This window comes from Heloderma suspectum, chromosome 1, assembly GCF_057233095.1.
Source record: "Heloderma suspectum isolate Gila_16-S chromosome 1, 16-S_ref, whole genome shotgun sequence".
In the NCBI taxonomy this organism is placed as follows: domain Eukaryota; kingdom Metazoa; phylum Chordata; class Lepidosauria; order Squamata; family Helodermatidae; genus Heloderma; species Heloderma suspectum.
The window spans coordinates 124,202,775-124,274,863 of record NC_139458.1 but is presented as its reverse complement, the minus strand read 5'-3'; the positions used below and the strand labels follow the sequence as shown (position 1 = coordinate 124,274,863).

General features: G+C 43.7%; 1 protein-coding gene across 1 annotated transcript; it reads right to left on the bottom strand.

Annotated features, from left to right (window-relative positions):
- Positions 1 to 32,582: 32,582 nt before the first annotated feature.
- Positions 32,583 to 56,708, bottom strand: IGF2 (insulin like growth factor 2). Its single transcript, XM_084855893.1, has 4 exons — positions 56,047 to 56,708; positions 47,454 to 47,616; positions 39,054 to 39,220; positions 32,583 to 37,493 (listed from the first exon to the last, which is right to left on the bottom strand). The coding sequence occupies exons 1-4, from the start codon at positions 56,143 to 56,145 to the stop codon at positions 37,254 to 37,256; spliced, it is 669 nt and encodes a 222-aa protein (XP_084712019.1). The 5' UTR covers positions 56,146 to 56,708; the 3' UTR covers positions 32,583 to 37,253.
- Positions 56,709 to 72,089: the final 15,381 nt, after the last annotated feature.

Here is a 72,089-nt window from a genome sequence, read left to right as displayed (position 1 = left end):
AGGGATAGCTGTGTTACCCTGAGGTAGAGAAGACAACTGAGAGTCTTGTGGCACTTTAAAGACTAATACATGCATTTTTGTTCATCTATAGCCAGCATGGACAATACATGAACTGCTGTCCTGAGTTACAGGTATATATGCACACTTGGTTGTGCGGTAGGATTGTACGCCGTGAGGGAGGAGGGAAATGAAATTCAGAAAGTAGAGACAACTACATCTCTCCTACACAAACATCCTGCTGTTGGTAAGCTAATGAACACATAACCTGACACTTCCAAGGCTGAGTCTCATCCAGTAGTGTAGGGGCAAATCCAGAAGTGCGGGGCCCCTTCGTGACCATCACAGCCACGCCCCCTCAAAGCCACACCCCTGCTAAGATTGTGCAACCTTGTAAGATATACAGCCTTCAACTGGGATCCAAAACCAGTGCAGCGGAGACTAAGGCAGGGGTATTTCAATTGGACGTCTGAGAAAAAATGCAGAGGGGTTAAAATCTTTTTCACTCACTCACTCACTCACTCACTCACTCAAACACAAACATTTTAGGTTTTCAAAATACGATACTCTATGGCAGCGTCACCCTCTCAACTCAGCCCTCATGAACAGATCCCTTCTCATTCAAACAGCCCCCTTGCACATTCCTTTAGCGCCCCAACATTGCCCATTAGCCTTCCCTAAGCACCTTCATTATATCTCCCCCCTCTAACAGAAACATCCACATACCCAGCTGGATTGAACTACACACACACACACACACAGTGTGTAGTGGTACATTTGGAAATGCAGGAGCTCATTGTGACAGTCTCCAAGGGCAATCCAAAAATTTCAGGCAGCTGTGTCCATCCATCTCAACAAACCAGTTCTAGGAGTTTTCATCACCAGGAGCACGTCTTTGGTAAAGCTAATAGGTCTCAATTGCTCATTGCAGACCAAGTCATCCCAAATACTTTGCATTCCAACATAGAACAATATATTGTTGCTTGGAAAATTCATTCCCCTCCACAGCTACAGTGAGGGTCACAGCTAAGCTCAGAGGGAACAGGGAATTCTGAGCAGGGTGGCAGATGACATCAGAATCTCTGCTAATGAAAAAGGAAAAAAAGGAAATTCAAAACTCTGTGACATTAATGTTAATTGTATAGTAATATCCCTGGATTTTTCAACAACTGGGCTAGGCAACCTGGTGTCCTCCAGATGTTTTGGACTACAATTCCCACAATCCACAATCATTGGCCATTCTGGCTGTGGCTTATGGGTGCTGTAGTCCCAAATAACTGCAGGGCACCAGGTTTCTTACCCATTTCATTTCATTTCTTACATTTCTATACTACCCAATAGCCAAAGCTCTATCCATGATATAATGTATATAAGAACATTGAGCCTCATAGACTGACTGACTCATGGGGCTATCTGAATTGTTACAAAGTTGTGGAATCCACAATAGATAAAAAACTGAAATGTGGCTTGCATGTGCTCCAAGCCACAACTGATTGCCAGAAAATTCTGAAAATGTGGTATTTCCAGTGAGCTGAAACCTGGGCCACAAAATGTCCTCCACAGTAGGAGATAACACATTAAGCCAAGCTATGAGAATAGTCTTATCTACATATTAACTGACTGTAAATGGTTAGTGTGGTTAGGGTGTCAGAGCAGTGCACTCTAACCTGGAGAGTCCCAGGTTCAAAACCCCAGCCAGATATGAAGCTCACTGGGTGAGCTTCTAAGTCACTCCTTTTCAGCCTAAGCTACCACACAGTACTAAAACTCCCATCATCCCTGACCAGCACAGTTAATAGGCATGCTGGCTGGGAGTGATGGAAGTTGCCATCCAACACATCTGGAGGGTATCAGGTTGGGGGAGGCTGCTCTACTCAGTGGCTTAATAAACAGATCCATATAATGAACAACTCTACCTTAGGCAGCACACAGAAACGCAGAAAAAACCTTCCTATTACTCCCAGTACTGGCTATTGCTGGTATATGTGCATATTATAAGGTCCTTAAAAAAAACAAAAAACTTTTTCAGTCGCAGCAGATTCCTGCTGTCCCTGTGAATGCTTTCCATTGGTAAAAGCTATCTGAAGCTCAATAAAAGTTCCAAACATTTGCCTTTCCTCACACTTTTGTACATGAAATGCACTAAAAAAAAAAAAAAAAGGAAATTCTCAAGGCACAATTACAAACAATTCCAACAAGAAAAAAAGGCAGAAGACAACATAAGAAGCCACTGTGGCTTCACAAAAAGCTTAGAGACGACCTGAAAACAAAAAAGGACACATATAGGAAGTGGAAGGAAGGCCAAGCTACAAAGGAAGAGTACAGGCAGGTACACAGAATTGGAAGTATGGCATCAGGAAGGCTAAAGCTCAGAACGAGCTGAGGTTAGCGAGGGATGCTAAAAGCAACAAAAGGCTTTCTTCAGATATGTGCATAGTAAAAGACAGAGGAAAGAAATGGTGGTTCAGCTATTAAATAAGGATGGCAAATGACAACAGATGACAAAGAAAAGGCAGAAGTGCTCAATTCCTGTTTCATCTCAGTCTTCTCCGGAAAGAGGGTCCATGACCCCCCTGGCAAAGGTGAAGTACAGGCTGAAGGGGCAGGATTGTGGCTTGAGATCAAAAGGCATATGGTCATGACTTAATGACTGAACAACAGCAACAACAAGGAACACCTGATTACTTTGAATGAGTTCAAATCTCCAGGACAGATGAACTGCATCCTAGAGTAATAAAGGAATTGGCAGAAGAGCTCTCAGAACCACTGTCTATTATCTTTGATAAATCATGGAGGATGGGTGAAGTGCCAAAAGGCTGGAGGAGGGCTAATGTTGTCCCTATCTTCAAAAAGGGCAAAAAGGAGGAACCTGGGAACTACAGACCAGTCAGTCTGACATCAATCCCTGGGAAAATTCTGGGGCAGATTATAAAGCAATCAGTCTGTAAGCACTTTGAAAACAATGCAGTGATTACCTGAAGCCAACATGGATTTGTCAAGAACAAATCCTGCCAGACTAATCTGATCTCATTTTTTGATCAGGTCACCTCCCTTGTGGACTGTGGGAATGCTGTGGACATAATATACCTCGACTTCAGCACAGCTTTCGACAAAGTGCCCCATGATATCCTGATGAGCAAACTAGCTCAAAGTGGGCTAGATGAAATGATCAAGTGGATCCACGGTTGGCCACAGAATCGGACTCAAAGAGTGCTTATCAATTGGATCTTCTCTAACTGGGGAGAGGTAATGAGCGGGGTACCGCAGGGCTGGGCCCAGTGCTCTTCGACATGTTTATTAATGACTTGGATGAGGAGGTGCAAGGAATGCTGATCAAATCTGCAGATGACACAAAATGGGGTGGGATAGCTAATACCCTGGAAGACAGAAACAAAATTCAAAGTGATCTAAATAGGCTGGAGCGCTGGGCAGAAAACAACAGAATAACATTTAATAGGGATAAATGCCAAGTTCTGCACCTAGGAAAAGGAAACCAAATGCACAGTTACAAGATGGGGGATACTTTGCTCAACAATACTACAAGTGAGAAGGATCTTGGAATTGTTATAGATCACAAGCTGAATATGAACCAACAATGTGATGTGGCTGCAAAAAAGACAAATGCTTTTTTGGGCTGCATTAATAGAAGCATAGCTTCCAAATCCTGGGAAGTACTGCTCCCCTCTACTCAGCACTGGTTAGGCCTCATCTAGAGTACCTTGTCCAGTTCTGGGCACCACACTTTAAGAAGGATGCAGACAAACTGGAGAGGGTTCAGAGGAGGGCAACAAAGATGATCATGGGACTGGAAACAAAGCCCTATGAGGAGATACTGAAAGAACTGGGCATGTTTAGCCTTGAGAAGAGAAGACTGAGGGGAGATATGATAGCGCTCTTCAAATACTGGAAAGGTTGTCACAGAGAGGAAGGCCAGGATCTCTTCTCGATCATCCCAGAGTGCAGGACACGGAATAATGGGCTCAAGTGACAGGAGACCAGATTCCGGCTGAACATCAGGAAAAACGTCCTGACTGTTAGAGCAATACGACAATGGAACCAATTACCTAGGGAGGTCATGGGCTCTCCCACACTGGAGGCATTCAAGATGAAGCTGGACAGCCACGTGTCAGGGATGCTTTAACTTAGATTCCTGCATTGAGCAGGGGGTTGGCCTCACTGGTCTTATAGGCCCCTTCCAAGCCTACTATTCTATGATTCTATGAAATGGACAAGCCTAGAGGAACTGTCAGATAGGATAGAGGCAGTGGAGGCTGGTGACTCCGATTTCGGTGGGGCTCTAAATCCATACTCGGTTTCAGCCAGAACCATCCAGAACTGTAAAGGATCTATTCAAGGTGCTCAAACTATCCCCAAAATAGTTTCATTACTTTGGATAGCCCATTAGAGTTTTGACTGGTTCTGACTGAAACCCAGAGCAGATTTACTGAAATTGGAGCCACCAGCCTCCACTGCATAGAGCAAACGTATCGCTGGGTTCTTCTCCAAAAATGGAGACTCTCTGAACAGACTCTTCACTTCCCTGCTTCTTGTTGCTTCCTTTGCTGCCAGACTGACTGACTGTTTACAGCTGAGGGCACTGCCTGCCAAGGCACAGGGCAGGAGTGAGGAACCTGCGGCCCAACCAAAATCAGGATAGCAAGGATCACACCGAATAAAGGTGCAAGCTAAGGGTTAATTTGTTCTTGGAGTGTTTTAAAGCAGTTTGTGGGTGCAATTGCAAAGGTCACTCAGGGTGCAGAGCTCGTCACCTATGTCAGCCTTCCCTCAGCCCGGTGGCTTCTAGATGTATTTGACTACCTACATGACCCAGAATGGATAAAGCCTCAGTTGGAATGTCACCAGTCACCATGGGTTGTATCCACTGTTAGTCTAGCTGATGTTCCATTCATTTCAATCTACTCTATTTTTAAATCTTTTATTTGCAAACACAACAATAACAGCAGAAAAAGAAAAAGAATAAAAAGCCGGGGGGGGGGGGGGGAGAAAGACCAGATCATAAAATAGATCCATACACAGCAATCATTTACGTCATCCTTAATATATAAAAAAAGAAAGAAAGGGAGGGGAGGAAAAAGAATGTAACCCTTCCATTTCAAATATATACATTAATATAAGCAGTCCATGTATCTAAATAAGTATCCTTATGAAATTAACGGCTGCAGGAGATATATTCAAATGTAGAAGTAAGTGCTTTACGGCTGCAAATGGCATAATTAAAGCCATAATTTTGCCAAGATAGGCTAATGGCAGCCATCATTAGCATATCTTGCCTTTTTTAAATCCAGAAAGACACCTAATGAAATCTGGCAGACACATCAGGACTCCAGGGAAATCCGATAATTTCCAAGAGGCTTGGATTTCCCTGCAGCGGACCCCTCCCCAGACCAGACATTGGGGGGTTTGCTCAGCCATAATCTTCAAGAGGTTTGTACAGGACACTCGCTGTGTTTGCTTGTTCTTTTACACCAAACTTTTGGGGATGGGGAACCTTTTTCCTGTCAAGAACCATGGTTAAAACGTATCAGGGGAGGAGTCTGCATTCCAGCAGTAGGCGCAAGGCCAGAGCCAAAACTTGACAAAGTTATGGAATTGATCCTTACTGTTCTTCAGTACACCACCACCACCACCACAACAAAGAAGACCTTTGCATCCAGCCATTCTGCTTGCCTAAGTTCCTTCCATTGGCTCTGCATTTGGGGGGCAGAGCAGGATGGAGTAAATCATATCAATAACCCAAAGCAAGTCTGGTGAGGGGTTGTGGCCTGGGAAGAGTCTGGACGTCCAGGATGAGAGGCCTGGAAGTCCACATTTGGCCCATGAGCTGGAGGTTCCTCACCCCTGCTCTAACCACTGAACTTCACCCTAGCCTACCATGGGATTCTGTCTGCTATTTGCTGGTACTGTCCACCCCAACTCTCTCTTTTCACCCAGCACCCTCTAACCCCTGCATGCATTCACCCAATTATACGGATGCTGGCCCTTGTGTAATAATATTGGTGCTCTACCAATATACTACACTCGTGGTTTACAGCCGTTTACATGGATTGCCATCTCTTCCCTGCCTCCACCCCAGCACTGTTCCTGTTGGTGCTGTTCCACTCACTTACAGCTCTGGACTGCTGGAATCTGTGCCCTCTACTCACCATTCACCACCAGCCATCCCATTCAGCAAGGATCTTTTCAGCTTGATGTTATCTTCAGGGAATGGCCTTCTCCCAACTCTGTGCCACTATCTGATCATGATGTCAGTGTGCAGGTAAAGTAATTGCCGCTCTGACCCATGTTGATCTTTCCCTTCCTTTGTGCCTCCACTTTTCCCAGCACTTAAAGAAAAGCGGGGGGGGGGGGGAACGACACACCACACCCTCCTGGGGAAAGCAGGGAGGGAGTATGACCTCAGAAGCCTGGTGCCAACATCATTCTTCTAATCTCTTGCTGATTACAGTCAAAGCTGTTCCTTTGTCTTACAACTTAGTACCTATGTCAGGGCTGCAAAGCCAATCTGTTTCTCCCTACCCATTTACAAGCCTCCAACATAAACACATTTCTTTATTCTCTGTTTCTTAAACTCATTTTTGTAACCTCACCTTTCCATCCAAAAGCAAACAGATGACAATTGCAATAAAAACTCAATACAGTATATTAGAAGACAGTCACAGAATCATTAACAACACACACAGCAGCTAGGACAGCAGTACAACTAGTCCACCAGCCTCTTTCCCAAAAGCTCTCTGAAACAACCATGTTTTCACCTGAAAGGCAAGCAGTGATGGGGTCCAGTGGGTCCCACCCAAAATGGCACTCCCCACGGTCTAGAGTGGCTGCTTAAGCATCACCAAGAATGAGGACAGAAGAGGGCAATATCTGCATAACACTTACATATGCTAATTTGTATGTATAGATGCACTTTTCAAAATAATTACTATAATTTAAATAGAAATACAATATATTTGACTATCGTGGAGAAGACTGTGACCAGCTGACCTGTGTGCCTGCTCAGTCTGCTGTTTTTCAGGGCCTAACTGTTGATGAGCAACTTCAAGGCCTATCCTTTGATAGCCCTTCAAACAGAGGAATGTCCTGTGTAAAGTAGGGCACATAGCCACCCTACCACAGCTAGGAATGTCAGAGGAATCTGGCTGAGGGGTGGAGTCTGACGATCTTTCATCAGCTCAGCTCCCTGGTCTTTGGTTCATCTTCTGCTAGCTGGCCCGACTCAACCTGTAGTGAGTTAGGCCAGCTAGCGGATTTGGGGTATTTTTAAAATTTGCGCAAATTACACTCACAATTTGTGCAAATTATGCAAATTTGTGCGAACTGCAGCAATGAATTTCACAACCCTCTATTTGCACAAATTATGGCCCCCACACACAAAAATATACGCAAAAAGTCCCCAGGTTTGGAGAAAACCTGCAGTTCGACTCATGGCGAATACAAGCTGAGTCAGGCATGCCACGGAACTCTGGCGAGCCCCAAAAGGGCAGGACTTCCCAGTGATGGACATCCCTAACCCCAGCCACAAATGAAAGGGCCTATCTCTTTACCCACTCACCAAACCACTGACAGTGGGGATGGGGTTCCACATTTCTGCTGAGCAAGTATGTCATTGCCACCTGGCAAGCAGGTTGAGGGAGCCTCAACCTTCCTTTCTCACTTGGAGCTGAGGAGGGGGCCAGTGAGAGGAAGGATGGGCTGGTGACCAAAGCCAGCCAAAAATTATGGACCCTGGATGATGGAATACAAAGAAGGGCCTCAGACGGTGATATTCAGGTAAGTGCATATAGGAAGAAGTGGTCCTTAAGATACCTGGCTCCAGAACATTTAGGGCTTGAAAGGTCAAACCCATACTTGGAATTGGGACCAGAATCACATGGTAGCCGATGAAGCTGGATCAAGATCAGATTGATGTGCTCTGTTCAGCAAAGTCCACTTGAAATGGTTGCAGCTACATTTTAGACCAGTTGAAGTGTCCTTCAAAGGCAGCCCCGTGCAGAGCACATTACAGTAGTCTAATCCGGGTGTTACTTAGGGCACAGATGGCTGTGGCCAGGTCTGCATAACCAAGCATCCAATCAGCAAACTTTAAGAGAGAATGCAATACATGATTCAAGCTGCATAATACAGAGCCCAGTAGAATGGTGTCAGGGATGTTAGCCCTCCTTTTTGATGAATGATGACTTAATTAAAGCTGAATGAATCTGGGGAACCTCCACAGTTCAGACCAGGAGTGATTCTACAGCTGCCTTTCATTAGCAGCTCTGATCAGGACCCCAATTAAAATGGGTCTGGTCTGGATAAAGTGGCGTGGCAAGTGAGAGTGCTAATTATACCTCAACAAATAATGGAAACCTAGTGTTACCAAGCAAGCAAGCAATTTGAACATTTCCCAACCAAAATATTGATTCTTCTTGGTTACTGCACCTTCACAGCCAAGTATACAACCGAGTGCACTGACGTCTTGATGGAGATTTGTTTCTTGCGCCTTTAACAATAGATCGTATAGAATGAACTCACTTTTTAAAGTAAAACTTGTCCTCTGGTGTATATGCAATAAGGCAGCTAATGAGGCACAAATGACGACGTGGCTATTTCAGGGAGAGAGGGAACCGTGTAGCATCCATATACCCTACATGAACCTTCCTGAATAATATTGCAATGCCAGTGGCATATTTTGATTTGGAAAGCAACCCTGTCTTAAACTTGCTGTTCTGCTGGGAGCTGTTTTTACCATATGGACTTCAAAACCTCTCACCTATTTGATTTGGCGGAAAGGGTGCCCCAGGGCTGGGTTTTCCCGTATGGCGTCTTTCATGATGTGGCCATGTACACCCTTCTGTTTCTCATGACTGATGTATCAAAGGGAGTTTTCAATTTAAAATTAATGGCCAGGTGTCGTCATTGTTTTAAACAACCACGTTGAGCTTTTACTTCTCTAGGATTTTTATACAGGTGGGTCAGATTCATCATTTGCTATCCTTTCTATAGCTAACAGCTAACCATTTAACCACCATTTTTGCCATTATTATGGAGGTGCAACATTTTGAAGACTACATATTTGGCACAAGAGGCTGGATGCTGATGTGCTGTAAAGGTCCAAGCTATGCTACTTAACCTGATTTGGTTTTGTCCTTGGACATTAGGAAACATCCCTATCCAGAGCAAGTTAGCCACACTTAAACAATGCTGAACTTGTGACAAAGCCATGCATTGATTTCAGTGGATCCCACCAAAATCAATGGACACATTTGTCACAAGTTCAACATTTTTTGTTATGTAATTAGCAGCTGCAGGGAAAGCCTGAGCAGCCTCAGTGCTCTCCTGCTCACGTTCCCAAGAAAAAGTGTATCTCTAAAACTACTACTTGCATTTCAAGGATTTAAGCCCATTGGCTTAAACTTTCCCACCCCAGCCCACCCAGTCCCAAAGCCACTTAGGCTTTCCTTTGGCTGCTTACTACATAGCAAAACATTTGCACATCAATGCATTCCTGCAATCAATGTGTCACACCTACTTCAGTCCTGTCTATAAACCTGAGATGGCTTTACTGTCTACGATGCTGCTGTTCCCTATCAAGAAAGCAGTGGCAATCGATACTGGGGCCAGGCCACCTTCCCTTGGAGTCAAGGACAACATTCCCACTGACTTTCATGAAACTGGGTTGCCTCCAAAGTTCCTTCCCTCTCTGAACTCCACCCACTTCTTTCAAAATGGCATGGTGCTTCTGAATATCCCAGCTTGCAAGATGGAACTATGCTAACATGCAGTGTTCCTGACAGACAGTCAGTGAAGTTTTCTTCAACAATGCACCAAGCAGCAGATACTCTCCAGTAAGAAGACAGGACAAGTCAAAAAGCAGAAGACAGAATAAATAACTTTGACACAGCAATGCAGAACTTTTGAAATGTCATCTTGCATGTGACCTTTTTATGTCTATTTTTAAGAAACGAACACCAGTGCCAAATCTTTATTGGGTACTTTCCTGGTATGATTAAGCGCTGGTCTTTAAAGAGGGGGATCAACATCCTCATGGCAAAATTCCTACCCATCATCTCCCCTCACCCTGGTCATATAATTTAAAATAGCTCACTATGTGAGTCAGGATCTCACATTTTAAGTTTCCCTACCTCCAGTCCACATCAGTGGCATTTTCCAGTGAAAATGGAAAAACTTGGAACATGGTGGTTCCTCCACCCTAGTTAGTTGTTCACTCTAAAGAATGTGTCCAAAGGGCAGCCCTTCCCTTTGGGAAGTGCAGTGCCACTGCCAGCTGTCAGACCAGATGAACAGCTTTGGATCAATGTGTCATGTTCTAAAGAAACAAAGGTAGCCATGCTGACCATAACAAAAAAAGTAAAATAAATCCAAAATCCATACTGGTGTAATATCTTTGTACAGGTATTGCACCTTACATGGATGTTTATTTATTGATTACATTTCTATACTGCTCAATAGCCAAAGCTCTCTGGGCCATTCACAAAACAAGACTTGGAACTGTAAAATTCAACAGCATGCTAAAACAGAGTAATAAAACCATTAAAAAGTTGAAAACACAATAAAACTGGACTAAAAACCCAAATTAAAGGCCAGCAGTACTGCAAGGAACTTAAAACACACCAACACATTTAAAATAAACAAGGGGAAAAACCCAGAAAGGCTAAAAAGCCTGGGAAAATAAAAAGGTCTTCAGCTGGTGCTGAAAAGATCACAATGTACTGTAGGTGCCAACCTTGCCTCTCTGGCAAGAGCATTCCAAAACCAATGGTGCCACTACTGAAAAGGCCCTCTCCTCAGGGGACACCCGACACACCTCATTTGATAGGGGGACTGGAGAAGAGCCTTTTAAAAGAGTTGATTACATTAGTCAGTTCCCGTAATGCCATTGTTCCATTCTGTGCTAGTTGGATTTCTCCTTTCCAGTGGAGGCTGGTAGCTGTGATGTCAGTGGGGCAGTGAATCCACTCCAGGTTTAAGCCAGAAGTAGTCAGAACTCTAAAGGAGCTATCCAACATTGGATAGCTCCTTTAGAGTTCTGACTGGTGCTGACAGAAACCCGGAGAGGATTCACTGCCCCACTGACATCACAGCTACCAGCCTCCACGACTCCTTTCCTTTCTGTTTCAACAATATTAACACAAATCGATGACAAATCACACAACTGGGAGATTTTTAAAGTCATCTTTTTAATTTTAATTTTGCCAGTTCTGCATTGGGCACTGGCAGTATAGATAGTACACTTTGTATTTAATATCATGACTGACAGCCATTAAAAGAAACTGGGGTGGGGGGTGGGGAGCATCTCAGATAAAATTATCTAGAAAAGATTAGTATCTTTGGTAATCTACTGATACATGAAGAGACTGAACACCTGAGACTACACTGGGAAGTCAAACCCTTCAGGGATGTTCCAGCAAAATTGCCACCACCAACACCCTTCTCTCTTTGTTTTTAAAATGGACTTTGAACACTATCTCAGCTTCAGGAGACCCAGCAAAGTTGACCAGCAAAAGGTCCTAAAGCTGCAGTTTTGTATTGTTCTGACTGGTGGTTAAAGAGAAAGGGATTATAAATAGCAGAAGTGAAATCTTCTTTTCTGCCCCCGCCCCCACGCCCCCAGCCAAAATTTCTCAGGAAGTTTGCATAAGGCACCAGAAGTACCATATTAATTTGCAGATGCCAGACATTATGCAATCTGCAGCTTTTCCAGTTCCGCTGTCCTTAACAATTCCTCTCGGCTCTCACACACATGCATTATGTTACAAACATGCACATGATCCAGAGTGGTTTAACCTATACTCTGTCAAAATGGAATGTTTCATTATTTGAAATATAAGGAAGGCTGGGCCAGGGATGTGATTAAGGCCTCCTTGTGAGAGGGAGTGGTCCCAGGCTGTCTGAAAAAAGCAACAGAGAGACCACTCTGGAAGAAATCCTCCCTGGACCTGGAAGATCTTAACAACTTTAGGCCAGTGGCAAATGGTCCTTTCCTGGGCAAGGTCCTTGAGTAGGTGGTTGCCAACCACCTCCAGTCTTGGATGAGACTGATTATCTGGATCCATTTCAGTTAGCATTCAGGCCAGGTTTTTGCACAGATACAGCCTTGGTCACCCAGTATGATACCTATGTCAGGAAAAAGACGGCGAGTGTGGCCTTGTTGATTCTCCTTGCTTTGTTGACAGCTTTTGATACTATCAAACCATAGTACCTTTCTGCAGTGACTGTCTGAGCTGGGAGTGGGAGGCACTGCATTGCAGTGGTTTCGCTCCTCCTCGGATGGCCACCTCCTGAGGTGGTGCTTGAGGGATATTGCTCAGCCCTGTGGATTCTCCATTATGGGGTTCTGCAGGGGTCGGTTGTGTCCCCCAAGCTATTTAACATCTACATGAAACCACTGAGTGGGGTCATCTGGAGTTTTACAGTGTGTTGCCATCAGTATGCTGATGACAAGCAGCTCTTATTTCTCCTTTTTATCTTAATCAGGTGAGGCTGTGGATGTGCTAGATCTGTGCCTGGCTGTGACAATGGTCTGGATGAGGGCTAATAAATGGAAACTCAACCCAGACAAAACCGAGATGCTGATAGTGGGTGGCTCTTCTGACCAGATCGCAAGTGTTCAGCCTGTTCTGGATGGGATTGCACTCCCTCTGAAGGAGCAAGTTCATAGCTTGGGGGTTCTCCTGGAGTCATCATGGTCACTTGAGGCTCAGGTGGCTCAGGGGTACAAAGTGACTTCTACCAGCTTTGGCTTGTGGCCCAGCTACATCTCTACCTGGACAGGGATAATCTGGCTTCAGTCGTCTATGCTCTGGTAACCTCGAAGTTAGATTACTGCAATGTGCTCTACATGACCCTGCCTTTGAAGATTATTTGAAAACTGCAGCTTGTGCAAAATGCAGTGGCCAGATTGATAGCAGGGACTAGAAGGTCTGAGCATATAACATTGATTCTGGCCCAATTACACTGGGTGCTTTTATGTTTCCAAGCCCAACTGAAGATGCTGGTTTTAACCTATAAAGCGTTGCACAGCTTGGGACCACAACATCTGACAGTACCTCTCTTGGTAAGAACGTACAGATCAATATCTGAGGGCCTCCTCAGGGGGAGGTTTGGAGGAGGGCAACAATGGAGAGGGCCTTCTCTGTGATGGCCCTATGCTTGTGGAATGCTCTCCCCAGCAAGGTCCATATGGTGCCAACATTGTCCTCTTTTCAGCTCCAGGTTAAGACTTTCCTCTGCTCCCAGGCATTTCACAGCATATGATAGGGCTTTGTAATGTTAGTTGCTTTATCAGGGTCCTGGTATTCTAGTATTTTACATTTTTGTATGTTAAAGGCTTTATATTATGATTTGTCATGTATTTTATGGCTTTAATTTTGGTGAACTATCCAGAGAGCTTTGGCTATTGGGCAATATAGAAAAGTAATGCAGAAAAGGGCAACTAAAGTGATCAAGGGGCTTGGGCATCTCCCCTATGAGGGAAGGATACAACAGCTGAGATTGTTTAGCTTGGAAAAAGGAGAGTAAAGGGAGACATGATAGAGGTGTACAAAATTATGCATGGTGTGGAGAATGTGGATAGGGATACATTTTTCTCCCCCTCTCATAATACTAGAACCCAGGGTCATCCCATGAAGCTGATTGGTGGGAGATTCAGGACAGATAAAAGGAAGCACTTCTTCACACAGCACATCATTAAACTATGGAATTCACTTCCACAAGATGTAGTGATGGCCACCAGTTTGGATGGCTTTAAAAGGGGGTTAGACAAATTCCTGGAGGAAAAGGCTATCAGTGATTACTAGTCTTGATGCCTCTGTGCTACCTCCAGTACCAGAGGCAATGAGCCTATGTACACCAGTTGCTGGGGGACATGGGTGGGAGAGTGCTGTTGCACTCATGCCCTGCTTGTAAGTTTTCTGTGGGCAGCTGGTTGGCAATTGTGTGAGCAGAATGCTGGACTAGATGGACCCTTGGTCTGATCCAGCAAGGCTGTTCTTATGTTCTGGATGGATGGGTGGATGGATGGATGGATGGATGGATGAAATAGCTTTAGTATATTTGCCCTGACAAGCTAAACAGTTTGCCAGTCAACTGCCAGTCCAGTTGCCTCTTGTACATGGAAGCAGAGAGCAAGAGTATAATCTTTGTCCTTTGCCTCCAGTAGCAAAATGTCTGGGCTAGCCCTTGCTGCAGAAGAGTAGCACGGGGAAAGGGAGTGGTGATGGAGGGAAGGGCCTTCTTATCCCTTTTCCATATTGTAAGAGATAGCATAAAAACCATGTTCACAAACGAGCTATGTTTCCCATTGTGTAGGTGTGTGAGTGTGTAGGTGGGTTAGTATTGGGGTGTCCTATGTGCTTTCAAGCACTAGATTTTAAGCCAGGATGACCAAGCTGTCTGAAACAGACACAACTGGTTTTGTACTATAAGATTTTTGCACTCATCGCTTAGGCTGCAATCCTATGCCCACTTACCTGGAAGTCAGTCCCACTGATACAATGGAATTTCCTTTTGAGTAGATGTACATAGGATTGCATTGTTAATCACTCACCTTTTCACTCACAACTAAATGTGTAAATCATCCTATTGAAACATCTGATTATTTTTAAATCTCATTTATATGGCACACATATAGCCCACTTTTCAACCATTTTCAGCAAATAGAAAGCAATCTATGGGATGACTGTGCACATGTATTTCACTGAATGTATCTAAGGGCACAATCCGATGCATGTTTAGACAGAGAAGAGGCCTACAACTCCCAGGTTACCCCAGCCAGCCAAGCATGCTGGGAGTTGTAGGCCTTTTCACTGTCTAAACATGAATAGGATTGTGCCCTAAGATGTCTAAGTTTTGGGAAGCTGTGGCATGCTGAAGCTCCTTAGAGCCTGCAGTCAGAAATCCATATGAATAATTGTCACATATGATCCACATATGAGCTGATGCACCTTCCTACTTCCGCGGAAGTATTTTTCATGTAGGAATCTTGGCACATATGAGGTAGCAAATTGAAAATAAAACCAAAGGTAAAATCCTGCACATCCATCCAAATCAGCATGATTCCAACTTTTCTGATAGCAATAGTGGCGAGAGCATAGGAACCTCTGCATGTTCAAAACCAGCTTGAGGCACTGGGTGACATGTGTATCATAGACACACAGACAAATCTCTCCATCATACATACATTAGTTTTTTTTTTTTTAAGTATTCTTTTTTCACTCCCTCAGTAGTCCTATTGGGAAAGTGAGTGGGGTTCTGATCACAGCAATAATTTTAGCAAATATGTATGTAGGGTTAAAATGAATGAAGATATTTCATGTTGACCGGCGCAAAACAAGGGTGGTGTTAGATATTTCAGCTATCCACAGCTTCTTTTCATCAAAGCTTCCTTTCAGGAAACAGCATAATTTAATGATACAAACAGGAAGCATCTGCTTTCTCCTATATGATAATAAAGTGGGCTCCTTACTGCACATAGGAAGGAAAAAATAAAGATCTGAAAAATTCTCCACTTTTCAGTGGCATTTGCTCAGTAAGCTCTTACTGTCATTGATGCAATGGACATTCTTTCCCCCTATAAGGACATTTTCAAAGTGGAATAAATGTCAAAGGGTACAAGGTGAAGAACAGGCAAGCTGGTCTATGAGAGGTTAATTTACACAACCGCATTGACTTATACGGAATGGGGGGTTGAATAGACCCATGCAGTGTCTGGCAGGTGTTGAAGTGCTTTGCACCAACTTGCAACTCAAACCATGTTAATTTGGACCATGCTGAACCCCCTTTGGGAAGCTTTGTGGCATGACGAACTCATGTTGCACATTGAGTTTACAATAGGAAACAGGAAGTTGCCTTATACCAAGTTGGACCATTGGTCCATCTAGCTCAGTATTATCTAGATCAGGGGTGGGCAAGACACGACCCTCAGAGGCCACCTGTGTGGCCCAGCATAGGTGCCCCCCCCCAATCCCCTGCCATCACAGCCCAATGCTGCATGCAAGGGTGGTGCACAGGGATGACTCCTTGCATATCCTCTTTCCCTGCAGAATTGGCAGAACCAAGAGGGGAAGAAATGGGATCTCAGCATGCAAGGTTTAAACCTCCCCATCCCTATGCGTGGAGTTGGGGAGGAAGAGAGGTGCACATGCATGAATGTGTGTGCATGGGGGGGTAGTAAGTGCATGTGTGTGCATGAGTATGTGTTCACGTGTATAGATGCACTCACAATTCACTGCCCATCCCCGAATGCAGTCCGTGGGGGAAAACAAGTTGCCCATCCCTCGTCTAGATGAATGACTGGCAGCAGTTCTCCAGTCAGCAGGAGTCTTTCCCAGCCCTACCTGGAGATGCCGGATTGAACCTCGGACCTTCTGTATGCAAAGCACATGCTTGAACACCGAGCTATGGCCCTTGCCTGAGAGAAGACAGAAAGAACAAAGCAGTCATACATCTCCTTTGCCATTTGTAGAACACTCCATGGATCCACTCAGCGTAAAAGGCATTGATGGTTGCCAGTTGCCTCCAGCTAGGCCATGGGAAATGAATCCTTTTAGAACATAACAACAACCAAGCTGGATCAGACCAAGGGTCCATCTAGTCCAGCATTCTGTTCACACAGTGGCCGACCAGCTGCTGTCCGGGAACCCATATGCAAGGCAGGAGCACAACAGCACCCTCCTTTTAAAATAATTGTGACAGATGTATATCACTAGCTACTCTCATTCAGTTAATTTGAGGTTTTCTACTGGATATAAAAGTGCCTAGAGAAGAGATGCCTAGAAAAGTGCCTAGAGAAGAGATATTTTAAATGTACATGTTATTCTTCATGTTTCACTAGCAAGCCTGTTTCTTAATATATCATCTCACAAATCTTAGCCCTTTGGAGGTGACGAATAGATTTAAGGGATTAGACCTGATAGAGTGTCGGAGGAACTATGGACAGAGGTCCATAACATTGTTCAGGAGGCAGCAACGAAATCCATCCCAAAGAAAAAGAAATGCAAGAAAGCAAAGTGGCTGTCTGAGGAGGCTTTACAAGTAGCTGACGAAAGAAGGGAAGCGAAAAGCAAGGGAGAAAGGGGAAGATATACCCAACTGAATGCAGAGTTCCAGAGAATAGCAAGGAGAGACAAGAAGGCCTTCTTAAATGAACAATGCAAAGAAATGGAAGAAAACAATAGAATGGGGAAGACTAGAGATCTCTTCAAGAAAATCGGAGATCTCAAGGGAACGTTTTGTGCAAAGACGGGCATGATAAAGGACAAAGAAGGCAGGGACCTAAAAGAAGCAGATGAGATTAAGAAGAGGTGGAAAGAATACACAGAAGAACTATACAGGAAAGATTTGAATGTCCCTGATAGCCATGATAGTGCGCTCACTGAACTTGAGCCGGACATCGTAGAAAGCGAAGTCAAGTGGGCCTTAGGAAGCATTAGTAACAACAAAGCTAGCGGAGATGAAAGTATTCCAGCTGAGCTATTTAAGATCCTAAAAGATGATGCTGTTAAAGTGCTGCACTCAATATACCAACAAATTTGGAACACTCAACAGTGGCCACAAGACTGGAAAAGGTCAGTTTACATTCCAATTCCAAAGAAGGGCAATGCCAAAGAGTGTTCAAACTACCGTACAATTGCACTCATTTCACATGCCAGCAAGGTTATGCTCAAAATCCTACAAGCTAGGCTTCAGCAGCAAGTGAACCGAGAACTACCGGAAATACAATTCCTGCAGTGAACAGGGGGTTGAACTCGATGGCCTTGTAGGTCCCTTCCAACCCTATTATTCTATGATTCTACAAGCTGAGTTTCGAAGAGGCAGAGGAACTAGAGATCAAATCGCCAACATTCGCTGCATCATGGAGAAAGCAAGAGAATTCCAGAAAAACGTCTATTTCTGCTTCATTGACTACACTAAAGCCTTTGATGGTGTGGATCACAACAAACTGTGGCAAATTCTTAAAAAGATGAGAGTACCAGACCACCTTACCTGTCTTCTGAGAAACCTGTATGAGGGTCAAGAAGCAACAGTAAGAACCGGACATGGAACAACCGATTGGTTCAAAATTGGGAAAGGAGTACGACAAGGCTGCATATTGTCGCCCTGCTTATTTAACTTATATGCAGAGTACATCATGAGAAACGCCGGGTTGGATGAATCACAGGTCGGAAGTAAGATTGCCGGGAGAGTAATCAACAACCTCAGATATGAAGATGATACCACCCTAATGGCAGAAAGCGAAGAGGATCTAAAGAGCCTGTTGTTGAGGGTGAAAGTGGAGAGTGCAAAAGCTGGTTTGAAACTCAACATTAAAAAAACGAAGATCATGGCACCTGGCCCCATCATTCCTGGCATATAGAAGGAGAAGAAATGGAAGCAGTGACAGATTTTATTTTCTTGGGCTCCAAGATCACTGCAGACGGTGACTGTAGCCATGAAATTAAAAGACACTTGCTCCTTGGGAGGAAAGCTATGGCAAACCTAGACAGCATAGTAAGAAGCAGAGACATCACCTTGCCAACAAAGGTCCGTATAATCAAAGCTATGGTTTTCCCAGTAGCAACGTATGGCTGTGAGAGCTGGACTGTAAGGAAGGCTGAGCGTGGAAGAATTGATGCTTTCAAACTGTGGTGCTGGAGAAGACTCTTACGAGTCCCCTGGACTGCAAGGAGGTCAAATCAGTCCATCCTAAAGGAAATCACCCCTGAGTGCTCATTGGAAGGACAGATACTGAAGCTGAAGCTCCAATATTTTGGCCACCTAATGCGAAGAGAAAACTCCCTGGAAAAGACCCTGATGCTGGGAAAGACTGAAGGCAAAAGGAGAAGGGGACGGCAGAGGATGAGATGGCTAGATAGCATCACCGATGCAATGAATATGAACTTGAGCACACTCCGGGAGAGAGCGGAGGACAGGAAGGCCTGGTGTGCTATGGTCCATGGGGTCACGAAGAGTCGGACATGACTGAATGACTGAACAACAACAACAATACACAAGGATCACAGTTAGAAGAACTCAGTCCATACACTGACCAAGTCTTCTATTCATGGGCTGGGGTTTCAGGGAATACATGAAGGACTACCTTCACCCATGTGAACCTGCCACTCATTAAACTCCTACTAGTCATACATAGTCATCCCACTTATTATGATGAATGAGTTAATAGCCCTCTTAAACAGAAATTGTCTGAGAACTCCCCAAGGACAGCTTATTTATTTATGCAAAACATCTATACCTTGCCTTTTCACAAAAACAGGTTCTCAAGGTGGCTTACAAACCATGAAGCCACCTACAATAAAACATCATTAAAATACAGAAGCAAAACAAACAAACCAGTTGATAACAGCAGTAAAACTGTTTTCGTCTTTGCTCACTAGAGGCCCAGACAAATAAACATTAATTTGGCACATTCTACAGTAGGTGTGGGCAACTTATGGCCCTACAGATGTTTTGGCCTACAACTCCCATCAGCCCTTGCCATTGGCTATGCCAGCTAGGACTGATGGGAGTTGTGGGCCAAAACATCTGGAGAGCCACAAGTTGCCCCCCCACACACTACTTGTCAGGAGTGCCCTTGCTGCCTTCTGTAATCCTCAAGTAGCTTGAATCAACATGCAGACAAAAGGGCTCTTTTCCAAGGCTTTATTTTCATTCAGCCTAATGACACTTACAGATGCTAATTGCCTGAGCCTAAGTGGAAAACTCAAAGGAGCAGCCTACCAGGGGATTCTAGCTTTAGGGAAGCAGTTGGTCTCCATTTGGAGGGAAAGCGCGGCAATCCTCTGAACTTAAGGAGTAGGAGGGGAGAGTCCACCCCTTTCCCGTGGGGCATCGGGGCACAGCTGTTGTTGTCGCACCAAGCAGGCTGAGCGCCTCCTCTCAGCACCCGCAACCTCCCGCTTGTCTCTGCACCTGTGCTTCGTGTCTAGAAGCTCAAGTTGTCCCTCCCTCTCCCTGCCAGGGTCACTGTCGCTCTCAGGAATGTGAGCAGGGGGAGGCTCTCCCTCCAGCTGCGCCTCTGAAAGATGAGCAGGTTCCTCTCCCACGGATTGTATCTCTTCCTCAGAATTAGAACTGCTTTGGGACTCTATGGGCTCAGATCCAACCCTGACACTACTCTAGATGATAGGATGAATGTTTCTGGGGAGGACATTCCTGCTTGACACCCCCTAACTCCCTTCTCTTTTAATTTTCCAGAGACCAGAACATAATGGGTTGTATCCGATTGCTACTCTCTGTTGACAAAAGGATCATTGATCCAGTGGAGACTTCTGTAGTGGAATGGGAAGAGAGGCATTTTGGGGGGTGATTCCCTCAACACTCTTCAGCCCCCCATGCCACTTCCCATGCTGTTGCGAAAGGTCCCCCAACCCTCTGGAGCAGATTGGGGGGGTTGCAGGGGGGAGGGGGAACAGCCCAAAAGCACCCTCTCTCCATTCCATTGACTGAAATCTCCACTAGATCAAAGAGCCTTCCGTCAGCAAAGGGACACCAACTGGATACCTGCCCAATGGCTATTTCCTCATCATATGATAGATCAACCTTCCCCAACCTGGAACCCTCCAGATGTTTTGGACTACAACACCCAGTATTCTGAACATTGGCTGGTGGGAATTGAAGTCCAAAACATCTGGAGGGCACTAGGTTGGGGAAGGCTGTGACAGGCAGTGAAACAAATGACCATACTCGTAAATGAGGAGAATATGTGGAGTTAACCAGCAACAGGATGCCTGTGCTCTCGATCCCGTGGTTGATCCCAGGTATGAGGGAGGCATGAGTCTGGCAGGAGATATGCAGGGCCTCAAAATATGGGGTAAGAAAAGCAGTGCCCTTTCCTTGGAATCTGGCACTGCCTACCAGTTTAGATCCAACTTTACTCAGAAGGTGTCAACCAAGACGGCCCTTGACAGCCTCACTGCTTCGTGTCAGTCTTGGCTGGTGTCAGAGCCAGTAGTCAGGGGGTGAGTAAGCCATGGCAATAGCAGCTTGAGGACCCCAAGCTGTGCCTTGGCATTTAGCCCCTGCCTATTTTAATCTGGCCCTGCCTGCCTGCACATATCCCCTTAACTGAGCTGGATAAAAACAATGAGTAATGTGCACGATTAATCTCTTAACAATAGTCTCTAATAATTTAATAAACCTTTTGGTGCAGGCCGATTGACTTGTGCCAATGCAGGGCTGGTCTTAATTAAATATATTAAAAGGCAGGAAGCTAAACTTCACATCTTAGCTTTTTCATGGCACTGAAAGACCAAAGCCAGCAGGCTGGTCTTATCACAATGTACAATTCAAGGAAAATGAAAGGGCATTATTCATGAGGGTGGGACATCTGAGTGCTGATTCACGGTCCCCACCCAAAAACATTCCTTTTATTTTTGCCCCTTTTATATGGGTCCTTTTCCCCTTTTTTCATTTTTACAGTTAACAAGGCTACTTGGCTGACAAACTCCCTGCCTGCCACAAGTTATTGTTGAAGTCAATGCCTTAGATTTATTTAAAGATTAGATTCCTTGAGTCTAAGAATAGGATCTGCAGTTACATGTGGAGTAATAAAAATTATAAAGCCCAAGAGCCAAATGAAGTCAGGCTCAACTCCACCCTTCCCTGTAGTGACACAATCCCAAAATGTTTTCCTGGTTTGTCCCAAAGATTTTTTAAAAAAATTTAGTATCAGTCATGTCCAAGATACGTATAAGAAATGCAGTAGCCCAAGTAATGTAGATTTCACTGATTGCTTCTGGTTTGTTAATTCCTATGTCATAGGTGTACAAAACTGAAGGGAATTGGCAATTGGTGTTAGAGAGTTTCTCCCTTGACATCTAGTAGCTTATACAGGGAGCAGAGCTGCCTGATTTGGAACCATTTATCTTCAATGATGGTTTTATTAAGATACCTAAACCTTTGTACGACCCTATGCTAAACAGGAAATGTATAAATTTACCCTATATTTTCCCCACCCTCCAATTGTGGTGACACAATTTCCACAAATTCTTAAATCACTGTAACCATAGGCTGCATTCACACATAACACTATGTCATGGTTTATGTTAACCATAGCTTGTTGCTTTAGCCATTAAGTGTTTTACAAATGTGAAAACAAACCATGTTTTCCCTGTTTCTGGTTTGTTTCCCTCCTGCCCATTTTGCCAGCCTTTCAAGTGGTTTCATTTTCAGGCTGCTCTTGCCGGGTGCCTCTGTTTCAGGGTGGACTACAGCACAAACAAGCCAAGAATAAACCATGGTTCTGGGTTCAGATATCACAACAAGCCATGGTTTAAATAAGCCAAAGTTTGTAAGGCAACAACAAACCATGGGTTCTCTTTGTGGTTTATAGCTGGTTAATAAACAATGGCTTGTTTGCAGGGAATGATTCAGACACAACAACAAGTCAGATTTCAGCAAACCGCACCATGGTTTATCATTATGTGCAAACCAGGCCATATACTCTGTCCAATCTTATTATAACCTCACTTTGAATCTTCTTTCTTGGGCGGTTCTAAGAGTAGTTGAGCAAAGGAACAATCTGCCATTGCAGGTTGTGTATTTTCTTTTCTCAGATATATTAAGGAAAGGACTTCTGCCAAATTCCAACTAGTCCAGCATTCTGTTTATGCAATGGCCAACCAGCTGCCCATGGAAAACTTACATGCAAGATGTGACTGTAACAGCACATCCCACCCATGTTCCCCAGCAACTGGTGTACACAGGCATACTGTCTCTGATACTGGAGGTAGCACAGAGCCATCAGGACTAGTAGCCATTGATAGCCTTCTCCTCCATAAATTTTTCCAGTCCTCTTTTAAAGTCATCCAGATTGGTGGCCATCACTACATCTTGTAGAAGTGAATTCCATGTAGAAGTGAATTCCATATTCTTTTGTTATAGTGGACTTTGCTCTATGATATGATAAAGTGGGCTAAAAGACCAAGGCGTTCTTGCTGGATTTTAGAGATAGTGGTCCCTTTGCACGGGACTTGGAGTCCTTAAGTATGTGGGACCCACACTAAGAAATGAAGGAACATTTCAGTAGTTCCTGTAGTGGTGGATTTGAACTGCTGCATGTGCTTAATTGACCTTCACATCTAATTCCTTATCTCAAAGATTTCAGTCTGCTTTGGCATTAAATATTTGGATTAATTTTGAATCACCTGCATATTTGGTGACTCTGCTGTTCACGTCCTTCCCAGGTCAATGACGTGTCTGTGTTTAGCAGCACAGGTCCCAACACAGAAGCTTGGTGCATCCTGCTGTTTACCTCTGTCTATTGTGAAAACTAGCCCTTCATTCTTACCCCCTGCTTCCTATCTGTCCAACCAACTGCTGATTCATGAAAGCAAGATTTTTGAGCCTCCCTTATATTCCAAAAATGCTTACTCTAAGGGCCTTTGATGGGGAATGGTTTCTAAGGCTCTATGAAAAGTAATGCTTGTTAAATTAATCAGTTTGCTTTTATCCAAATGCATATGGCCATTGGATCCAATCAAAGACACACAAGAAATGTGCCTGCACATAGGGCAGCATCATAAGCCATGGATGTACCAGTGCACACAGCCAAGAGCCAAGAAGGCTGGATAAGCTCTAATTAGCCACTATTATGTCCTGCTCACAACATAGACCCCTGACTGCAACCATACACAATGCCCTCCTTAACCAGGCAAGAATAAGTGGCACATAAATGAGATGAACAGCCATCCTGACATGGACAGAACAACAGTCTTGTTGGATGCATCATGAATATTATATTTTATCCACCAGGCCAACACTATGTGCACAAGGAAGCATCAAGCTTGGTTTAATGAGTCAGCAATGTATATTGAACAAAGCAGTATCTAAACAATGTCAACAAGGCGAAATGGAGACATTGGTAGAGCAGTTCCAAGAGATGGGAGTGGGGAGAGACTGGCAGCCAAACAGTGTAGATAACACAGTTAAGGATGGGAATGGAGAGGAACACCAACTGTGCACAATACGCATGCAGGTGTCATGGTGGCCAGTAGATCTCCTTGGAAAGCTCCTCTCTGCAGAAGCCATGGGTTGGTCAAGTGAGGCAAACTGGTGGTCAGCTGCAGGAAACTGCAGGACCTGTGCCAGCGTGTTCTCCACAAAGGAGACTTGAAAGCCACCAGCGCACCCAATAGGACATGCTGGACGTCTATGAAGATTAATGGTGTACATGTGTGCATACGCTGTGCCATGTATGGGTCTCATATGAAAGGGTTGTGACCATGGACAGGGGCAGAGGGAGGTCAACTGCAGCAGAGTGGAGAGGAGATCCATCAAGCCCTCTCTCTTCCCATTTTTAGATGGACTCTGAAAACTGTTCTTTTCTGGGAGGCTTTTTACTGCTGATTTATACTGGGGCAGGTTTTTTATTCTTGGATTTTTAAGCTGTTAAATTGAGTATTAAGATCTGCACAGACATTCTCTCATTAATGCTTACAACAATTCTGTAGGATGGGCTGGTAGTATCCGCATATTGCAAAGGGGTGTGGGGAGGGGGAGGCTGGAAGAACTGCAGCTTAGCTATCCACCTAGTGAGGTCAGTTGAAGTAAAATTTGAACTGGGGACTTTCCAGCTCAAACTCTTAACCACTATGCTACACCAAGTTCTTAAATGCCATGAAAGTGACATTTAGCTTGGCTTGCTTACCACAATAAATGCACCTATTCTTATGTGTGTGTGTATGTATATATATATATATATATATATATATACACACACACACAATATATATATATATATATATTCAGAGCCAGCGTGGCATAGTGCCCTAACTGCATGTTACGCTAACAAGGCAATCAGCAATCACATCGTGGGGTTTTAACAATTAAACACCAGGCAGTGTGTGTGATCAGCATTGCAGCATGCAGGGAGGAGAGGTTTGTGCCTTCCCCAGCCACAACCTCTTGTCAAAATCTTCTTCCCCCACCCCACACATGTGCAGCAATTCGCATCAGGAAAAAAGCCCCCATTGGCAATTTTTATTGAGATTGCAGCTGGGGAGGGAAAGCTTAAACCACCACTCCCCGCATGTTGTGATCCTGATCGCAATTGCCCTAAGGGAGGGGATACAGAACCTCAGGCCCAGGGACCAAACCTAACCTTCCTCTACTCCCCGGAGATCCATGTCCTCTTCCCCTGGCCAGAAACCCTTTCTCCCACTCACCAATATTTGGTGTCCTCCCAGCTTTTATGCAATGTTTTCCTCATTCTAAAGGTTTGAATGAAAGAAAACAGTGCAGTGTTTCCCCCCATTCTAATAGTGAAAGAAAAACGGTGAAAAAAACATGAAAGACATGAAAGACATGAAAACCAGGAACAGGAAATATGAAAAACATGGGCGGCGGTGGGGGGGGGGACGGGGACGACGACCATGAAAACATGAAAACATGAAAAAACATGAACATGAAAAACATGAAAGAAAACAGTGTAGTGTTTTACCCATTCTAAAGGTTTGAATGAAAGAAAACAGCGCAGTGTTTTCCTCATTTCCCCATTGTGCAGTGTTTTCCCCATTGTAAAGGTTGAAATGTCTCTCCTAAGGCTCAGTTACTGGCAGGAAGAGCTTTAAACTTAACCGTGCTGGTAATTTTAGTCTGTTGGCCCTGCCCCTTTTGTTTCTGGCCCCACCCATTTTGCCTTTAGCCCCACCCACTACTGGAATGTGGCCCCCGAGAGCTTTTCTGAAATGGAATTCAGCCCTTGGGCTGAAAGAGGTTCAACACCCCTGTTATAAGAGTCCAAGCTGTACACCAGGAAGTCCCAGATTAAAATCCCATCTCTGCCATGAACTCACCAGATAGTAGTAGCCAAGGCACTATCCCAGACCAACAGTCCCTCAGCCCCACATTGCGAAGATAATAATCCTGGTCTAACTTACAGCGTTGTTATTACTGATAAAATGCAGATAAAGTGCTCACAAATGCTAAGCAGTTGAATATTATATATACACAAATTGTGATAAAAATGTCCTCTTTTGCAGGGTTGTAGATATCAGTTTTATAGTCAATTTCAGATCTGGAGCCATTTTGAAAAAGGCAGAGATTCCAATACCATTGTTGTTGTTCAGCCGCTCAGTCGTGTCTGACTCTTCGTGACCCCGTGGACCACAGCACGCCAGGCCTTCCTGTCCTGCGCTCTCTCCCGGAGCGTGCTCAAGTCCATATCCAATGCCATGGCCATATAAAAATAGCGGTATTGCTGTTTTTGTTGGTTTGACATATTTAAACTTTTCCATATCATATGTGAGACTGTGTGTGGTGCCAGTTATGCAGTTCTTGAGGTGAAAGGATACATTTCTGGGACATTAAAAAGGTTTTTAATAACATTTAAACACATATTTAAAGTAAGCATTCTGCTTGAAGCAGAAAAGCGACTATTGGGTTTGCCTGAAACACCCAAGTCTGGAAGCACCCCAAGCCTCAAGAATGATTAGGCAGGAAAGGGCTGAGCATACTAGAACTTTTCATGGCAATCTGAGGACAATTGTCAAATCAAATCTGTCCCCTGAGCACTGCTTGGTATAGATCATGCATGGAGAACTATGGTATTAACACTCAGCCCACTTCAATAATATTGTCGCTTTGTATTTCTCTGCAAACAAAATTATAAGCCAACTGGAAGCACAGCGAGACACCAAACGGACAGAGAACCTCCTTGCCAGTGCACTTGAGACTTTCTATATGGAAAAATGAGAAAAAAGGAAATTGTGGAGACATTACATAACCTTGGCCTGTCAATCTCATATACATGGGTGATGGAAATCTTGTCTTCTCTCACAAAACTTTCAACTGAAAAAGAAAAACTTGTTTGTCCAGCAAAGTTACGTAAAGGAATTCTGACAGTGGCACGCTATGACAACACTGACCGCAACTGAAGCAGCACACCACAGATTCCTAGCATATCCGTATATTCCAACAAGTTATATCTCAATTTTCTGGAATTAAAAGGTCATCATACTGCTGTTTGACAGAACTGACCATCACCAGCTATTATTCACTCATTCTTTGGCAGATTAGTCCTAGTCCCTCTTATTTCCCTTGTATATCCTTCAGTAGTCTGGGTGATGTATCCATCCCAGACAAAGTCAATTTTTCAAGGAGGCATTTCAATGATAACCTTTACAGGTGTAAAGTTGGAAAGTATCAAAATAGGAGCCCTTGAATGTCTTCAGTGTGTGTGGTCTCAAAGTATTAGGAAGTGAGTCCTTCATACACTATAGCAGCCTCCCAGAAGTGTTGGACTACAACTCCCATAATCTTATTCTTGTTAAGACATTGCTCCTCAAAAAAGTATATATATGTCTGTGCGTGTATATATATATATATATATACATCATATATATATATATGATAATCTCAACAACCTTTTCTGTAATGACCCTACTGACAAAGCCTTGACCAGGTTTCATGAAAAGATTGGCCAACTCTCTCCATGCACAAACTTTTTGTATGAATTGGACTTGAAATGACTTGTGATGACAGAAATCTTTCTCTTTCACTGATTTTATGTCACTAACGAACTCCTCAGTTAGCTGACATATCTCAGGTCCACCAGCCAGCCATCATCTTAGTGCAGAAGGATTCTCTCTGTTGGCTCCATTGCCCTACTACCACCTTTGACCATGGCATTATTTTGCTCATTTGGTTGGTCAAACATTTTGCTAAGCAGAGGCCATTTGTTGCGTGGACAACAAACTAGAGTTGAGCAGAGTTGAATGCCATAGGGATAACTGGTGATTTAGGGTGCAATCCTATTGACATAGATGTCAGCCTCCAAGCTAGGAGGCTGACACCTATCCAATGCAAGGCAGCCGGAGCATGGAGGGAATCCTCTCCTCCGTACTCCAGCCACCCTGCATTTGTGGCTAGACATGCATTTTCATCTGTCTAGCATCCCAAAGCAGCAACGGAGCATGTCTCCAGGCTCCGATGTCAAAACAACTGGATGTGCTTGATCTCATCTGATATCGGAAGTTAAGCAGGGTCAGCCCTGGTTAGTATTTGGATGGGAGACTGCCTGGGAATCAGGCTTCCTGCACTGAGCAGGGGGTTGGACTCGATGGTCTTGTAGGCCCCTTCCAACCCTATGATTCTATGATTCTATACAGACACTAGTAGATCCAGGCTGAGAGCTTCAATTTCTTTAAAATTTAATTTCATTAAAACGAACAAAACTGGGAGGTAGCTTTTGTCCTGCTTTTGGATATGGGAATGAACCTTAATTGGTGGTGATACTGTTATTATTCACTCATTCTTTGAGGCACCTTTTAACCTGAGAGGCTTAGTTTACATATGTTTGCTAATAGGTTCATATTAGAAATAATAACTTTCTAATATTTGACCACTGAAGAAGACCTCATGGTCAAAACGCTTTTGATGTGATTTACACATGATTCTTTTCATATGTATTTAAGTGATATATTAGGTTGTTTGTTCTTTAATTTTTGACGTCATAACATTGGCATATGTGCTTTGTGTGTGGACATTTATTTTGTCTATTTTGATTACATTATATATCCCAGTTCATCAGGATTTTCCATTTCCCATGCCTGCTCTAAACTCTTGTCTGTCTGTCTGTCTGTCTGTCTGTCTCTCTATCTACATACTTGCCAACCAAGGATAACCCTTCATGAATCTGATGGTATGCACTTTAGCCTACAGAACCTTCTGCCATGATAAATTTGTTAGCCTTTAAGGCATCACACATGAGTCGTTATTATTTTTGCTGCAACAGACTAATGCACCTATCCCATGGAAGTTATACTTAGCATTCCCACCAACTATGGTTAGACAACCGTCGCACTCATGAAAACATGCAGAATGCTTGATATGCCACTCAAGCATTTTCCTTGTCCACATAGAATCATAGAATAGCAGGGTTGGAAGGGGCCTATAAGACCATCAAGTTATTGATCTTATGTAAGCACCCCTCACTCTGGGAAGCTTTTCAGCTGAACAGCAGGGTAAAATGCTTAAAATACATTAAAAATTGAATAGAGACAATAACCTAAGAAGCCCGCCATTTTAATGTGACCATGATATTGGAATCTGTGCTTTTTCCAAGATGGATCCACAGCAGAAAATGTATGTAATACTGATATCTACAGTCTTGCAAAAGGCAACTGTCTTATCAAAATTTGTGTATGTGTGATCATTAATTTTAGTTAGTGCTCCAGCTGTCTTTCAACTTCTGGAAGGTCTGGGTGAAAGTGCAGTGATTTCTCATGAAACCTATTTGCCTGTCATAACATCCTGGTTTACTCCTCACCCCTATATTGGCACTCCACTCATGGGTCTTTATTTTCCTTTTCCCCTGCTGCTTCTCCTGCCACATTCCTTCTCCTAGAACGTATGATTTTTAAAAGGCTTGTCTACGGATGCCATTAAGTGCCAAAATTGGGGGCTTATGGCACAGTGGCACAAAGCTTTTACTGTGCAGCTCTGCAGCCTTGAGAAATGATCTAATTGTCTTTCCCCTTTCCCCTCCCACGCCCCCAAACAAATTGTTGGCAGAGATGTTTTTTAATTATATAACCGTAGATAGCCTGACTCATAAACAGATTTCTGCAACTTGTTTTATCTCCTCTTATTATGAGTAAACAATAAATTGGGCCCAGCTGACACCTTGATGTTGTTATAAGAGTAAAAAGCACATGTATTGACAAAACAAAAGCAAGGTCTTTGTGACAGGTTATTATTAAGGTTTTATTTCCCTTAAAAAAAAGAAAAAAATAACAACCTATGTTTAAGGAGAGGTATAGGGTGGTAAAATGTAGTAGGTCACAAATGATTAATGTGCTCTTCTCGAGATACCCAGCTCAACACAATTTGTCAGTATCAACTATTAATGTCTCAGTTATTTTCTGTATCAATGTGATGTATTTTTTGTGAGTAAAATAATAGGCATGCTTACATAACTTTTCTCATCAGGACGCTGGGGTTTGCAGTTACTCGATTTTGTCTTTGGAACAACATCAATTTAGCAAACTGCCATTCCTCCTTTTTTAAAATTGCAGGACTATGTTCAAAATTCACCCCAATCCCATTTTTTGTGGTATTTTAACCTATGCACAGACGTGCTCCCCTCGCATTGGTGACCTGAAAAAAAAAGGCGGGGGAGCGTGTGTAGAGAGATGCAAACTGCAACAACCTGAGCATGGACCAATTCTGAAATTCTCCAAATTAAACTGGAAAACAGACGGAGCAGCATGTGAGGCAGAGGCAACCCACTGAACAATAACAGAATAGAATTGGGGACATCTGCTCATCTCTATACAAATCATAAATATACCAGTAATTTAGTTACTCACTAAAAGCTCTGACAATGTGCATGAGGAATAGAGGGTGGTAGCTCTTCTAAATTAATAAACATGGATCAGACGTGTCTGTGTGGTGCACTACACTTGTGGCTCCTAAGAAACTGCTAAACCACACTGTCAAGATCAGAAAAAGCCCCCCCCCCCCCCCGGGCATTAAGGGTGCAAGCCTGTGCATGTTTAGTCAGAAAAAATCCTACAACTCCCAGCATCCCTCCAGTCAGCCATGATGGCTGGTGCATGCTGGGAATTGTGGGACTTTTTTCTGTCTAAACATGCATAGGCTTGCACCCTAAGTGAATACTTGACTTGGTTTCATTGGTGTTCCACCTCAGAAAGTAATTTTTGTAAAACCAGATTAGAAGACAATGAATGGTGCTGATTTTCTTGGCAAGCTGGTACAGCAAAAAATAAATGATACTTTCACTTTAATGTAACCTCCCCTCCCACCCCCCATCCCCACTGCCACATACACACAACCACATGGACACAATTCAGCCAAACTGAAGTTCTTCTGGGAGAGATTCATAACACAATCCTATGCATATTGACTCAGAAGTAAATCCTACTGAGTTCACTGGGGTTTACTGCCAGGCAAGCACACACAGAATCACATTCTTCATAGTGTGGCCTCTTAGTCAATGGCAAAAAAAGATGAAAGAAGCCACAGATTTGCATAAAATTTGCGTATGCTTATTTATATGTATAGAAGCAAATGTGGAAATGATTACTATAATGTAAACAGAAACACAGTACGTTTCAGCATAGTGGGGAAGACTGTGACAGGAGCCCTGTGTACCCGCTCAGTCTGCCGTCCAGGTGCTAACACTGTGGATGGGTAACTTCAAAGCCCCTGCAATCCCTTAGTATGGTTCTTTATCATTAAACTAGATTGGAGCAGACATCCCTTCAAATATAGGGTAACTCTGACCAAGCAGCTCCCCGTGGGAAACCCACAACCAGCACATGAATGCATTAGCACCTACCTGCCCATCATCCCCAGCAACTGCTTCATAATTATTTATGTTTGGGATTGTAGCCTAAGGGTGACCTTGGAGGCGAACTTGGAGGTGACTGCCTATCCAAAGCAAGGCAGGAGAGGCATGGGGGGAATTGTCCTTCTGCCCTTCCTGCCCTGCCATTTTCTGCTAGACAGCCATTTTCGGCTGTCTAGCTGCAGGGGGGCTGACCGGGAGAGGAAGCTGCCATATGACACATTGGATTTGTCGTACATGCAGCTCCTCTCTCCCCACCCTGGATCACCCCCAGCCTCACCCCTTTTCAGTCACTCCGTGCTCCTCTTCTGAGCGCGGAGGATGGGGCTTCTCTGCGCTGCCTCCGAGGCAGCACAGACGTAGGAGGAGGTCGGTTTTTGGTTCCCAGAAAAAAGCATATCCTATGGCCTTCTAGACAGTGTCTAGTGGCCATAGGATTGCTCCCTTAAGGGCGTTATTAAAGTTGACTAGGACCTAACACACACTGAAGGCCAAACAGCACCGCTCCCTCTGGCAGCTGTGGCCTTCACCAGGGCCGGCACCAAATGTAGGCATGGCTGAACACCTACCAAGGACCTGTACGCCAGCAGGGGCTCATTGACAAGAACCCCAGGACCTGCACCTTCTCTTCACCATTGCCATCTGCTTGTTCACCTGCCTCTCACTCTGGCCCAGACAACAGTGGTGGTGGTGGTGGTGGGAAGGAGGAACAGTAGATGCCACTGCCTGCTTGCGGTAGCCATGATGAGAAAGAGGAGGAGGACCAGCAGTGTGGTGACAATGGTGGCGAGAAAGTAGAATCACTGAGGGAGAGGGTCCATTGATGGTGTTTTGCCCAAGGGCCCTCAAAAACATGGAGCCAGCACTGCTTGTCATGATGCCCGTCTGCCCCAAATTGCATTCTCAAGTGAGCACATACATTACATAGGCCTACTTCATATATCTTGTGCAAAGCTTCACAAGGGCTGGCCAGACACCATGAGACTCCACATGATTCTTTGGTAGGCCTTTGCCTCTGAACAAGGCCTAGGAAGATGTCATCTCTCACTGACCCACAACAGTCTCGCACCCCACAGGCTAAGTTGTGGAGTCCTTTAGCAATGGGAATTCAGGTATGTTTTATGATGGTGGTAAAAAAAAAGAGGGCAAGAAATGGTAGGAGCTCTTGATGTCATAAAATCAATTTTCTATGGATATCACATAGGAAATGTTTTCCAATTTTGTTTTATTTTATTATGGTTTTTATTTTCTGAAATCTTTGTAAACAGCCTTGGTTGGCTTCAGAAAGGTGGTATAGAAATACAGTAAATTTAAAAAATCACCACTTACAACACACTCCTATGCCTCTTTACCCAGAAGTATGTCCCACTGCACTCAGTTGGCCTTACTCCCTAATAAGTGTATTTACACTGCAGCTATAAAAACTTTCCTGGAGGATTAGAATGCAGGTTTGGGGCCCTGTCTGGGTTCACTCCTTACCTAGTGAGCAATCTATTTAGGGTCATTTTGAATCCACACAGCTGCAATGGTGTTTGTCCATGCGGTATCACTATATCTGATCTCTGGGGGCCTTTGGACAAATCATGATCTCTCAGCCTAACTTACCTCAAGAGTTGTTGTGGCAATCAAATACCCCACCCCCAGAGTCTTCCATCTAGGGCAATGGTGGGCAACTTGTAGGCCAAAAACATCTGGAGAGGTACAACTCCCATCAAGCCTGGGAGTATACATTGGCCAGTATAGCCAATGGTGAGGGACCATGGGAGTTGTGGCCCTTCAGATGTTTTGGCCTGCAAGTTGTCCACCCCTGGTCTAGGGCCATCAACTTTTAAACTTACTGCTGTAATGATAATTTTAATTGGTGTTCTACTCCATATCAGGGAAAGATTCACCTGCTGATATCTGCATATTAAAACCTCTGTTAAAATGGCACAGGAGCAGGCCAGGCCAGTCAGTTAATCCTAACACAGCCTTAAATGCTTTGGAAGAAGGGAGGGATGCAAGCATAATCAACTGTATCAAAGAAAATTAAGTTTTTACAGAAAGTCATCCATAGCAGAAAAAACATTATAGCTGATTGCTTTATTGATACTGTATTACGAATGAAAAGTACAATAGGTGCAGAACCCGGGCAGTTTGACTCTTGCATATTGAGTGCACACAAGTGAAATATTTCAAGATACATCAATCCCCCTTCCCCACTCCCTCCCCACCATATAAAACTTGAGCAGACAATACATACAATGACAAAAAAACCCCAAACACACACACACACACACACACACACCACAACAGTTTTTTTTTTAAAAAAAACAACAAATACAATTCTTCCCTTCATTTAGTGCAGAGGCAGCTAGGTCCATCACCAAAAGACTGAGCCTTTGCAATCAGGCAGGATGAAATGGATGAAGCTTGTTATGGGACAGTAAGACAGTGGAACCAGTTGGGGAACCACACTCCTTCCCGCAAATGCAGTGGCTTTGCACTAGACGGGTGGAAGAAAACAGACCAGTATGTGTTCCAGCAGTGTTTCTGTGTTCATTTTTTAAAGTGGGTTTGCCCCACCTTGCCCGCAAATAACAAAATACTAGTTTGTAAACTAGAAATGCCCCAAGAATCAATTGTGCACCAATAACGGTATTTTACACCTAACTCCTAATGGGTCGTGCTCAGTTTTCTACTATAAAGTTAGCCACGCTTCCTTTCCCTTGTAATTTTATGTAAAATGTTGCTTTTCAGCAGGGGCTAATCTCCATGGTTATTTTTGTGGTACAAGAAACCTCACCAAATCCGTTATGCTTTTGCTCACTGTAAGGGAAGGCTTGAAAACATCCATACCCTAATACCACTCACTCAAACACTGCATGCCTCAGTACAGGTTTTGCAGGTCTCTTGGGCCACTTTGAACTATCTCAGGTTAGTATTTCCAAGGCACCTAGGTGACTGGAACAATGAATGTTCCCTTTGGTGTATTTGAAAATCCCAATCCTAGAACACATTTCTTCTGGCTGCATCCTCACTAGTTTTGCATAAAGCAGGCAGCCTAGATCATATGCATGTTTACTCAGTTTAATGGGGCTTACTCCCAAGTATGCATGATCAAAGCCTTATAGAGTGCATTGTCAGCCTGGAAAGGAAAGCCAACCAGCCAAGGTACTACCCAACACTCAGGTCGTGATCATATTCAGGAATCTCCTTGTCCAGATTTATTAGCTTGGGATTTGGGCCTAACAGTTTCTTTAAGTTGGCTTTGAATCCACATTTCCAATCCCCTCTGAAAAGTATTGGTAAAGCATTATAAAAACACTTAACCTTTACTTAAGTGTGTATTTAATTTTATGGACATTCCATTGACTTGAGACTAACATTCCATAAGCTCAAAGCAAGCACATACTTAACTGCTTTGCAGCATCAGGGCCAGCTTTGTTAAGAATATTATAAACTGAGCCTAGACTATATATAAATTCCCTGTGCTCTTTTGTCACTCTTACGCCTTGAAAAGAAAATGATCCTCCCTGTTCTCTCCTCTAGCATAGCATACATAGGCAACTATAAAGAAGGACCGATACTCTTGGGTGAATATTTTACTTGTTACTTTTAAAAAGTGGGGTCTTTTGGTAAAGAGCTTCTAAGGAAGCTTTCCTTTTGCAAATATAAACTTTAACACACACCCCTTCTTCTGCCCCCAAACTTTTAACTGGGCTATTTATTTTTCTCTCATTTATAACAGAGTTTGTTGTTGTGTTTCGCAGTGCCATGGAAAACAAAAACAAAAAACCCAATGACTTCATGGCTCAAGGTTGCAAGGTAACAATTTCAAAACTGGTAACACATTTTAAAAAACCAGAAAACCCTACACTTTCTTTTAAAAAAAGCAATACAATTCAAGTAATCTTTTATGTTCTTTAAATGTACATATATATATATATAAGGAAAAGCAGGTACAGAACTGATTAGATGTCCCCCTTTTTCCAAGCAATTGAGTATATATGATAGGGGTACTGGGTTGCCCCTGTTTTTATTTTGATAAGATTAGACAGGTGATTATGTAACATTATTATTATTATTATATTTTTTTACCACCTTCTGCACAGCTCTCAATTCAAGCCATGGGCTTCAAGCAAAAATAGTTGGCTTAACTTTGCCATCCCTGATGCATCAACTCAGATTCTGGTTTTGCACCCCAAAGGATGGGGATAAGGAAGAACTAAGCCTCCCTTGGACCTCAAGAATTACGAGGCGGTGAAGAGAACCAACCTTTTCTCCAGATTTATTATCTTACCCTACTCCTTCCCCTTTGCAGCTTTCCCTCCCTCTGGCAGAGAGGAAGAAAACATGATCTTTTAAAGTGGTTATCTGTTATTGCTGCCATTATGGGATGCACAAGAGAGAGCTCTCAGAAGAACTGTACCTTCCCCTTTTGACAAGGAGGAAGGAAGCAAAAGAAGTATCAAGGTAAGGAGACAGTCAGTCATTTGCGCTAACCCTCCAAGAGAGGCTTATCAGGACAGCAATTTCTGTTCTTGCCAAACTTGAAAGAAGTGAGTAGTCAGTGACTGAAAAAGGGCACCAGATCAGAGAGAAGGTGGCAGACAGAAAAAGGACAAAACTTGACAGGAAGATGGGGACCCTCATGCTTCAAAGGCCAAGGGGTGCTCTATGTACAGTGAATACTTCTATGAAATTGAACGGGAAAACTCACAAAGCACATGCATATGCCTTTGCAGTAGGCATGCTCTAGGTTCTGAATATCAGAGAGTGAGTGAAGGATTTAACGGATGAAAAATTATTCTTATTTAAATGCATATAGATGATTTTGTGTTTCTGCACGTGCGTGCATTTTATGTATATGAATGAAAGGCAATTAGCTCATATGGTCACGACCAAGCTATATTTCAGAAGAGAAAAAAAAGAACACGCTTATCACACTTTCCTAAAACGAAAAGCTAAAAATTTCAAGTTCAGTATTCGAGATCTTGTCCTTCCCACCCCACCCTCTTGTAATTTTCTGGGTTCATTTTCGCCCTTCCAACTTACATTAGCACCATAACAATATTTAAACATTACAATCCCTCTTCAGTTACTAGACACACACACAAAATGGTCCCATTAAAAATAGTGCTTTTCTGCCAAAAAACAAAACAAAAACGTTATATATAATATATATTTATATAATTCAACTAAATCTGTGGCAAATGTGCAATGCAGACGCCTCCTCCATTAAAGTGAACCTACATTCACACACACTCTCTCTCTCTCACTCACGTCATCGGTGATTTTAAAAAGGTGCAAGTACATTTGGAAAAGGTAGTGGGCCTCATTTCTTCTCTGGCTTTTAAAACGTGCAAAACAAAACAAAACATGAAACCCTCAAACACATACTGTAGACTAGTTGTGACTTCTTAAACAATATAATGGGGTGGAAGCGAGGCCGAAATTTAAAACTCTCAGATGCCATCCCCCCCTTTCACTTTTATTGTCAATACAGACACAAACTGGGCTTCTTTCAGTGTCATTATCTTCTCTTGCTCTGTCTTCATTGGTTGGTATATAGATTGAGAGGCAGTGGCCCAATATTAAAAAGTTCAAGTGCCTTAACTGTCCCTTTTAAGTAAAGGCTGAAATACTGAGTAGGAAAGGAACAATACCAACACATAGATTTTTTTTTTAAAAAAATGAAAGACAATGCCACAGAAATGCTGCCGCCACTGCCGATGTTGTAATCCCGCTCTTTCTATGCCAGCTGTTTGGTGTTACGGTGCCCCCTTTTTTGTTGCTCCTTGGTGTGAAAGGGCATATGCCCTCCCTCCCCCCACCTTGGTTTGTGGGGAGAGAAAAGAGTAGGGCCAAGCCAGGGAAATACTTCCCAAGAGACTGGGAAGAACAAAATAAGAAAGAATCCAGTTTGCAAATTGTTCATTGCAGTTCACTTCTGGCTGCCTGATGTTTCTGAGGTGGTTTGCACAACAAGAGGCTTCTGGGTAGGCAGGACAACCAAGGGGCGATGGATCTTAGATTCCTCAGACTCTTGCAGTCCTTCGGTTTGCCATCGATATCTGCGGGTACGGAGGATGTTGGGAGCCCCTCTTTGAAGGCGCTGTGAGCTTTTCTTCTGCCATATGTCATATTTTGAGTACTTGACATGAGAGGGCTTTTGAAATGAATCCTGAGGGGTGGAAAGGGGAGGGGGGAGAAATTAAATGGGGGTCAGTAGGCTAAGATAATGAAATAAAGTTATTGATAGTTAAATTCACCAGTACAAACGTGACCAGCTTTTGGCTGCAGTATCAAATGCTTAAATAAACCAACCACCTCATGGAATATACATTTTTAACAGCGTGATATTCTTTTATGTCATTCATTTCGTGAAATACCTAAAAACCACATAGTGAAATTAGTGTATGGCTTTTCCTGGCCATCTTTCTGACCACTTTTTTCATGCCTATAATTTATCTTAAGTTGTGCAGAAAGCAGCTAAAGTGAGTTGGGAGGGAACCATCCTTTCCCCTGAAAGCACCAGACATCTTAAATAAAGAAATCTTATCTACACTCCAATATGCTCCATCAAATCTGCTTCTCTATCACCGTATTCAGACAGTCTCCATGTCCACATGATGATATACATTTGTAAACCTCCCTGAGGGCATCTGCCACTTGAAGCAGTATAACCATTTAATTAATTAATAAATGAGGGAGAGCAAGGGCACGCTGGCAAGCCTGCTCCTTCTAGCACATCGTTTCCTCCTAATTTACAGGCCTCCATAAGCTGAAGGGCAAACGTCTGAAGTGGTGAGCCTCCCCGGAACTCACCATGCATAAGAGGGAGGTATCAACAGGTTTGGGGAAAGTATAAAAAGGGTTTATAAGGGTTGATAAGAAGTACAAAAAAAATTAGAAAAAAACCTACGAGGGGAACAAAGCCCTCAAACGGCTAATTGAAGGCTAAGCATGCTCACTGGTCATGGAACAGTGACAGATGCGTGTGTGTGTGTGTGTGTGTGTGTGTGGGGTGGGGGGACTGGAAAACTGATGTGGTGGGGGGATGGAATGGAGTATCCTAGAAGAGAACATGGCTGGCTGGCTGGCCTGGTAAACAGGAGCACTCAACACTGTTCCACTGACAGTGCAATCCTACGCATGTATGTTCAGTGGTGCTTTCTCCCAGGTACGTATGCATAGGATAGCCACAATGATAGGCACACTTTCTTGGGGACTGTTTTTCAACTCAGTGGGATGTACTTTCAAGTAAATATGGACATGATCTTTCTTATTGTTGATTGTTTAAAATGGTTTAGCTAATGTGAATGTCTGCATGTGCTGCCTGTTCATATGTGTGTATATAAATGGTTTTTATGGTACCTATCATGTTTTTTTTAAAAGTTTTTAATCTTTGTGACCCACCCCAGACAGCTTCAGCTATCAGGGCAGTATAGACATGAAATAAATGAAATGATCAGGCCACACAGCAAGTTCAGCTTTTTAAGAAACAGTAGACATATTGAACTTTATTATGAATTATTCTTCTTTTCCCCCTTCCCCCAATTTCTAGAGTTTTTTAAATAGTTGTTTGAGAGTAAGATGTTGTGTACATTCCATGTAGAGATAATACTGTTTTGCTGTAACTGCAAAAGCAGCAGATGCTGGAGATAAGGGACCTGTTGTCCTATGGGATATTTCTCTCTCTCTTAAAAATACATCCTATTACTCCGATAGTATCTTCACTTACCTTGTTTAGTGCTGGTAAGACTACAAGAGAAGACGATGAGACATCCCGCTCTGATTTGACGGATTTTGCACAGTAAGTTTCCAAGAGGTTAAGATCACAACTCCGGAAGCAGCATTCCTCCACTATGCCACGGTTGAGCCTTCCTCTGTTTCTGCCCACAGGCCTACCTGTCATGGCAGAAGTGTCATCTTCAAGTTAGAAACAAATGATTGTATTTTTCTTCACACAGAACATTTCACTTATTTAAGGTAGGAAGAGAGAAGAAAAAAAAAAAACAGACCAGTGCATTTGGTCTGTTTTACTATTGGCAGGGCCCAAGTGGCTCACTTCAGCATTTCACAGAAGTTTCCCACATTTTGTACTGACAGTGCAGAATCAAAGCGTACAATGTTGCAAAAATAAAGACTGCCTATATTAGACTAGGCCTGCACAGCTTGCAACTCACCAGGCCAAGTGCTTCCCCCCAGGAACTCATTAAGGGCGCAATCCTATACATATTTAGATAGAACAAAAGTCCTACAACTCCCAGCATCTCCCAGGCAGCTGGCTGGAGAATGCTGGGAGTTGTAGGGCTTTTTCTGTCTAAATATACATAGGATTGCGCCCTGAGCCTGTTTTTGCTACCTGCCAGGGATGGCAACAACATTGAGGCCAGCATGGTTTGTGGGCCATGTTTAACTTGCTAGGTGCACGCCTCTTCTGGACAAACAGCCAAATATCACGTGTTACAGACAACTACAACTACACCCTTTCATTTTAATGTATGTATATTAAAACATTAGCAAGGAGAACACTTAACTCTAGCCGGAAACACGTAAATGTCCATCTGTTGACTGTTCTACAGATCATGGTATAACGCATACCAGTATTTCCAGGCATTGTTTAAAAACAGGGTGATGCTAAGAACCACAAGGTTCCAACGACTACTGATTATTAGGGATTTATTGCATTTATTTTACCACTAGCTAAGGAACAGTCAGTGTGTTCGGCTATTTTGATTTCCCTCTACAAATCTTCTCAGGCATGATCACCTTAGCTTGCTCCACCATCAGCTGACTGCATATTGCACAGCTGGAAAAAACCTTCATGAGCATTCCTACATGTATGAAGGATGGTAAAAGAAGGAGCTCAATTCAGAACTAGTTTGGGGGCAGTTTTAAGGAAGTGGCAAGTCTTAAGGTTAAGGCTCAGTCCCTGCATGCTTGCCTGGAAATCAGTCCAGTGGGTCTTATTTTTGAGTAAATGTGCATAGGCCTGGGCCGTAAGAGTGGTTTCTAGATCAGACTCCCAGGACAAACATGACAAGTGCAAAATGCCAATAACTTTTCTATTAGTGCTATTTTCACCTTCCTACCCTGAAATAATTTTTTTTTTTCCTGCACCAATCTGCTATTTTCCCTTTCATGGTTACTGCCAAATATTTGCTAGGATAGGCCACATTATCCAATTAAATAACTGGACAGATTTGACTTGTCCAAAATCCAATATAACATTCCATCTGATGCATGATCTTTGTCCTCAGAGAGAAACAAAACAAGGATATTCAATATCAGAAGCTGCGCTCTGAACACAATGGTCGACAGGCAAGGCATTTCTAGTTTAAAAAGAGAACACAAGGTGATAGCCCCAATTAGTTTGAGCATTCATTACAGAACGTACTTTATATACTGAACTGGTCTGCATGACAGGACAGCCCACCAGGAGTTAATTTCCCCATGGGGGCTGGCACATTGTGCTGGGTCCCACAGGCAACCCTCAAATAACCCATGGCTTGTTTTAGGGTTATTTAAGAGTTGTCTGACCCTCAAACAAGCCCTGCCATCAGGGTTTGCATGACACGACAATCCATGACAAGCCAGGCACCCATAGGCACCCTGCAAAAATGGCACCTGCGGGTGCATGGCAGAATGTGACAGCCCCTGCAAGTAAATTAACCCATGGTGGGCTCTTGTGTAGTGTGAACCAGTTGACCGTTGGGCGGCAAGTTCCTCAACTACTTAGTCAATGATGCAAGAGTCACATATAGACAGAATAAGATTCTGCTGCTAACTAAGGAAAGTGAAATGACAAGGAAATTTTATGGCTGCCTGCCCAAACCTGGTACCCTCCAGATGTTTTGAACTACGACTCCCAGGAGCCCTTACCACTGATCACACTGTCTGGGACTGATGGGAGCTTAAGTCCAAAAATATCTGGAGGGCATCAGGTCGGGGAAAGCTCTATGATATAGGAGCACACAGTAATAATTAGCAAAATATATCTCACTTTCAAGTGTTCAAAGCGTATCAATATACTAGCTCACTAATCCTTGAAACAGCCACATAATCAGGCCAGTATAATCATCTCCATCTTGCAGACAGGTGGACTGAGGCAAGAGGAGAACATTTATTCCTCAAGGCTACCTTGTGGCCGATATGAGATTTTAACTAGGGACTTTTTTCAGGTTCAGAGCTCACAAGCAGTACATCACTATACCAGCTCTCAGCAGAAAATAGGTGGATGTTTTCCTCTTTGTGCAAGCTTTAAATTTTGCCTTTTTTCAGTTGCATTCCATTCATTATTAAGAGCTCGTTGGGGTCCCGCGCAGGAAGTCTCCCACCCAGACCCTGGTCAAGGCTGCTTAGTTTCAACAATAAACTACCTCAGATACCTTCTCTATCATGAAGTCTGGATAGAGAAACGTATTCTCGGGCAAAGGGCCAGGGGTCACATTCACTAGCACATACAGCCCTTTGCATCCTACACCCACAGCATAGGACAAGACATGTGGACACAGTGGCTAGACACCGATTTATTCCAGAAAGGGAGTTCCCCTTCCTTCTAAGTTTCTTTCTTTTTTAAACAGGAATTGCAACTAGCCTGTGTTGTTTGTAACATTGTCTGGGATTGTGGTGCAAATACACAAGTGCATACCAAGGAGGAAGTGGCCGGGGTCGGGGTGTGTGTGTGTGTGTGTGTGTGTGTGAGAGAGAGAGAGAGAGAGAGAGAGAGAGAATATATAGCATATAGGGACATACATGCCACACTTCTGAATAATTATAAGATACTCCAAAGCCTGTGCCCCCTTTCCTCACACACCCCTAACCACCACTTCTGTCTGATCAATCAAGCCCCAAGTCAAGCAGAAGAAGACTTTGGTTGTAAACAATCCTCTCTTCCCCTGTCAAAGGAATGTGGATACCAACAAGAGGGCCTTTGTCAGATGGCTGGGCAGCCGCCGCCATTGTTCCAACCCCCTCCCCCAAAATAGCTTCTATTCCCCCCCCCCACGCAATCTTCTTTTTCCTAGTATTATTCTGAGGGACGCAGGGGGAGAGAGAGAGAGAGAGAGAGTAAGAATGTGCTTTGTCAGCATAAGTGGCTGGAAAGAGCTAAATTCTTATCAGCTGTTGGAAAGGAAGAAACAGGAGCTGTTATTTACAGAAGTCAGACGCCTCTTCGCCCCCCCCCCCAACTCTTCCTAGTCCATCAACGAAGACTCAAGTTTCTTTTACCCATTTCTGAGAGGTTTAAAAAAAAAAAGTGAAAAAATACCCCCCCCCCCCGAGCTGAATAAAGTATTCCAAATGTTGGCCACTGTGCCACATGTCCTTACATGCCTACCTCTGTCCTGAATCTTGTGCCTATGACTGATGCTGGAATAAAAGCAGCAGAAAAGGTTACTTCTGCAGCATCTCCCTCAAAAGATCTGCAGTGGTTCTAGTGACCAATTTTGCAAGTGCTATTTGGCACAAACATTAATTGGTTTTGTTGTTGATTGACTGCTTCCTATACAGGAGTATTTTTAGCTCAACTTCCCCCTCTTCAGCACTGCCACCAGGTTTCCCACCCCCCACCAAATAAGAAATGCCACTTAAAACATCTGAGAGCAGAGCTCTAAGGCTCAGCTTAAAGTCTGACTTCAATAGGGCTATGATGAATTGCCCCAGCTGGGGTCCTGACCTTTGGTGGTTTTGGACAGAGCTGTAGATTAAAGAGCCTAAAAAGCAACTTCCCTTCTAAAACATTTTCAAAAGAGATTTCAGACCACCTACAACATGGGAAGCAGGGCCAGGACATCACTGGATGCCAGACATGTCATGCCAATGAGTTGCACAGCTTTTTGCTCTCTATAGAGGATGCTATGGAAGGGAAACATTGGCATGCCCTTTGCACTAAACTGATGTGCTCTAACAGATCTTCCATTCTTGGACCTTACTAACTGGCGCTGTAACATTTTGTACCCTGGCTAAAACAGCTTGTTATTTCAATGGTGAAAGTTCTAGAAAGCAATATGAATGATATCCCATTAGTCAGCATTATGTCCTGGAGCCGATTTTCAGTCCCAGAGCTCAGCGTTTGGAGCGTATGAAGCAACTGGAGAATGCCTCTGATCATGTGCAGAATATGCTTTCTTCACTACTAAGTAAACTCAGCACACCCTTACATCTAGGTATAGGAGGTAAGGCCTCCAGATCACAGGGTTCAGCCTTCAGGAGAGGCTCTGAGATCAAACATATCTCATTTTAGAAATCAAACTACTGTCTTCAGTCCATGGACTTCTAAAATGCAATGCTAATGATGAATCCTTAGATCCCGTGATAATTGATTGTGCCTGCTATCTTTCTTATAGCTTCTGCTATCATTTCCAATACAACATGAATATATTTCCACATGGCAATATTTCCATGTAAAAACTATTCCTTTACATCTTGAGTGTGTGACTGTAAAACAAAATGCTTTACAATGGCATTGGCTAGGTTACTATCCAGCTTCAATTCCTCATCAATAGCTAATGATCTCACACAGTGGTTATGAGGATAAATGCAGGAAGAAAGGTGGCGCACTGATCCTCCAAAGTGTGACCTAACATATGCTAGAAGAATTCTCTTCCCCCACCTGCTGCCACATAGGTGAAGCAGAGAAAGGGCCATCATTGGCTAAGAACATTTCTCACTCATTTTGGATGCAATCCTATGTGTGTTTAGGAAAAAGCAATCCTGCAACTCCCAGCATGCCTCAACCAGTGATGCTGGCTGGGGCAAGCTGGGAGTTCTAGGCCATTTTTTTGTCTGAAAATACATAGGATTGTGCCCTAAAGACCTCACTGCAAAATTGGGTGGTAATGAAAAAGTGGAGTTTCAGCGATGGTAGTGGGGACTATTTTTTGCTAGGTAAAGAGTAGAACATACACACAACATTTCTCACTATCCGGTTTTAGAGGTGTGGCTAGAGAAATCTAGCACGGGCCTTCAGACAACTGTGGTGAGAATGGAAAGAGGTCAATGAATTATGCCCACTTGTATCTACTTTGTCATTTCAAAAGTATGTCATCTATGCACTATGTTAATTGTAACATTATGGAGGGCCATATTCCATGAAATTCTGAATTAAAAGGAATCTACCTTAAGGTCCTAACAATTAAAATCTACATTTTTAACGTCTTGCATTTTTTCCAAGACATCATGGTTTAGAAATTAGTATTTCAAAATGTAAGTTGCCATCTTGTGCTACATATCTCCTTTGCTAAATCAGATTATATAAACTTGTGTTTCAGTCAGATGAGAGTAGAAATCTAAGGAGTATATGGCAATTTGTCTCGGGAATTTGTTAGACTTCTGATAATTTCTACTTGACTTATTTTTCAGTAACTTCTGTATTATGAAGTTACATAACTTCTGCTGTCTATGGCTCTCCGATCCTGAAATTGTTTTAAACTGTTTTATTATATGCTTTGTACATTGCCCAGAGTGGCTGGGTGACCAGCCCGATGGGCGATTAATAAATTTAATAAATAAATAAATAAACTAACAAATAAACTGTATTATGCAGATTATAAAGACATCTGTATTCTTTGACTTTGGTCAAATTCAAGAAAGAACTCTGCTGAAACCAACAAAATTCTGCTTTTGCCCAAGTATAATTCCGACTCAGAAAGGCAGAGGGTCCTCACCTTAGGTTTCTCCCATTCCCAGCTTAAAGTAAGCAATTTAGTTGGTGCACAAAAAACAGGCACAAAATGTGATTGAACTGAGAGCCCCTTTCTCCCCAGTCATCAGCTGGGGGACACAATAACAATCAATGAAGCGGGAAGTCACCACCAGTGGTAGTACCAGGTGTAAACATGGGGTGGGTTCAGGACAACTAGAGGACTAATGGTGCAATCCTATACATGTCTTCTCAAAAGTAAGTCCCAGTGAATTTAATGGGGCTTAGTCCCAGGTAGCGATGTACAGATTTTGCTAAATCCATTCTATCTGCCCATCAGGACTGAGCCCAGGGCCTCTGCCGTTTCTGAGTCAGAGCCAGGACTAGAACAGTTAGACCAGACAGTGGGGGAGAAAACGCCCTGAGAGTCTCCAGGAGTTGGAGAAGAATCTTCCCAAGGCCTTGACAAACAGGTTGCCCAGGCCAAGACACCGCCTTCCCCTCCCCCCATGGGGAACCTAGTCCTTTATGAGAAGGAGGAGGGGCATAACTTGGTGAATGCAAGGGCACATTGTCAGTGGAAGCAGGCTGAGTTGGGACACTCTTCCAGAATAGCCTGGCTTGAGACACTCTTTTCAATGGCTTGAGACACTCTTCCAGAATAGCCTCTCATTGGAGCATATGCAATAGGGAGCCTCCCTGAGGAGGGGCCCAAGCTGCCTCTCGGGTTCCTCCATAGCTGCCTATCTTCAACTGGGTGGCAACTAGGGATGTACGAAAGTCACTTACCTTTTGACGAAATGTGATTCGAGGTGGGGGGGAGGCGCCCTGTCCCTCCCCCCCGAAATTCTGGCTGGGGGGGGAGGTGCCCCGTCCCTCCCGCCGCGAATCCTGGCCGGCCGGGAATGCAAATGGCGGCGGCCATAGCCGCCGCTGTTTGCGTCCCTGCAGTTTATGTAGCCTATCACGACTGAGTAAAACAAAAAACAAAAACCCGTGCGTATGCAAATGGCGGCGCCCATGGGCGCCGCCATTTGCGTTCCTTATTTTGGCACGTCTAGTCTACGTAAACATTTACGTAGACTACGGCGAAAATAAGGGGAGCGCAAATAGCGTAGATGCTATGCTATTTGCGTTCCCCTTATTTTCGCCGTAGTCTACGTAAATGTTTACATAGACTAGACGTGCCAAAATAAGGAACGCAAATGGCGGCACCCATGGGCACCGCCATTTGCATACGTGCAGATTTTTTTTTGTTTTTACTCAGCTGTGATAGGCTACATAAACATTTACGTAGCCTATCACGGTATTTTTTAAAAATCTAGCTGTGATAGGCTACGTAAATGTTTTTTTTTACTGGAAATGGTGGTGGCGGCAGCCGGTCGGAAGACTGGCTGCCGGAGCCGCCGCACCGCCGCCGGAGCTGCTGCCGCCAGGGAGATTCGCCCAAGGTAAGTCCCGTCCGGGGGGTGGTGGGGGGCAGACCGTTTCGCCACCGATTTCGGGGGGCCGAATGCGCTGGCATTCGGCCTCCCCAAGATTCGTGGCGAAATTCTCTGACATCCCTAGTGGCAACTCCTCTACCTTGCCAAAGCTTTCCCTAATAGATAGCTCAGCATTAGCTGTTTAGGCCCTGGGGTGGTCTTTGAGTTTCACTGAAGTTGTATTATGGAAAAGCTTGCCATTAGCCCAATAAAAGCCGTGACTGGTTTGAAGTTTGAGTCTGTTATGTTGAATGTATTTCATGGATTGTCAGGCATCTTTCGTTCAATCATCTTCTCATTGAGGGAATCAATTTTTTTTTTTAGGAATGTACTAGAATTTCATTTCAAATGCACAAATGTGCATTAGCGGAGGTGCAAATTTGCTCGAATCTCCCCCCAGAGTTAAAAAATGGTCCACAAGTCCACGGAATCTGCATGACTCAGGAAAAAGCCATCCAGCTGCAGAATCCGCAGGTCAATTCATAAAAATCCAAATTCATTTGAATCCATTGTGGATTTCTCCAACATCCCTAGTCCCAGGCAAGTGGACACAGGATTGGAACTCTAAAGTTTCATTTTCCCAATTCTGAGAGTAAGAATGGGTAAATGGAATTTACCCCCCCCCCCCTTTAAGGATGATTATACATGATGAATGTGGGGCCACTTGTGTTCTAAGATCATATGATACTGCTGGTGTAGCACAGCAAAGAAGAACCTGAGCCAGGACATCTCTTTTAACTACACAGATTCATTGTGTGAGACCTTGGGTGATCCACTTTTAGTTCAGCCTCAGCTTCCCCTCCCCCATATAGAGATAATGCTGGTCTAACTTACAAGGCTTTTGTGAAGACAGCCAAGATGGTGTTTCATATATGGCTTTTCAAAACTTGAAATGCACCATACAAATGCCAAGTTTTATTATTACAGGTGTCCACGTTGGTCTGAGCTGATGTGTTTTCCCAAGGACAACATAGTGCATCATTCCTGCTATGTGCAAGAAGATACTTACTGAAGTAAAAGCCCCTGTCCCCACAGACGAACTGCAGCGTGTCCACCAACTCTCCGCCACAGAGGGTTTCAGCTGGGCCATACGCAGAGACAGAATCAACCGTGTATGCCAGGAAGGTGAGTGCAAGCAGCAATATCCGCCTGGAGGTGCACATCTTCTGCCCCTAGAAGACAGATTCAAAAGCATCAAAAATAAAACTGTTCCTTCTGTATTACCCAGATGGCAATTAAAATTTAAAATGAAATACATGAGTAAAACAGAAGACTCTGAATACCGCATGTGGCTTTGACATGACTGCCTGATGATGGCCTCCAAACTGTCTGCTAAGAAGCAGTGCCTCCACGTTGACCATCCCAATGGGAAAGGAGATGGGAAGGGGGACACCAGCCTTACCTATCACTGGTCCTTGTGGATGGGATATCAGCAAGCCACAAGTGAGCCAAGTATCAAGGACAAGATTGACAACGAATGGCTTCTTATGCAAGGGTCTCTTAAGAACGGGACAATGCTTAAGCAGTGCACATTCCAAACTCCATAAAACATATGCTGAAGCAAAAGGAGCAACAAGGCTTCCCTCTGAAGTCACTTCTGTTAATACTGTAAAACTTGAAGTCAGATACTGAACATGTTTAGCTGTGTTCCTGATGGGCTCAGAGGCCCAAGTCCAGATTCAAGCCAGCTAGGAAGGGAACGCTACCTGTATTTCCGTACAACAGCATAAGACATTGTCAGGGTCTAGAGCCTGTAGTGAGGTAGAACACTTTATAAACTTCCCAGCATTTCCCCAAGAAGGCATTGTGTGTGTGTGAGGTGTGTGCATGCACAGTGTCACACATTTCTCTGCCTCCTACCAACACTTGGCAATATCAACAACTCTCAGCTGCGATGGATTTCTAGTTGGGATTCAACCCAATTAAAATCAGTTAACTTGATGAATCGTATGCATTTTAGTTGATTAAATTTGCAAATGGGCACAAATAATGTTTCTGAAGCAAGAAGAAGCATGCTATGGTGATACACATTTGCAGTGGCAGGCATCTTCTTAGAAGAGGCACCCCTTCATATATGTGAGAAAAGAGGAGGAAATGCCTTTTTTAAGATGGTGCTTGCCACCTGCTGTTTTTATAAGTACTTTGTGTTAACATGCACACACATTTTAAAATCTGCGACTCGATTAATTGGGAAGGGGGACCTTGCCAATCAATTACACTTTTAAAAGTTCATTAATCTGACCTATTAATTAAACATTTCAGCCCTAGTTCTAGATTATTGTTTGGGGCAACTTTAAATCAGACTTAACACTGTCTTAAGGGAAAGTATTGTAGTTCTCTGGAAGGGCTAGCTAATATCTGGTTGTCACAATAGCACAAGGCAGACAGGGTGACCTTTTGTAGAGTTGGAACAAATCCCACCAGTGATCTAGTTCAATCTATTCCTGGCTTAGCCCCAAGCTTTCTAATGTGACCCTAAACAGAGTCCAAGGCCAGCTTTCTATCCATTAATCCATACTACCTATCCTGGATTACCAGCTTTCCAGTAACATATAGTATGTTTAGTCCCCAGTGGGAAATGCAACCTGACTTTCTAAAGGAGTTAGTAGTCCCATGACACCCTGGGGATGGTGGGGGAAGAAGAATACTTGCTGTTCTAGGCAGGGAAAGTACAGGGATGATCCAAATACAATTTGTTTTTTCTTAAACATTTGGACTTGAATCAAATGCTATTTCAGAATATTCAACTTAAATGCTTTCCCTATATACTCAAGATCTTATGTTCTGAGATGAAGCAGCAGGGGGAAAAACATTCTAGTTACGCATCAACTTGTGGCTCATGAAAACTGTTAAATGCTAATAAATGCAGTGTTTTTGCCCAAAGTAGTTTTGGGATTACAACCAAGCTGGTACAACGTTAAGGATGTGTGTGAATGTTTTGGTGAAAGGGGCTAACCTAAGCACCCATTATGTAGTCCATAAGCAGCAGAAGGGAAAAAAATAATTTAGTGGGTGCATGTTGCCAGATTTCTGCTTCTGTTAACGGATAGCATTGCAATCAATTTAGCCTAAACCAACACAATTTATCAGTTTACAACCTGTGTTGTAGTTCTTGCATGATTAGAGAGCTGCTGTGACTGGGTGTACACTACTGCTTGTGAGCAACCGTGTTGGTAAGGGGTGCCTGGAGCAATTTGTCAAAATATAGGGAGGTTTGGTTTGCTTAAAGCTGTTTTAAGTCCAAATTGCCAGAATCAATGGTATAGATTTAGACTGCCCTTTTTTAATCCTGGAAGATGTATGTTTTGCAGAATATCCAGGCTTTTCCAAAACAAAACACACAGGCAAAGCCAGACAAAAACAACAACAAGGCCCTGCTTGGTATGTCCTCCCATATCACCCCCCTCCCAAATTTGCCCCATAAGGGAAAACATCCAGGCACCTGCAAGTGCATCCACCACCATGGATAGGATTTCACTTTCAGGACGTCGCCCACCATATTGCTTTTCCAAGTATTCACGGTGAGATGCCTGAAACCAAATCCTGTGTGTGGCAATAGATGCATGACTAGCTTGCCTTAGGTGGAGAGCCAACATAAGTACATTTCCAAGCACTTTCCCTGTGGCTTCCATGTGCCCAATGCTTCCGCAAATAGGATCCTACTCTGAATCTGAGAAAATTCTGCCAGATAGTCCCAAAGATTCCAGTGAGCTAGAAGTAGGGATTAATGTTCTCTAGTATTGTCTTAACACTACCTGTGCTGCATCAAAGGTGATGAGGTGTAAGGACAACTTTACACCAACAATGAGGTGTAAGGGCAAACAAGAATCTCAACTCCCAATTAACTTCTGCCTCATGGGCAAGCCTCAGATTGTTAGCTTAACCACCTTGTCATCAACCCTGGTCACAGTCAATTTCTCATAAGGGATTGCTTAATTTTTATGTTTGACAAACTCTGATTAAACAAGTGTGTGTGTGTGTGTGTTCCAGGAGGCCTCGCATCTGGGAATCTATCTGTGTCTAAGGTTTGCAAGTACTTGGAACACCTCCCACCCCCAAATAAGATCTGTTCCTCCAGCCCCTCCAAGAATATTCTCCCCACCACTCTGTGGGGTCACTGCAACAGGAGATGATGTGGCACGTAAAAAAATCTTTTCCTGCCAACAGTGCACAAACACACACACACACGTAACAGCAAGATCTTGGCACTGCTCTAAAAGATAACCACACAGAGAAACCATGAACTTCTCCTGTCTGGTTAAATGGAAGTGGGGAGAGATGTGACCCCAAATTAAAGCTATGCCACATACCTCATAACAAGTTCTTCTGGACTTATTTTTCCTTCTTTCCCCTCTTCCTTAACTAGAAGCCAATGGCATTTTAAAAGGAACAGCCAGGGAGCTCTTCCATGCTTCTAGACTCCAGCACATAACTGGTTTCCCACCCTGTCAGTGATTCCAGCCCATTATTAACTGTGATTTCCTACCCAAACCATGGACTGGGAGCTCACACTCAGGCAGCTTTACAGGAGGAAGCAGTTATTTCATCAGCAGTGGTGATACCAGATACTCCCCAGTTCTGTGGTGGGAAAACCTTTCAGTTTTCTATTAGAATAGAAATTATCTTCATTTGTGAAGCCTTGATATGTCATTCTCTCTCTCACTCCTCATGCAGTGCAAAGCTACTTCCCTTCCTTTAGGCCAAATAGGGTAAACAAGGTACACTTACATTATGGTTTTGCCAGTAGGTTCGGATAAGAGGGTCATTTTTGAAGCATCCCGACCTGCACTAAATGCTGCACAAAGGGAAGAATGGTGCTTATACTGTAACCTAAGACAACACCAAAATGGATGCCTGTCTGATCCATCGCACAATTTAATCCTGTGATCTCTCCCCCCACTTAAATGCTGGGTCTTCAAATACTGCTCAGTGGTGATGTTCACCTTGGTTTTTTTTTTCCTTTCTCCCTTCCTTATCATCAGAGGCCAGTGTAATAAGAAACCAGGCAGGGAACAACAAGGGAGCAAAAATGCTTGTTTACTACCTGGTGCTGAACTCTTTCTCTTCTGAAAAAAACCAATCTTGCATGTTTGTGTTTACTCCACTGGAGTCTAGAGACAGTGGGACAGGAGAGATAACAAAGACTTAGTAGCCAGTGTTGCCATGTGTCCTACCGGTACTCAGCCTTTGTACCCCTCCCAACCATAGCATATTGTATGACTCTTAAGTGCTCACACCCTAGCCCACACTCCACTCCCTTCTTTCATGTGCATTTCAGTCCACCTTGATAAGTAAGACTACCTTTTAGGAAGGGGGAGAAGGAAACAGATCCCCTCTCCCCAGTGTTTCAGATGACATGTGAATATTCTGCAGGAAGACCTCTATCTATGGGCAGCTCAATGGTTATGCATACAGAATGATATTCTATACAGTTTAGTGTGCCTCTATTCTAGATCTGCATGCTTAAGGTTTAAATTCCTTGGCTTGAAAAAAGGTGCAGAGGGGCATGTTTGCTATTTGATTACACTGCTATCATGTCTTTTTTAAAATGCAACAAATGGGATGGATTCTGCACTTCCCCCTTGCCTGCATGCATCACCTAAGAGCAAAGAAAGAACTACTGTTTTATTCATATGCAAATTTATGCCACTTTAAAATCAAATCAAGTGATCCAAAGCTCATGTGATTAATCAGCTAACATTTCTCTAAGTGACAGCTCTACTAGCAGGTTTTGTGGACTTATTTGCAAGGCTGCTTTAAGATGGCTTCATCAAAGTGCCATAGAAAGGGTCTTTAAACATCCAAGATAAAAAGATGAAAGCAGGCACTGCCAGGAGAACGTAGACTTCTTTGCTCCCAGATGTGGAAAGTGCTGCCTCTAACTTGAGTGGGCTCTCCCAATAGCAACACAGAGTTCCAAGGGTATATGCTTCCTCATCTAATTGTATTCAGAATTTGAATGGTCCCCAATAGGATCATCTACAGAGCTTTCATTCAGATATGTGTAGGCTGGTCCTCCTTTGCCTAACTGCCTTACACACATGCACGCGAGAAACAAAGCAAAATGGAGCCAAGTCAGCAGAGTTTAATACCGTTGAACTACTTTGTTTCTGTTTTATACTTTTTTCAAGCAGTACTTTGCTTTAAGGCAAGTGGAGGAGTGGGCTTCCACTAGCTGAAAGTTCTCCCTTCTGCCTCCTATGCAAGACAACAAACACCATCTTCAGCCATGACTAAGCCCTGATCTGTACATTTATAACTTAAAACCATTTTGCTAGCAGAACAATTTAATAGGGGTGTAGGAGCTAGAGAAAGCAAATGAGTAAGAACAGAAGAGCATGTAGTCCTGCTTATACATCCCATTAGGACAGCTTTCCTCAACCTGGTGCCTGCCAGATGTTTTGGACTACAACTCCCATCATTTCCCACCACTGGCTATGCCAGCTGGGGCTGATGGGAGTTTTAAGTCCAACATCTGGAGGGCACCAGTTTGGAAAGGCTGCATTAGGCTTGCTTGGATGTTGGTGTTCAGCCCAGGGGAAAAACACATTATATTAAACAAAAAAAATCCCAGTCTTGCTCAACTTTCTAAAGGCATCTGGCAGAAGACAAGGAAAGGAGATTTAAAAGCCAATTTTCACCCAGCTGACTAATCAATGCCAACTGCCCAAGTTAACAACTTGTTCTTGTTTCCAAAATCTGAAGTAAATCAGAAGTGTGTGTGTGTGGGGGGGGGGGGAGAGACAAGCATCTCCCAGTTGCAAATGCAGACTGAAACGGACTGGCATGTGATTTGCCCCAAACACATTTAAATGTGCTTTATTTCCTGGTAATGCACAGCTAAACTGACCAGCCCCTTGTTAGGATGAGCTTTCTTCTGCTACCATCTGCCTATTTTAAAGCATCTTCTTTCACAACCTCCTCCTCACTTCACTTTATACAGCTGATGAAGCACTCTCGCCCAGAAAGGTTCTTCTTGACACAATAAACCAGCTAGTCTAAGCTGCCACCAGACTCTTTTTTTAAGATGATGACAGCAACAAGATAAAGAACAAGCCATCTTTCTGCTCTCAGCAGGCAATGTCTCTGTTGCACCCTTTCCACAGAGGGCTTAAGAAAACCTTCGTTATAAAGACCTTTCAGCTGCATAAGATGGCACCGTAAAAAGGTCTCATTGATCTCTCTGGACTGCTGTAGATCACTCAACAGGTTAAACAGAGCTATTATAGTGAATGGCCTTCTGTGCAAGCCACAGGTAAACAGCTTTTCCCTTTAAAGAGAGTTACTGGGACTCTCTTTAAAGAGAGAGTTTTGCCAGCAGGTTTTGCCAGCAGGGAAGTTCCAGTTGTATATCCCTCAATAAAAGATTTTTGACAACAGTAAGGGTTGTCCTTTTTCATTGCCTCCCCTTAGCAGGAAAACTCTGCTATCTTCCCTTCATAGATCAATTTGTGCCAAGGATGTCTGAAGTCTCTTTAAGAAGAATTGCTTGCCATTGACAAAGACTAGCAGTGAAGTAGTGTGAGAGTTGTAAATAGTCACATAGAGTGGCACAGAATGAGGTGGCCGGCCCAAGAGTTTGAAGCATCACTCCCTTCTTGCCTCCACATAAGTGTCTCAAGTAAAGCCACCAAGGTAAACCTCCATCACTACCACCATTCTTCTGTTTTCTTTTTTTAATGTTCAGCAATTTGAGCCACACACACAGATCAGGAGCCCTGTTGCCCTGTTAACGTCCTACTGGCTGAAAGCAGTTCAAACACATCTGCTGGTACAGTTATGTGAAACTACAGTTCCCTCATGTGCCCCAAATCCCTCCTGCTCAGCAGAGTGCTAAAACCTTTCCAAGTTTCTCAAAACAATTACTCTTGGGGAAAGCAGTTGGAAGGGAAGAAAGAGGGGGGAAATAATAATAATAATAATAAATCCATGCAAAGTAGAAGGCCCTATGCCAGCTGTTAACTCTCGCTCAGTTTTTGGCTTCATTTTCCTCTTTCCCCCCTCCTTCTCGGAGTTTTCATTCCTCAGAGACCTAGCATGCTTGTGTGTGCGTGCACATGTATGCATGCGTGCACATTAAAGAAGTGGGTTTAATAATCGCCAGAGCTGAGGAACTGTGTGTTCTTCTCACAAAATGCACAAGGCTTTAGAAGTTTGTTTTTTTTTTAACCCCTAAACAGCTTGAGAAAAGCAGGCACTAACTTTGCAATAATAACAGTAGTAGTGGTAATAGTAGTAATAACTTAATGTTCCTTCCAACAACCAGCACATGACCTTGCATGTCCTTACACACAGAGATGCAATCCAGCTATCCCAATCACATATAGGATTTATGGCTTGTATCTGTGGATGCCAAATGCATGCTCTATAGACAAACACAGAACTCACCTTTGATTCTCCACTTACTACTCCGCATATAGCATTTCATGGTGACTAGCAGCTATTTAGACCTTTGGTATACAAGAGTGTCCCTGAGCTACCTAGAGGATTTCTCTTTTCTTTTTTCGGGTTTGTTTTTAAGACAACACAAGGTGGAAACAAAGCACACTTTTACACACGCAGTGTGCAATTTCTGCCCAACACGGGCACCACTATTCATAAAATTCAAAGGGTGTTGCGTTGAGGCCTCCAGTCCCCTGGCAGATCTAACGCTCTATGGTATACACACATCGCGCCTTTTATGCAGATAGACCAAACTCCCCCTGAAATCCTCCCCCCCCTCGGGGGGGGGGGATTTCCTGGTATGAACAGCCCCTAGTCCCTATAGTTGCAGGAATGCTACAGCATTCGGGCAGCGTTTGCCAGCTCTCCTAACCTGGAAAGGCTGAAAGAGGGCAATCCTTGCCAGGAGTCAAAAACAGGAGATTCCTGACCCATCCCTTGGGGTCCCTCTAGTGTCAAAATGTCAGTATAGCAGAATGGGGAACTTCGCCGCCCCCCCGCTTGCTTCGCAAACCCTTAGTCTCCTACATACGCTGAAGGGAAGGGAAGTAGGGGTGGGGGGAAAGGGACGGGAGAAAAAGAGGGAGAGAGAAGCTCCCGTTCCGTCGTGCCGGTCGCTGTTGCAGCCCAGCCTTTTTGGAAATTGCTCTGTTATCAATCGCTTGCACAGAGCTTGCGCAAAGGGAGGAAACGGGCTCACAAAAGGTGTGCAGAAAAACAAGTAAGTTTTTCGAGGCAGAGCGCTGAAAGTTCCGGCTTTCCAGAATGATATACGTGTGTGTATGCATACATACACACACACACCCTTGTGGGAGCCAGGCTAAGGAATTGTGTTGTTCGCAAGCAGAACTCAAATTCCCGAGCGGAGACCGTCTCTCTCTCGCTCGCTCGCTTTCTCCCGCCCCCACCCCCAAATGGACTTAAGAGCTTTGTTTCTTGTTTGCGATCTGCGTCCTTCTGTGAACTCTAGAGCACGCGAAGCGAAACGGAGAGCGAGTATAGAGAAGCGCACATACGTCGCAGACGCCCGGACTGCTAGCTCTTTCCAGAGTTGTTATGATGCTGCTGGTGAACTAACCGCCCTGGCTCGCTCCCATTGCCCTGCCTCCGATGGCTTTGGAACAGGAGATAAGCCCAGGGTGGTTTGTTTTTCGCCTTACCTTTGAACTGCCAGAGCTGCTCTCAACTTCTTGCGTACAGATTTGGAACAAGGCTGAGTGGCTGCAGCATTCATCCATGTGGCTCTGCACTCTTGACATGGTGATTCTGCTTGGCTGGATTTCTGGTTGTATTTGGTATAGCAAGTCCCTTTATCTCTCTCTCTCTCTCTCCTTTTTTTGTCTGGAAAAAAAGGAGGTTTGCTTTGTTTTGCTGCCTCTTGCTTGGATCTTGTTTCCAGAGGCAGGGTTGGTAGGGTTAGTTCTCCTAGTAGCAGCTATAGTTTCAATGAACTGCTCCAGAACTGAGGAGACAGACTGAGTTCGTTCACTGCCCCTTCTTTTATACACCCATCCAATGGGCATGCTCAAACTTTCAACCATCAAGGTAACTCAGCCAATAAAATCGCAGAGGTTATCTAACCCCTCCTCTCCTTTTTAGCTCCCCTGAGACTCCCATTTGGAGAGGAGGAAAAAAAGTTTCAATAGCATAGGTTTTTTTTTGGCTATTGCTTCATGTAGAAAATTCCGCTCCCCCCCCAAAAAAAAAACACGCACAGAGAGACAGAAAAAGGAGGGAGAAATGTGGAAGGTGGGTTTTTCTCTCCTTACATTTAGTGTTGCTTTTCAAGTGTGGCTAAAAGAACGTTAATTCATAGATACCTTCATTTTAAAAAAAAATCCCTCTGTTTGTTGAACTGAATCCAACTGGGTTTGGAGAATACCAGCACCTTCGGGCTACCAAATGTTTAACAATGATTTGCCTTTGATCTCACTGATTGAATTAATCCTGCTTTTAATGTAATCAAAGCTTGGGTCAAGGAGATGGAAAAAGCTTCCTTGAGTCATTCTGATCACGATCTTGTTTATTGATGGCTATTGCTCCCCTATCAGGAATGAAGAGAGAAGCGAGATAGGGAGTTAAACTAGGCCACAATTTCATTGAGTATCTGAAAATTAGGTTAACTTTAAATTATATATGTAGGTGCAAGTAACTGCAGGGCATATCATGCTCCTGCTTGGGTGGGTCCAAAGGCCCCCCTGCCTTACCCTCAGACAATTCCACCCTAGCTCAGTGGTGGAATCGAGGGGATCAGCCTCTCCAAAGCGCACCTTAATTGCTACCTGAGAAAACAGCAACAGAGTCTTGTGGCACCATAAAGACTAAGACATTTATTCTGGCAAAAGCCTTTGTGGACACTGCCCACTTCATCAGATGCATGAAGGGTTAACCTCAGATTGACAGATCTATAGATCATATAGATCTGCCCATTTGAGATTAACACTTAATGCACGTGATGGAGTGGTCAGTGTCCATAAAGGCTTATGCCAGAATATATGTTTCAGCCTTTAAGGTGCCACAAGACTTTGTTGTTGTTTTTGTTGTAACAGACTAGCAAGGCTTCCTGTCTGGAAATTGTTACCTTAGAAAAGGCAGAATCCCAGGCAACTCCCCACCCCTAAGGTATTCAAGGTCCATAAGAAGCACTCTGGGGGGCCCTTTTTCTATAGGAGATATGCCATGGTGCTCACCAGTTGCTTATCGCATCCACCTAACCCCAGGCCACACTATCCCTGTCTAAAGTTGTGACAACCTTAATAAGGATTAAACAGAAGCAGCCAAAATAGAGCCAACCAAGACGGCCTTTCAGAGCAAGATGAGTCAGAGAGCAAGAGATAAGCTTGAACTGAATAGCAAAAACAAAAGCCCAGAGACTCCCAGAAGCCAATAAGGCACTGCCTAGGAGGAGGAGAAGACCCTTCTCAGCCCCCTAGTGGTGATCAGTCATAGATAGCCCTGCAGAACCTGGATGGGTCAGCAGCCACATTCAAATAGTGCTCAGGTCAAATGAGTCAGGACAGGAGTCCAGGGCTGGCCCAAGATGTTTTGCTGCCTGAGGCTGAGCAGCAGATGACTCCCCACTGCCATGGTACACAAATTTGGCCCAAGTTATATTGGCACAGGAGGCAGAAAATCCCACAAGCACCTCCCTCTTTCCCTGGGAGTAAAAGTACAACAGCAATACATTACATAACTTAAAACTTTGCTGCCCTTTCATCACATCCCAAACGAGCTGCCTGAGGTAGCTGCCTCATTCTGTGTAATGGTAGGGCGGGATGTAGCCCAGGACTTTTAGGATGCAATCCTAGATAGGTTTACCTGGCAGTAAGTGGTGTAGTGGCAAGAGTGTTGGACTAGGAGCTGGGAGATCCGGGTTCTAGTCCCCACTCGGCCATGGAAGCTCACTGGGTGACTTTGGGCCAGTCACAGACTCTCAGCCCAACCCACCTCACAGGGTTGTTGTTGTGAGGATAAAATGGAGAGGAGGAGGATAATGTAAGCCGCCTTGGGTTCCTTGCAAGAGGAAAAAAGGCGGGGTATAAATGCAATAAATGCAATAAATAAAAATAATGAGACTCACTTCTGAGGGGACATGCGTAGGGATGCACTGCTAAAGGAAGTGGCATGCCCACTGCTTGACCGTGTTGCTGAACAAAAGCAGCATATGAGACATTCAGATTGTGGGTTGCCCTCACCTGGTCCCATCTGCCTTTCCCAAACTCCTTTCTCATCACAGGGCAAAGGTGGGTAACTTGTGACTCCCCCGCTGTTGTTGGAATGCAACTCCCATCAGCTCTAGCGAGCATAGCCAGTGGAGAAGGAAGATGAGATTTGCAGTCTAGCAACATCTGGAGGTCACAAGTTGCCCAGACCTGGCGTAGGGCATGCTGTGAAGGGAAGATTAGTTCTACATTGGCCTTGTCGACAGTGGGAGAAGCACTCTCTACACTGATGTAGTTATTATGCGAGCCACCCTGGGAACTTTTTGTTATAGGGCAGCATTTAAATAAAATAACTAAATATATGAGGGCTTTCTTAAAAAAAAAGAAAAAAAAGATGTTCTTCACTACAAATGGATTTTCTCATTGAAACTGTTTCGATTTCTTTTGATCAATTGTCCTTTTTTCCCATACACATCTGAAAACAGATAAATTTCTTCATTGGGACTGTAGGATGATCTTTTTCTTCCTCAAAATAGGTCCAGAGTTGTTGCTATAATCTTCTTCTTTTTGAAGTAGTGTTTGAGAAAGACAAGACATCCATTTTATTAGGTTTTGAAATACCCAATCTAAGAATGGGTAGAACTGCATTGCTACTTCAATGAGAGCAGCATCTTTTTCGCTTTGGTGCTGCCCGGGGGCAGCAAACCTTGAATTATTAACCATCTTTATTATAGAGGCAAATCTTTACTGCATGCAGAACTTCAGTTGCTCAGTTAGCTGGGCTGAGTAACACACCATTAATATATAGCCTACATATTGATGTAGTTCCATTATTGAAATATGGTGTAAATTAATCCATGGTGGGATTGGTTCCTTGTGACTGGCATGCTTGTTAATCATTCATAACTTCATTTACATCATTGTCCTAAGATCTGGCTTTCCTATATATATTTCTTGAGAGAGAGAGAGAGAGAGAGACAGTATGATTCTTATTTATCTTGAAAGGTGTGCTAGCTACACAAGGTGCCTTGACATGTGGCATTCACCTGTAAACAAGCATTTGCTTATGAAGCTCTTGATCCTCCTGACCAGGACTTAGTCACAAAACACCTTTATCAGCCAGTGGGGCTCTTTGGCCTGTTTAAAGTTATCCTCTAAATGGGATCTAACTTTTTAAATGTTTGAAGTTATTCTCAGCATGAGTAGAATCTAAATTTACTAGTGATATTGTCCATTATAAGGTAGTTACCACAGATCAACCAGATTGTATTGCAAAAACACACATTCAATGCAAAATCAGAAGAGCATCACAAAAACACATCTATGCTGTAGTGTAAACACTTACCTGTTGGTATTTTCATTGTCTCCGGGATCAGTATCTAAGAGACCAGATAATCAAAAAGTAGGTGAGAGGGAACAGAGCTGCCATAGTGTCTCCAATATCAGCATTAAAACTTTGTTTTCCTAATACTTACTCCCATGGAATATTTGTGAAAAGATTTTATAGTATGTCAGCAGGAATAAAACATTCCACAATCTCTTTTTGTTTTAACCACCCTAAATAATTTGGTGATGTCAGCAAGCATGGCCATCTCACTGCTCACTCCTAACTCCAGATCATTTATGAACAGGTTAAAAAGCACCAGTCCCAATACAGATGCTTCTGGGACCCCACGTTATATCCCTCCATTGCAAAAACTGACCCATTTATTCATACTCTCTTTTTTCAGTTCTTTTACCAGTTTCTTATCCATAAGAGGACTTCTCCTCTTATCCCATGATTGCTAAGTTTGTTTAGGAGTCTTTGGAGAGGAACTTTGTCAAAAGTCTTTTGGAAGTCCAAGTAAACAATATCGACTTGACCACCCCATCCGCATATTTATTGACACTCTCAAAGAATTCTAGAATGTTAGTTACATTTGCAAAAGCCATGTTGATTGTTTTCCAGTAGGAATTGTCCTTCCGTATGTTTGATAATTTTTTCTTTAATAATACTTTCCACCAATTTCCCTGGAACAGATGGTTCCGGCAATTTCCTCAATCCCTGTTGGATACCTTTCTGGATCTCCCTTGAGTAGATAAAATACATCTAGAGAGGGTGGATCTGAGAGCTGGTTGTACCCCGAGAAAAACAAAATCAGCTTGGAGCAAACTACAGCAACCAGGAGGATGAAAAATAATATGACAGGTAATTCCTAAGCAAAATGTCGTAACTCCCATGGTTAAGGAATAAGCATAATTATCCCAGACTCCGTGAGAGCAGCCAGCATTGACAGCATTGACCGGTCTTCAGAAATGTAACTGGCTTCACAAGTTGTTATTGGGTCTACTTGTGTATGCTGCTTTGATCTTAATTGCAGCTTAGTTTTACTTGAGTTCAAGTAAATAGAGCCTTATGTGAAGAAGAAAAAGGCAAAAAAGAAAGAATGAATCAGGAAAAGAACTATTGATCAAAAGAGACAGGTTATTTTCCTTTCCTTTTAAAAAGACGTATCAGTCTGTGGCCTGGTTCGTATGTAAGCAGAAGCCTCCATGGGTGAATTTCCCTGCAGGGGTTCTTGTCATGATGGCTGCCACCATTTTGACTATTCAGGGTGCGGTGGGGTTGTGCTGTCACTTCTAGTTACATGCAAACCTGGCAAGCCATCTGCAATCTTAAAACAGCCCATGGGTTCTGGGTACCTTGTCAACCACTCCAACAACCCACCCTCACCAGGTTCGCACATAACAAGCTACAGCATAACCCCACCACGGCTCAAATATTCAAAATGGCGGTGGTGGCCACAACAAGAAGCCCAACAGGGAAATTCACCCATAGTGACTTCTTGCTACATGTGAACCAGGTCAGTGTCCCAGGGTGGGTGAGAATCAAATAAAAGCTGTTTAAAAAGCCCTATGATCAGTGCATGATTACTTTTACATTTAACCATCTGATCAAAGATGTTCAATATAAAGTACTGAACAAATTCTGAAACCACATCTAGAGGATCATGCCATTGCACTTCATGTGAAATGTCTCTGGAAAACATAACCCCCCCCCTCCTTATGCTGTCCCCACAATTGTTGCTAAAGCATCAAGTGCCCACTTAATCCATAAGAATGCGTTTAAAAGATTTGGGTGTGAGGAGGAGAGAACTCAAGCTTTTTTTTAAAGCATCTTAGATATAATTACAGCATGCTAGTTAAATGGTAGCAAATCTGTTTTATTTGATATTGATAGTTATGCACTCCTAAGTATCACTTTGTCACCAAGTGGATTCCCAGATCCCATAGTTTGGTAAAGTTCAAAATTTACTTATCGTAGATTTGCACTTATAAATCCATTTGCATTTCAAACAGCATCGAGCCATTTTTAAGAAAAGTCATGACAATTTAGTACAAGGGTCCCAAGAGTTCTGGCTGATGGGACTGAACTTGGGTCCCAGTAAAAGAAAAAGGCACCTTCCAAACAAACCATTAGCAGTGCGGGGAAGGTTATATAAGTCACTTAGCGCAGTGCTAGATTACATGCCTTGCATGCACCAGGTCTCAGGTTCTGTCCCTGGTACCTCTAGTCGAAAGGATCTCAGGAAGCAAAGCTGGGAATGACCTCTGCCTGAAACCTTGAAGAGCTGTTGGGGATTGGACTCGATGGCCTTGTAGGCCCCTTCCAACCCTATTATTCTATGATTCTATGATTCTGTTTCAGTCAGAGTAGAGGATACTGAACTAGATGGACCAGTGGTCTATGTGTGGACACTTCCATTTCCACCATGCTACCTCAAACCTGAAAATGAGGACCAGTGTGTTGCAGTGGATAGCATTAGATTTAGATGAGGGCTCTGGGCTCAAATCTTGGCTCATCCATAAAGCTTGCAACATGGTGTTGGACAACTTACAATCTCTCAGCCTAAGTTACTTCACAGAGGTGTGGTGTGGATAAAATGAGATTATTTCATGCATGCCACCCTGAACCTTTTGGAGCAAGAGCAGGATATGAGCGTGATAAATCAATAAACCTGAGATTTCACATGAACAAATGAATGGCTTGCCATGCAAAGCAGCCTTCATGTGGTATAAATGAAAAGCAAGGAGTTCCATTTCCTGCGTGGCTCATTCCTCAACTGAAGCTGTCCCTCAAGAGCTTTCCGTGCATACTTGGTGTATATACTGCAGCTCTGCTGGATTGGGGCATTGTCCTGCATTGTTATTGAATGCAATCTGTTGGGTGATCTGCAAAGATATGCAGGGAATATCCCGGGGGGGGGGGGGAAATGTGATTAATGTTTTGCAAATCCTTGAGATGTTGTTAATCCATGATGCATTTTATAGAAGACATACAGAATACTTTTTTTTGCCATAAAAACTGGGTGGGGTGGATAGAGATACATCTGGATTGTGAAATTAATGGCTTTTTAAAAAAAGAAGAGCATGTTGGCTAAGATGAAATACCACTGAAGAGCTCTGGAATTCCAGGTATGCATCTGTAAGATATTTTCTTCCAACGTTATGTGTTGCTGTTATGTGTGGGGTAAGAGTGAAGTCTAACAGCCCTAGCCAGCAGCCACGTATATTAAGATTGAACCCTAGAATGTATTCCAGAATGTTGCAACATTCAGGGTGACTGTGGCAGATAAATCAAAGTGAGAAGTGTTCCCTGAGGGTAGAAAGATAGAAAACCAGTGGTGTGGGTGCTAGATTCTAGTGGGACCTTTCCACTTTCGCTTGAAGACTTGTCCTTTGCCTGGTCAAAGAATCGAAGTGGTGGGAGGTGCAGAGCCTTGTATTGGCAGCTTCTGCCTGAAGTTCATTTGGGTCAAAAATACTGTTGTCATACTAGTGAGTAAACTATCCTGCACCATTTGACTAGGGGCATGCTCAGAGAATGGAGGAGTAACATTGGAGGAATGTGAATGATTTGTTTTCACTTAAAACACATATTCAACACACAGTGTTCCTCTCATAATCATAACCAAGGTGAGGAGCCAACAGCCCCTGGCAAATAACCACAAAGGCTTAAGTGCAACTTACTGTAAATGTTTATATTTTGCTTCTGAAAAAGTATGATGGGGAAGCGAAGAGAAGAGGGGGAACATGGGTTGGAGGGCAGGGCATCCAATGTGTGTAATATTGAAAGAGGTGAAGTAAGCACTCTGCTGTGAGGGCCTGGGATGTTTTCTTTTTCCCCTTTGGAAAATAATGTTTAAAATAGAAAATAATACCTGACACCAGCAGCTACCAGGTGCATTCTACAACCATAAAATGAACATCCATGAACACTTGTTTCCCTGGTAGTGGCTTCTGCCCCGCTATTAATCATAGAATAGTAGGGTTGGAAGGGGTCTACAAGACCATTGAGTCCAACCCTGTATTAGCCACATGGCAAGACAAAGATTCAGGAGGGGGCAACCTTTCCAGGCATGGAAATGCACTGTTGCATAGGGAAGCTGGAGCCTCACCCAAAGATGGTGTCTACTGTTACATGGTGACTGAGCATGGAGAAAATATGCATCTGCCATGCCCTCCACTCCCTTCCTACATCAGTCCCCCTCCTTCACCTTCCTACCTGATGTTCTGTTGTTCAACTGTGAGTTGAGAAGGGATCTGTGGAGCAATGGGACGGAAGGTGTGCTGGCTGCAGCCTTTCTCAGTGCATGCTCAGAACATGAAGGGTTGTAAGTGCCATCTCCAGCTGAGGGATTAGCAACCCTATTCAATGGGGGAAGTTTCGCCTATGGAGTTTGTGTTTGTCTTGTAGCTCTGAAGGCTGTGGAAGCCTGAAAAAAGAAGGGGGAAAATGGTGGCAGACCTACCAGTAAGGTGGTCAGTTATGCATCTCCCCAAAGAAAAGGACACCAATTTGCATTACATTTGCATATACTGATTTAGATGTATAGAGGCAAATTTAGAGATTATTATCATTTAAATAGAAATGCAATACATCTCACCATAGTGGGAACCTGTGACCAGGTGCCCTGTGTGCCTGCTCAGTCTGCTGGCCAGGTGTTAACTGTGGATGGGCAACTTCAAAGCCCCTGCTCTGTTCTCCCCTCTGATGGTTCCTTCTCCTTAAACCAGACTTGGATTGGACAGCCCTTTAAGTAGAGGACTGTCCTCTGACAGCTCTTCAAATAGAGAACTCTACTCCTTAAAGCAGAACACCTGGCTACCTTTCCTACTAGCGAAATACACCTATGAGAACTAAATTTGGGAGAAACAGTATGGATGGCTTAATAGCAGGGCTGGTTCTTTTGGTAGATGTTGCCTAGATTTCTGTCCAGAGAACCACTGAAGTTCCCAGGAAACTGACTTCAGTGCAAGGCCGGCCCTACCATTCATTAGGCTGAGTGGGGCAACCGACTGAGGAAGCAGATGCTGAGGGGGGACTAGCAGACAACGCCTGCCTTGCAGCCCTTAAGCTTGCCTGCTCCCCACAGATGCAGTAGAGGATGCTGTCCCATTGCCACTGTTGCAATAAGAATCAACAGCCAGCTTGCTCAGCTTTTGTACACAGCATGGGAGGAGGCGCCATCTTGTCCTTTGCCTCAGACATCAAAATTTCTTGGGCTGGCCCTGCTTCAGTGTACTATTTCCCCTCCACGGATGTTCTCCCCACCACAACAAGGAGTGATGGCACACCAAGTGGAATGTTTCTTTCAGCCAGATAGAAGCAATGGGGAATTAGTATGCCATGCCACTTCCCTGTCTTCTTCATGACTGGGACTGAGGGGGTGGGAGTTCCCAGCGTGTCATACCGCCAGAGAGATTCACCAGGGGAGGGGGAGGGAAGAAGAGGCCAAGCTGAGAACAGCACAGAGATGATGTTTACCGGCTTTCTCAGGACAAAGGCCTCAACCATGGGCCGAAGCAAACACAGATAACACATGCCCACAAATAACAAGGATTTAACCACACCAGTGAAATGATATTGGTGTCATTAGCAGATGTTCCTTGATTACAGCTCGTTCTGTGACTTGGTATACAAAGAGTCATAACAGCAACCAGGAGGAAGGCCAAACCAAAGAGGTTGCTGCTCCTTCTCTCTGCTCTCCACAGCTTGCACACTGAGGACATCTCTACACCAGCCTAAAATCCTGCATTTAAAACAAGGCTTTCTGCTGCCATTTTAAATGCAGGATCACAACGACTCCCTTTTTGACCCGCTTCCTTTCCCCCCCCTTCTCCCCATATCTGAGTCTTCCATTACCTTTCATTGATCTCACTCCTCTTCTTGCTGCTTTTCCTCTTTTCATGGAGGGAACTTAAGCAGAACACAACGGGGTAGCTCATTATTGGCGATCTACTTAAAATTGGAACAAAGGGCATTTAGTGCAGGAGACGCCTTGAACGATCATGGCATCATGTAAAGAGCCCGCAAACTTCCATGAAGGCGCAATCTCAATCGCAGGATAAAAGCTCCGTGTGAAGAAAGCCTAGGAGAGGACAGGTGAAGAGGCATTGGCAGCAAGGGGGAAGATGAATGGCATCAGTGGTCTCTATAGGTTGGCAGGGCCCCCCTGAAGGGATGAGGGCCTTAGCACATGCCCAAATATGTGGACCCCTGACAATGGCCCTAATTTTGTTGAAAAATAGATCACAGAATCATAGAATAGTAGGATTGGAAGGGGCCTACAAGGGCATCGAGTCCAACCCCCTGCTCAATGCAGGAATCCAAGTCAGAGCATCCCTGACCGATGGCTGTCCAGCCTCATCTTGAATGCCTCCAGTGTGGGAGAGCCCACCACCTCCCTAGGTAATTGGTTCCATTGTTGTATTGCTCTAACAGTCAGGATGTTTTTTCTCATGTTCAGCCAGAATCTGGCTTCCTGTAACTTGAGCCCATTATTCCGTGTCCTGCATTCTGCGATGATCAAGAAGAGATCCTGGCCTTCCTCTCGGTGACAACCTTTCAAGTACTTGAAGAGTGCAATCATATATCTTTTCAAGGCTAAATGTGCCCAGTTCTTTCAGTCTCTCTTCATAGGGCTTTGTTTCCAGTCCCCTGATTATTTTCGTTGCCCTCCTCTGAACCCTCTCCAGTTTGTCTGCATCCTTCTTAAAATGTGGTGCCCAGAACTGGACACAGTAATCCAGATGAGGCCTAACCAGGGCTGAGTAGAGGGGAACTAGTACTTCCCAGGATGTGGAAGCTATGCTTCTATTAAGGCAGCCCGAAATAGCATTTGCCTTTTTTGCAGCCACATCACATTGTTGGCTCATATTCAGCTTGTGATTGACAACAATTCCAAGATCCTTCTCACTAGTAGTGTTTTAAGCCAAATATTCCCCATCTTGTAACTGTGCATTTGGTTTCTTTTTCCTTGGTGCAGAACTTGGCAGTTAGCCCTATTAAATGTCATTCTGTTGTTTTCTGCCCAGTGCTCCAGTCTATCAAGATCACTTTGAATTTTGTTTCTGTCTTCCAGGGTATTAGCTATCCCGCCCAATTTTGTGTCATCTGCAAATCTGATCAGCATTCCCTGCACCTCCTCCTCCAAGTCATTAATAAACATGTTGAAGAGCACTGGGCCCAGGACTGAGCCCTGTGGTACCCCAGTCGTTACCTTTCCCCAGTTTGAGAAGATCCCATTGATAAGCACTCTTTGTGTCCGATTCTGTAGCCAACTGTGGATACACCTGATAGTTGTTTCATCTAGCCCACTTTGAGGTAGTTTGCTCATCAGGATATCATGGGGCACTTTGTTGAAAGCTGTGCTGAAGTCAAGGTATATTATGTCCACAGCATTCCCACAGTCCACAAGGGAGGTGACCTGATCAAAACATGAGATCAGATTAGTCTGGCAGGATTTGTTCTTGACAAATCCATGTTGGCTTCGAGTAATCACTGCATTGTTTTCAAGGTGCTTACAGACTGATTGCTTTATAATCTGCTCTAGAATTTTCCCAGGGATTGTTCCCCGGTTCCTCCTTTTTGCCCTTTTTGAAGACAGGGACAACATTAGCCCTCCTCCAGTCATCTGGCACTTCACCCATCCTCCATGATTTCTCAAACATAATAGACAGTGGTTCTGAAAGCTCTTCTGCCAGTTCCTTGATTACTCTAGGGTGCAGTTCATCTGGCCCTGGAGAGTTGAACACGTTCAAAGTAATCAGGTGTTCCTTGACCATATGCTTATCAATCTCGAGCTGTAATCCTGCCCCTTCAGCCTGTACTTCACCTTTGCGAGAGGAGTCATAGACCCTCTTTTGGGAGAAGACTGAGCCAAAGTAAGGATTGAGAACTTCTGCCTTTTCTTTGCCATCTGTTATGTTGCCATCCTTATTTAATAGTTGAACCACTATTTCTTTCCTCTGTCTTTTACTATGCATGTATCTGAAGAAAGCTTTTTGTTGCTTTTAGCATCCCTCACTAACCTCAGCTCGTTCTCAGCTTTAGCCTTCCTGATGCTATCCCTGCAATTCTGTGCTACCTGCCTGTACTCTTCCTTTGTTGCTTGGCCTTCCTTCCACTTCCTATATGTGTGCCTTTTTGTTTTCACGTCATCTCTAAGCTTTTGTGAAGCCACATTGGCTTCTTATGTTATCTTCCGCCTTTTTTTCTTGTTGGAATTGTTTGTAATTGCGCCTTTAGAATTTCCCTTTTTTAAGTGCATTTCATGTACAACTACAAAAGTGTGAGGAAAGGCAAATGTTTGGAACTTTTATTGAGCTTCAGATAGCTTTTACCGATGGAAAGCATTCACAGGGAGAGCAGGAATCTGCTGAAACTGAACATTTTTTTTTTTAAAGGACCTTATGCACTCCTAGGTCTCCTTTTCTCGTTAGAGTCACTTGCCATGGGACCTTACTTATCATTGTTCTGAGTTTATTAAAATTGGCTTTCCTAAAATCCAGGGTACGCATATGGCTACACTCAGCTTTTGCTTCCTTTAGAACCAAGAACTCAACATGGTCGCTTTCCCGCAGAGTTCCTGTAACTGCTACTTTATCCACTAAGTCATCTCTGTTGGTTAGGATCAAGTCAAGGATAGCCGATCCTCTAGTTCCTTCCTCTACTTTCTGTAGGAGGAAGTTATCTGCAACACAAGTCAGGAATTTCCTGGAGGGGCCATGTTTTGCAGAATTTGTCTCCCAACAAATATCGGGGAAATTGAAGTTCCCCATTGCTACTACATCATGCTTCCTTGAAACATTAGCTATTTGCTTTTCAAAAGTTTCATCCTCATCTTCCCCTTGATTGGGTGGACGGTAGTAGACTCTGACCACCATGTTCCTTTTATTCTTTGCTCCATTTATTTAACCCAGATACTCTCGATGGGACTACCAAGCTCATCCTCCTGTATTGCTGTGCAGAGATACGTATTTTTAACATATAGTGCAACCCCACCTCCCTTTCTGTTCCTCTTGTTCTTTTTGAACAATTTATATCTTTCAATTGCTGTATTCCAGTCATGAGAGTCATCCCACCAAGTCTCAGTTACACCTATCAGGTCATAATTTCCCTCCTGTATTAAGAGTTCAAGTTCGTTCTGTTTGTTTCCCATACTCTGGGCATTAGTATATAGACATCGAAGACCATGTGCTTCATAGTCTGGCTTTCTCCCTACATGTTTGTGAAGACTATTATTGGGCACTATTAGAGCTGTTCTCTCCATTGCAGTGCATGAGCCTTCATCCATTGTTACCCCCAACTTTACGTCTCCCTTCCCCATCGGATTTTAATCCCCACCCCAGGATTCCCAAAATATTTCAACCATCCACATTCTTTCTGGAAAAACAATACACAATTACTAAACTCAAGCACTATTCAAGAAAATGGAAATACAGAGTGTAATAACTGCAACTGGGATCTTCCCAAATTTGAATATTACACGTGTCGGATGGATACCATGTTGTACACCCGTATTCATTTTTTATGATTATCTTTTTTTCAAAACTGGGAAAATAGTGCACATTTGTTAGTCACTTATAAATGAGTACATGATTTTGCAAATGGTCCAGACATCTTTGCTCAAGATTACAATTCTGTTGTGGGGATTATCCCATGTTCTTGGTACTGCACTAAATTTTGTATATAGGAAAAATGCAATTGCTGTTGTACTTGCAGTGTGGGATGTGCTAGTGCAAGTGCCACATTAGATATTGTCTTGGACAACGTTTGTGATAAGCACTCATCTCCCCTTCATGCCCATACCATTCGGTAGTCTATGCTCTGGTAACCTCCAAGTTAGATTACTGCAATGCATTCCACATGGGGCTGCCTTTGAAGGTGGTTTGGAAGCTGCAGCTTGTGCAAAAAAGGTGGCCAGATTGATAACAGGGACCAGAAGGTCTGAACATATAACACACATTTGGGCCGGTATGCTTCTGAGCCCAATTCTGGTTTTGATCTATAAAGCCTTACACAGCTTGGGACTGCAATACCTGATGGAACGCCCCCCCCCCCAATATGAGCCTTCCCAGACACTATGATCAACATCTGAGCCCCTCCTCTGGGTCCCTCCTCTGAGGGAAGCTCAGGGGGGTGACAACAAGGAGCAAAGCCTTCTCAGTGGTGCCCCCCCCATTGTGGAATGCTCTCCCCACTGAAATCCACCTGGTGCCAACTTCGTCATCTTTTCAGCTCCAGTTTAAGACTGTCTTCTATTCCCAGGTATGGGATATGATGGGATTTTGATGTCAACTGTTTTATCAGGTCCTGGTATCACATTGTAACTGTTTTTAGCTGTTTTAAATTGTTTTTAAATTTTGTATGTGAAAGTTTTTTATGTTATGTTTTTGTTTTGTAGTTTTTGTGAACAGTCCAGAGAGCGTTGGCTATAGGGCGGTATAGAAATGCAATAAATGAAATGAATATCATTTTGTGAATTTTAATTTTTAATGTCCTTGTTTGTACTTAAGCCCTTCCCTGTTTTAGCACAATAATTATAACACCACCACCCCATTATAAAGGGGAACATTACTACACCTCCCACTACCTTGCCCTTTTCATGCAGGTTTAGATGTATTTTTCTCCCTATTTTAAAAGCCTTTTGTTATTGAAAACTTGTATTCTTCCATTGAGCTGAACCACACACCTAACCTATTGGCATTATAAAAAGAGGGGAGCGGGGTTGGGGGAGTGAACAGCAGTAAGGCTGTTCCACCACCTTCCTGCTGGGATATTGCAAGGCTGGTGATGGATTGGGACTAGTGGAGGTGTCACTCTAAGAAGTACATGTAATTAGGGAACACTTTGTTTGTGTGGAAAGTCTTTCTGAGTGTTTACACAACCAATTAACATTCCAGTGGTTCAATTATACTAGATCTGTTTGGTTGTGTATATGGGCCCTTAAAGGACCCTCCCCACACAACCTTATTGTCTGGAAGGAGGAACACCCCCCCACACACCCCACCCCCGTGCAAGTGAAGCTGGGGACTAGCTGAGCTACTTAACAGCCATCATTTAATAGCTTGTTAAAAATATAGCTGTCTCATTTACAAGCCATTTAGAGGGCTTACCTCCCAGTAAGCGCTGTGCTGAAAAATCAGAGGGAGAAGAGCAAACTGGACAGCAAAGGCTCCATCCTTTAGATGGCTTTAGGTGTGGTGGCTTCCTCTTCATTTAGAAGTCTTCCACTCCAATCCGCATGATGCTATTAACTTGTTGTTGTTGTTGTTCAGTCGTTCAGTCGTGTTCGACTCTTCGTGACCCCATGGACCATAGCACGCCAGGCCTTCCTGTCCTGCGCTCTCTCCCGGAGCGTGCTCAAGTTCATATTCATTGCATCCGTGATGCTATCTAGCCATCTCATCCTCTGCCGTCCCCTTCTCCTTTTGCCTTCAGTCTTTCCCAGCATCAGGGTCTTTTCCAGGGAGTTTTCTCTTCGCATTAGGTGGCCAAAATATTGGAGCTTCAGCTTCATTATCTGTCCTTCCAATGAGCACTCAGGGTTGATTTCCTTTAGGATGGACTGATTTGACCTCCTTGCAGTCCAGGGCACTCGTAAGAGTCTTCTCCAGCACCACAGTTCGAAAGCATCAGTTCTTCGGCGCTCAGCCTTCCTTATAGTCCAGCTCTCACAGCCATACATTACTACTGGGAAAACCATAGCTTTGATTAGACGGACCTTTATCGGCAAGGTGATGTCTCTGCTTCTTACTATGCTGTCTAGGTTGGCCATAGCTTTCCTCCCAAGGAGCAAGCGTCTTTTAATTTCATGGCTACAGTCACCGTCTGCGGTGATCTTGGAGCCCAAGAAAGTAAAATCTGTCACTGCTTCCATTTCTTCCCCTTCTATATGCCAGGAAGTGATAGGGCCAGATGACATGATCTTAGTTTTTTTAATGTTGAGTTTCAAACCAGCTTTTGCACTCTCCTCTTTCACCCTCAACAAGAGGCTCTTGAGATCCTCTTCGCTTTCTGCCATTAGGGTGGTATCGTCTGCATATCGGAGGTTGTTGATAATTCTCCCGGCAATCTTAATTCCGACCTCTGATTCATCCAACCCGGCATTTCTCATGATGTACTCTGCATATAAGTTAAATAAGCAGGGTGACAATATGCAGCCTTGTCGTACTCCTTTCCCAATTTTGAACCACTCGGTTGTTCCATCTCTGGT

Bases quoted from the DNA above. Each gene is read 5' to 3' on its own strand.
- IGF2 (XM_084855893.1), bottom strand. From the start codon at position 56,145: ATGTCAAGAGTGCAGAGCCACATGGATGAATGCTGCAGCCACTCAGCC. The intron at 47,617-56,046 runs GTAAGGCGAAAA...TCTGTCTTCTAG, and splicing joins GCAGCTCTGGCAGTTCAAAG to GGGCAGAAGATGTGCACCTC. The intron at 39,221-47,453 runs GTAAGTATCTTC...CTGCCATGACAG, and splicing joins GGACAGGGGCTTTTACTTCA to GTAGGCCTGTGGGCAGAAAC.